Source organism: Antennarius striatus, chromosome 19, assembly GCF_040054535.1.
Source record: "Antennarius striatus isolate MH-2024 chromosome 19, ASM4005453v1, whole genome shotgun sequence".
Lineage (NCBI taxonomy): Eukaryota > Metazoa > Chordata > Actinopteri > Lophiiformes > Antennariidae > Antennarius > Antennarius striatus.
In genome coordinates, this window is record NC_090794.1 from 11,763,463 (window position 1) to 11,833,765 (window position 70,303).

The window sequence follows — 70,303 nt, forward strand, 5'->3', positions numbered from 1 at the left end:
GTGTGTGTGTGTGTGTGTGTGTGTGTGTGTGTGTGTGTGTGTGTGTGTGTGTGTGTGTGTGTGTGTGTGTGTGTGTGTGTGTGTGTGTGTTTGTGTGTGTGTGTTTGCATGTGTCAAGCAAAGCTAGTTTTCCCATGTCATACATACGCACATGCAATAGCCTGCATGCCAATACACACAATCATGTGACAATCCAGTATCTTGAGATAATGTACAAACACAAGGCGAGAAAGTCCAAGGTCATAGGTGGTAGCATAAGAAGAATGGGGGGGAGCGGGGGGGAGGGGTGAAGAGGCAGACTGAATACAAAGAAGAATGAAGCTGGAGGATAGAGGAAAGGACACAATTGTTGTGCATGTGTGAAAATGGGAGTTGATGCCAGAGGAGAGCAAATCATAATAGAGCGATAACGGCCTGATCCGAATGGGCTGACCGTCCTTGTGCTCATCAGCAGGTGCATTTTTTGGCAAGAGATGAAGTGGAGGGCCTGTGACGTCACTGGCATACCTCCTGAAGAGCAGCGCTGACCTCTCCTGGCTTAATGTGGATGTGCATCTTTGTTGACTTACTTTACCTCAATTTTTTCTCAGTCTTGTATATTAGAGCAATTAATTGTGTTGTGCACCGACTGATTGAAAGTCATTATGTGTTTTTATCTCTAAAATGTATGAGTGGACACTGCTTAAATGGCTTTACGTTGCGGGAATGCTGATTAAGGAGGTTTTCTTCCTCCGTTCTATTTACACACAATAAATCTGCAATTCAATGAAAGTTTCTCTAGACATATAGTATGGTATAATATATAGGATCACATGGAGAGCACCATTATAACTTTGGAATGGTATTTGCAATAGTGCACAGATAAATAATGAATTGGTATGATACAGAGACATAACATTAATGACTTAGAGGAGTACAAACAAAAAGAGAAGAACAGGTTTTGATCATTTTAGAAATACCTTGAAGGTACGCTGAAGGAAAACCATGTTGGTTAACATCCATTAACTGACAATACAGTGCAGAACAACTGTGTGGCCTGATGTTCAGTAAACTGTTTGTGAACTGTGAGCCTCCACTGGCTCTGAAGAAGACTCAACAAGAACCTTCTGTGCTTTGGGCTCTGCATTACCAGATTTTTGGGTTAAGGCCATTCTAGTAAAACATTTATTTGTCCATAGTGGGACTGTTAACAAGAAAAAACACATAAAATAATTGATTGGAAACCCTCTTGCAAACATTTTAGAGCAGCATAATTTTCTTGGTCTTATCTAGATTTGTAATAAGTCTATGAATGAAAAGTGTACTTGAAAAGTATCAAATAGAGAAAAACAAGTCAGTACATGAGATTGGGGGAAAGTCAGAGAAATTGCACCTTCCTTGTAAAAATAGGCATTAAATGAAGGATTATTTTCTAGTAATTATTAATGGATTGTATTAATGCAACTCTGTAGTATCCTATTTGTTGTTTGACATAGTGGCGCCATGGGTAGCACGAGTGTGATTGTTTTGTCTCCAAGAGAATGGATGGATGGCTGGTATCCCATTTGTTTTAGGGCTTGACTCAACATCCTCAATAAAATCACTAAGTTGCCAGTCATAACAAGAACACTTCAATCCCACTCTTTTTCTGGCAGAAAAAAATGGTCAAAAAATATAAGTAGTGACAGCAAAACTAAGATGAGTTGAAGAATAGAATACAGTACATAGAATAAAAAAAGGTTCTGCAAGATCATTCAGGCCCTGCTACTGATGGTTTGCAGATCATTGGCAATGAAAACAAGCAGCCATAATCACCAAAATGTCATATCAGTCTGTGGTTAAAAAAAGGAGGGTTGAGCTTTCAAAATCAAGAGATGCTTCAGATAAAAAAATACATTTTCTGGTTTCTAATGCTATTTGAGAAAGTGTAGAGAAAGATTCACAAATTATTCACTCACCTCAATAGTAAAAGGTTGGACCCTATTTTGCCTTCAGAACTGCCTTCATTCTTCATGGCATACTTTCAATAAGGCATTGGAAAACATTCATCAGCAATTTGGTCCCTATTGACACGACAGCCTGAAATACTCATACCATCCCGTCTGGCAAAAAATTCATGCCACACACAAGTCATAGCTCACGTCAGTATGGTGCTGACAACAAAACTTGTTTGGTTCCCAGAGCTCCAAAACAACAAAGAGCAATATTTCTATTAATTAACATACCAGAAGAATTTCTCAAAAAATACAAGCATACACAAACTACTCATTTTATTTACATGTCTAAAGGTTAGGGTTGGGTATAATTTGAAGAAAAAAAAATAGAATGAATAGAATGAATGAATTCAAGCACCAGCATGTTGAACTGCCAACTTGGCAACTTGTGCCAAGTTGTAACCAATTATATGAAGGATTAGCTCACAAAATGTTTGGGATAATGAGATATGTGTAAAACCACAAACATAAGTCTTGTTTTTCTCATTTTGAGTACAAAAACTACTGAACGCGGCTCTCGTTTGAATAAGCAGTTTTCTTGGTAATGGGTTGTTTTGGTCCATACTCCATACTGAGTTCCATTACTCAATCCTGCTACAGATTATTGATAATGATATACAAACTTGATGATTTGGAACAAGTTATTGAAAGTTTAGATGCAGTTTATTAAAAGTTTTTCCAGTTTATCACGTGAAGGATCAGTTTGCCATCCTTAGAAGGTGTGATTCCACACACTGAGATGAACTATTTTATTTGGAAAATAAATAGAATAGTGAACTAGCTTAGAGCTTTATATACTGTTATACTGTAATTTATATACTGTTGTAATGCCAGAAGGGAAATTAAGAATGCACACTCTAGTATGTTAGTCAATCACACGCATGCATATTTGTGTGTACAGGCCCCTGTAATACACACAACTACACGCAGGGGGGGCAATTCTGAATATTGATTTACCTTTGGACCCACAGTGTTCTATTCTGGGAATATTACCAAAGGGAAACACCAGTCATGGAACGTACATGTGGAAAATTTTCTTACTAGTGGCAACGAAAATGATAACTCTGGTCTGGCCTAACCCTCTACCACCCACTGTACAACAATGGAGTGACAGATATGACAGTATTCTTAAAAGAAAAAATAACCGCACAGCTTCATGTTAAATATGATGTATTCCATGCTCGATGGGCTCCAGTAATTACATATTTTAGATTATTAGCATGAGTCAGCCTAGTATTGATCTCTATTGGTCACTGGTTAGTGGCAGGCAGCTCGTAAGGGGGACGGCGCCTTGCTCAAGGGTGGCTTGGCAGTGCTTTGGAGGTGAATTCACAATGTGTCCTCATTGGACACTTGGTAGGTTGGTGAACACTGAAAACAACCAAATACAGTTTGTAAAAACAATAAAAAGGTGCGTTTCTCATCACGTCCCCTCTAAGCTCACATCGTCAGCTAATCCTTGTCGCAAACTGTCCGAAGCCTTCCCTGCAGCTGATCATCTGAAAGGCTTTTTCTCACCTGTGGAATAAAGTTTCATTCATGCCACAACCCTCAATGATGACATGAGTATTTGGAAAGGCCTGACAGAACCATTTAAATATGCCATTAATGATTCAGTGCAGAAAAACTGACACACGTGGATGTCATCATAAAAGACACGGTATGTTCACATATATAAGCGCTGTGAGAGGAGATGACCCTTCAGTACCTCTGTGAGCAGCTTTTGTCTGGAGGTGCTCTCTACATCTTCTTCTTCTTCTTTTCCTTTCGGCTTTTCCCTTCAGGGGTCGCCACAGCGAATCAATTTCCTCCATCTAGCCCTGTCCTTTTCATCCTCTTCTCTCACACCAACTACCTTCATGTCTTCCCTCATTACATCCATAAACCTCCTCTTTGGTCTTCCTCTAGGCCTCCTGCCTGGCAGTTCAAAACTCAGCATCCTTCTACCAATATATTCACTATCTCTCCTCTGGACATGTCCAAACCATCTCAGTCTGGCCTCTCTGACTTTATCTCCAAAACCTCTAACATGTGCTGTCCCTCTGATGGACTCATTCCTGATCCTATCCTTCCTGGTCACTCCCAGAGAGAACCTCAGCATCTTCATCTCTGCTACCTCCAGCTCTGTCTCCTGTCTTTTCTTCAGTGACACTATCTCTAGACCAAACAACATCGCTGGTCTCACCACAGTCCTCTACATCTTATTGTATGAATATCAGTAGCTACTTGAGTTTGGACAAATACACAACAACAGAGTAAATTTTTCAGCTCTCAACTGGTCTCAAGTGGTCATCTCACATTGCACTTAGACAAAGACACGCGCTCATGTAGCAAAGTGCTAAATTTTCTTCCTTCTGTTGATTCGTGCAACCACAATGAGCCTCATCCGTCTCTACAGTCTGTTTAACAAGATCCTTTTGTGTTTTGGGGCCGGCATCACCAAGACTTTGGGTTAAGGTCATTCCAATAAAACATTAGATCCTGAAGGCCCATTATTTAAGCACTGCTAAATCTACAAAAACTAATGAAACTTTTTTTTTCATTCAAGTAAAAGGAGATTTATTTCAGCAAGATTTTTAAAAAAACATGATTCATTGAATCATTTCATATAAAATGCCTTATCTTGAGCATAAATGATCATAAAAATATCCTTTGTAAACATATTAGTGTAAAAGCAATTAAACATTCACGAAGAATAATTAAAATACAGCCATACCAAAAAGCATCGCAGTGGCATTTATCAGTCTTCTTCTACTGCTTTGCATACTAAAAACAAGTGTTGAATAAGAGCAGTGGATACTCCTAAATCATAGTGCAGACATTTGGACAGTTTTTCACCTTTGGAGATCAAAACAGATTAAAATCAATCAGTTTTCATGAACTTTGACGTACAGAAACAAACTGATCTCAAAATCATGGCTAATAATGTAGCAAAACTACTGCACTGAGACAGAAATCTGGTGTGCTGATCAGATGATAAAATCATATCAGAGTGTGATCAGAGAAAGAGCTGAGGAAGACTGTTTTCATCATCCTTGTCATATGAAGATCCATGGTGATGGCCACCTCTGAAGAAATAATGGAGGCCCATTTTGGCAGGTGCAGAGACATACCACATGACCACACCGGTGGGGTTCACGGACACAACAAAGTCTGTGGAGTCTTTCAGCGTCATGGTCTTTTCAGTGAAGACATCAATGATCTGAGTGAGATAAAGTGAATATATTTTAATATTCAAAATGAAAACTAGATTAGCTTAGATATACTTTAATAATCCCAAATTGGGAAAGTCACAAATCATCAGGAAAATCAATAGCATCACCAAAATCCATTCATGACATGTTAATCAACCAGAAGAAATTACTGTACTCTCAATTCTGGTGCCACCAGGCTGCGTAGAGACTGAATCATAAACTTGAACTCATAGCCTATGCACAAGTAGTGAGTCGGGACTGGGTATTGGTAAGAAGTGCACACGTGTCAACTTAAATAAAAAGAAGACAAAGGGAAGGATGTGGAAAAAAAAGGAAGAGGAAAATGACGAAAGAAACATAACAAATACATGAGGGCTTATAAAACATACATATTTTAGACATTTCCCAGGATTCTGCAGAACTTTAAATGTTGTGCTGACCATTGGAACGAAGTGTATTGTGCACAAGAAACTAGTAAAACAAATACAGGGCAGGGCAAGTAGTTCTCAACACAATGTTTTAGTGAATGAAAGATGTGTGTATGCATTCCAGCACGGGTAAGACATGCTCTTCCTGAGCAACCTGTCAAGTGAAAAACCAGAGAGGGCTTCACATTATGACTTACACATCACCAGGGTTCCACAGGCATAAAGGAATTGACCTGTGTGGAAAGTGTGTGCATTGTCATGCACTGGCAGGCACGTTTTCTGGTATAGAAGTAGATGATTTGGGAATAACCACGGGGCATAGCAGCTCAGCTGCTTAATAAGAGATTAGACGTGGAAAAAGTCGAGACTGAACATAAATCAGAGCAAGAGAGGGAAATTTTAGATGAATATAAAATCAAATCATAAAGGTTTAGCATATTATTGTTATAGTGGCACCAAATCTGGAGTTAGAATGAGAGTGATGGTAAACTGTAGCAAGGAAAATAATAGTTGTATTAAAAATTAAACTTGAATTGAAAAAGGAAATTGATAGTGCTGGATTATTCGCATTTGCTTAAGTTTAATTTAAAGACATACATTGTAACTCCCAGTGGGATAGTTGAGCTTCCTGAGGGAAGTCTGGTAACGGTAGGGCATGTCGTTACGGCGACTGAAGAATACAAGTGCACTGGCGTTGTTTGACAGGGGACGCAAGAATACATCGATCCCACTCTTCTCCTAGTAGAAAGAACCAGAGAAGAAAATTTACGTGTGTAAGTGAGACACACGGCATAAAAAAAACTGTTGTAATTTCCAAGATCCTCCCAATATAAGATTGTCACCTTTACAATGCGTCTTCCCTGAATGCCCATTGGGTCCTGGTTGATGCTGATGGCCATTTTGTTCTGCAGGATGCCGCGGGCCCCGCTGCTGATGGTCCTCAGGTCATTGGACATGAAAAGTGGAGCAGCCATAATTGCCCAAAGAGCCATCTGACTGCGAGACTGGTCCATGCTGAGGCCAAAGTCGCCCACAATCAGCTGAAGGTTAAAACACATAATCAAGGAAGACTGAGACTTCAAAATCCAGTGGTTGTTGAGATAAAGAAAAACATGAAGAAAATACTGTATTCTGATTTGTCATCTTAGTTGAGGGTCCTCACAAGGGAAGATAACTTATTATTAACTTATTTTCTGTGGTAAATGCATGAATTATGCATATTTATCCATTCAATAAATTACTTTTTTTTAAAATTCCAATACTGAAGTTAGTTTGAGTGATTGCGATTATGTGCTGAAAAGTAGGAGGTTCACTTCAGAGGATCCACCATTGATATTTCCCGAGTGAAGAGTGAACATGCGGAAACATGATGTGTCCGTTAAACAGACCATATCAGGGTCATTCCACCTTCCAGGTCCTGCTGCAGGTGCCAGAGCATCCTGGTTCTCAAAGAACCAGTCAACAATAGTCAGGACACTGTCCCAAGAGTCCTGGATGTCGCCATAGTTACGCCATAGATTGCAGATAAGGCCCAGCTGAGTGTAGTTCACCTGAAAACACAGGAAAAACTTAAAATCAAGCTGTTTACATTTATGGAATTTATGCCTCACAAAAAAGTAAATAAATAAAAACAGTCTACATTTTTGAGGATTTTTCAAGTTTATTTAAATTTAATTCTACTGGTTTATGGCATCAATACTCATAAGACATCAGAATTATACCTTCGGTGGCAGGCCACCCTGGTAGGCAGGCCAACTGCAGGAGTAGCCAATGGGACGCCCCGTGGCGTTTAAAGCCTTGGACATGAGAGGGTACCCTGTCCAACAACGGAACAATAACCAAAGATTAAATCCACAAAATATCAATGAACAAGCTGTAGAAGTCACCTCCTCTGCTTACCCTGCTCTTGCTCTGTGGTATTAGAATAACAGCCGTCAAATTTTAACATATCCACCTCCCAGTCAGCAAACGTTTGAGCATCTATCTCAATCTTGTCCAGGGGGCTCCCGGGGTAGCCCCCACAGGTGTGTGTGCCCATGTCCCCATAGATTCCCAACTTGAGACCTCTGTCGTGCATGTAGCGTGCCAGCCTACGAATGCCTCCTGGGAACCTGAGGAGAGAGGAAATATACCGTTATGATATCGTATCCATAGCTGTTTAAATCAATCCGCTGGACTTTAAGAAAGTTTCTTGAAGACGTTTCATCTCTCATCCAAGAGGCTTCTTCAGTTCCGAGCAGATCTGGATAACGATGACCTGGATAACTAAGAACCTACACAGACATAATATCGTACATAGTAAATCAGTGGTCCCAAACACCCAGAATGGTGACCGGTTTGTTCCCCATTCTGTCACGTATTCCAGCTGGGAGATTATACAGCGATACTGCATGTGATCCAGTACTACACCACTAATAAAGTTAGTGATTAGTGTTCCTGTTCATTATATGACTGTTTGACTGTCACACTGTGAGCGCTGGTTGTTTTATTGACTCAGTGATTGAAGGTCACACATCAGTGTACATTGTACCTTCACCTTTTTGGGTCAGGCTGCAGACGTCCCTTCCCATCTCTCTGCATGGAGGACCAGCAGTCATCTATGTTCACATAGACATATCCAAGATCCATCCAGCCGTCCTCGTAGAGACGGTCTGCCATGTCAGTGAACAGGTTCTCACTGGAGGTCATTCAGACATGTCTCATTAGGTGGAGGTCAAAGTCACAGCATTTGTTTAGATAATGTTTAGACAAAAGGCCACTAAAGGGATTTTTTCGGATGGTCAGGGTGTGAGCACAACATGGACATCAATCAATTTTTTAGGTCATGAAGCTGTCATTTCTACTTTTTTTTTGCATCTCATATTAAACTGTTGTGGACTTTTAAACAAATTCTGACCTGAAACAAAGGCAACCTGAGTTAACACAAAATGTAAGTTTTATAAATGATAAATATAATAAGGAAAAATGGTTTTTACTATACATAAATCCCCGGTGTGAAAAACAACACTAGCTGGAAAAAAAATCCCAGAATCACTGTGGTGGAATTAAGTCCCACTCTGCTTCCTCGGCTTCCTCCCACCTCCAAAAACATGCTCTTTAGGTGAATTTGCCGTTCTCAAATTGTTCGTAGGGGTGTGTGCTTGCATGTTAGTCTATCCTTCATATGGTTCCGCAGTGTGCCAGCGTCACACCCGGAGTGTACCCTGCCTCATGCCTCAAGTCCAGTGGGATAGGCTCCAGCTACCCTGTGACCCACAACAGCAGAAGTGCATATTGAATAATTTATTTTCCACTTTGGGGGTTACTACTGTCTCACATCTGTATTTGTAGATGGTGTGTCTTATTGTGGATCTGTCAGTTTCAGAACTTTGAAAATAGCATTGTAATTACAAGAACTGGTGAATTTCTCCACTTTTCGGGAACTTCTGGACTTGACATGATGTTCGACTATAAGAGAGCTATGAGACAATTACATGCTCATTAAGAAGATCTATGTAAATAGTCTGATAAAAAAGATCCAGGTCTATCTAGTGTAGATGCAACGATATTGTTTTGCAGATTGGCAATACCTTTTAATTTACTGTAGTTTCTCGGGGGTGGGGTTGGTTAAACCATGATGGGAAAAAAAACATTGCTTAAAACATACAAAATGCTTTCTATATATAAAATTATGTGTGGAAACAGTTTGGTTTAAGGTTACTCAAGGAAACACTTGAAGCAGTAGAACTGACTGACTAAGGAATACCACATCTCAAGGATAAACGTCTGTTTATATTACAAAAACACATTGTTTACTGCGCAATAATGAAATTTGATCATCAATAATTGATACTACAAAACTTGCCAAAAGTCTCCACCTTTTAACCGAATGTTTATAAGTACTTAACATGTCAGTGGCATTACACACAAACCCAAACATACACAAACATTAACAATGAGTAATACATTAATTGAGTGCAATTACCCAACTAATATCTCCTTTTAGGCAAACCTGATGTCTTGGAGTAGTTACTGGGAATGTTGTCATTTTGGTATCACATGAAATGAAGGCTCACAGTTTTGTAATGAGAAGGTGGAAATTTTTCCTTTAATCTTTTCATTAATTCAAACTGCTAACTCAGAGTTTCATCCGAATTTAATCTACATATATTTTAGTAACAACACTTTTAAACATCACATGTTTTTTTATGGGCTTTAATGAGGTCACACTTCATAATATTAATTTTTGCTTACCTGATACAATTCTTGGGGTCATGCTCACAGTCAATGTCACAGCGGAATCGTTCCCATGCCAACCAGCCCATAGGCGGGGTCTGCATCAGTCCATTGTCCAGGGCGAAGGTGGACACAAAGAGCGCAGAGGCAAATAAAAGCACCACTAGATACATCCCTGCAGATGAAGATCCTTTGAATTAGATGTAAGTGCTACATGCTGGATGTCCTCAACATATGGTATATGTGCAGTAGTGTTACAATCACCGTTAATACTGTCACCATAGAGGAGACAGGTATGTCAAAAAACACCTCCCGAGTCTCACCTGACCGGGTGTGATTGTCATAACAGCCTACCAGGTGACTTCTGACATCAAGACTATATATCAGCTGATCACATCAAAGGCCATCTCTGTCAGATCTATAACCATCTACTACCATATTCATTAAAATCATCATTTAAAACTTGCACTTTGTGTTTACTGTCGATTTAGCATTTTTAATGTTAAATCTAGTTTGAAGGTCCTGCGCTATTTATCCCGAGATACAAAAAAAACCAGGAGGGGGTTCATGTATGACCAAAAAGCATAACATAAATCAGCATAATCATAAACCCTGGCACTGAGCTTCAGTCGTCTACATGAAGTACCTTTGTGATAGTGGACGTAAAGCTAATGGCTGCTGTCTTTAATTCAAACATTAACACGGAACTAAGAGGAGCTTACTCAATGACACTCAGATCGATTCTCGGTAACGCGACACACTTCTGATCCACTCGGACTTTTCAATAAATCCGTGGTCAACGCTGCTGCGGGACAGTGAAAACACTCACCGAGCGCCTCTCCTCAAGACGGGGTCAAGTCACGTGACAGACGTTCTGTCAGCTGACCGGAACGTCGGAAGCTACTTGTAAAAACAGAAACACACAAAACAAAACAAAACAATTACTAAAAGCTGTTCCCAAAAGCGACTTTATCAGTCCGGTTCTGTTTTCCTTTGTTCGTCTGACTCAGTCAGAGTGGATTTTTATCTGTAGCGTAAATTCAACGGAGTTCCGCCTCAGTTAGAGACACATTTAACTCCGTGAAGCCGTTCTGCGTCAGGGCGGGCGGACTGCCGGGTTCACACTCACTTCCCGAAACAATGACCGATGGGAAATATATGATGACAACGCTGACGCTGCACAATGAACCGGCGACCTGTCCGGAGTGTACCCCGCATCTCGCCTGATGTCAGTCTGGTTAGGTTCTTGTGAACCCGTGAGACGGAATTGGTTAAACGGCAAGAAGTTGAATGAATGAATGAATGAATGAATGAATGAATGAATGAATGAATGAATGAACTCTGACCTGGTGAGCCGCCATAATATCTGACTTGATTAACCTCCATCGGTAAGAAACAACATCTGCAATAGATGTGGAAAAACTACATTAAAAATGTGCATATTAAATGAAAAAATATTTTTTTAAAAGTCTTTTTAAGTATTAATATGACAAACTGAAGAAGGTCTTCAGTCTTTAATATGACATTGTTATTAAGTATTAATAGAAGAATTATCTTGCATTAGAGAGGTAATATCTGGATAATATCTCTAAAAATGAGTATCTCTAAAAAAAAATACCAAAGCTCACAAAAATGTGAGAGATAATTTGAAAGGAAAATGGGCTCTTACAACAAAACGTTTTTTACTGAGCTGTCTCTCTTCAATCCAGCAGGAGGTGCACTAACACTGCATAAAGTTTTGGGGGGTTTGTTAATTGTTATTTCATCTATTGTAGATTGTTTTGTCCTATTCATATTCATTTATTCATCTTCTTGAAGACTGCTTATCCATCCGGTGGGTTACATGTGTGTGCTGGAGCCTATCTCTTCTGGCTATGGGTGAGAGGCAGGATACGCCGCGGTCACGGGACCCCATTCATGTTTTATTTTTTTGTGCAAATTTATACAGTCAATTAAACATGTTTAATTAATGTTTCATGTCAGTGAGCATCCACTCAACAAAATAAATTAAAAAGTCTGCATAGACAAATATGCATTTTACAAAAAAATGTGAGGAATCTATGTAATCCTTGACAGAAATACACCAAATTTTATTTGCTGAGATTGCCATGGTTACAGGAGGCTATAACAGGAGCCTCTATTGTATCTGTCACTTGGTGGGTGTCTTTCCTCCATGGATAAATATTACTACCCAAGACATTAGTTGAAATTATATTCATTCGGTTGACCATTACTGTTCTTTGTGACATTCACAGGTCTCTGACAAAGAGGGTGACACAAAGGCCAGATATCTACTTATTGACAGGGTTTTCATTTATTATCTTAGTGTAGGTGTAATAGAGTTTTGAATGGTTTAAGAGCAAGTGAAGACAGACATGATTCTGAAGAGGTGGTTTTGATGCTATAGTCAGTCCTCTGGTTGGCAATTCTATGCAGGACTTTTTTGGAGCTGGCTCAGGAATAGTGGCCATAACCAGACTGGGGATAGAGGCGGCTGGAAAGATCACCATAGGAGCTGCTATAATATCTCCAGTTGTCCAAAGAGTCATTCAGCAGACAAGCTCTTTTCTAGGAACCCTTGGCTGCTTGAGGGGCCTCATTCACAAATAAATGCTAAAGAAGGTTCTTATTCTGCGCACAAGTTCAGTGTATCCACAAAATCACTGTCAGATTCATGACACCCAAATCAATTTTCATCTCACCCTCGTGCATTTGTTAGTGAATCAGAATGATTCTAAATTAACAAGCCTATGCCCACAATGCGTAATCTGTATAAACCACAGCCTTATCTCTCTATAAAAGAATATTCATTTGATCCATCAAAATGGCCCCAAAAATCAAAATAAGAAATTTTGCAATGGTAAAAAATGAAGTCATTGTCTCAGAGATTGTGTGAAGGAAAACCACACGTTTTTGAAGCGTTTCGATATCAATAGTAAGCAAAAAAGATACCTAGGCTTCTATCACTGAGTGTGTTAATGCAGTAGCATCTAAGGTCCACACTGTGGCTCAGGCAACTAAGAACTGGTTTGCCATAAAGGTTGATGCAAAAAAAAGATGCCCCACCGGAGAAAATGAAGGAAACCGGATGACAGCAGTGTGGTTGGGCACCCAGTTGCCGTTCCAGGGAATTGCAGCAATACGTGCCTTTGGATCAAAAACATTCAAAGTTGCTTTGTTTCACTTACATGCTCAAATATTTTCTTGTAAAATTGAAGAATAAAGATTTTAAGTACACAAACAATGAAAAAGTATTCATTTCATGATTATTTAGTACATTTAGTCAACTTATTATAAAATTTGCCATTTTAATTATAATCTTTAAGATTTTTATAAATTTGAGTAGTTTCACTGCATTCTTGCATAAAAGATGTGTGTTTCAAAGTTTTTTTGGAACGCTGATCCTGTATTACTTGTGTGTATGGCATGAGGTGCATAAATTTGCTCGCAGAGCAAGAGCAAATTCAGGCAAGAACATATTGATGAATCACATGTTTCTGTGTAAAATTTTTGTACATACAATTTAAGCACAAATCTGTTCTTACACACTGTTTATGAATGAGGCCCATTGAGTGCAGTTACGTCTGCCGGAGTGACACTTGAAAGTGTTACAGCAAAATAGTTGTATGAGTCTATTCAACAGTTTTCATATAGTTTCAGCCGGTGTTGGTGCAGTCCTGGTAATTAATACAATTCTACTGTCAATACTTCAGAATTATTAATCACACTTGTGGTAAGGCATTTACTCTGTGTTTAGCAAACAGTTTGTCCCACACAGGTGACTGTATAAAGAAGTTTCCTCACGGGGCCATAGATAATTAAAGGAATCGGCATGGAGATTGTTGCCACAGTAGCAGCACTGATTGGAGTCGGAGCACTTGGGGCCACAGCATCAAGTACAGCAGCTCTGGGGAGACCGAGGACTGTGGGCATTGTGGTGGCCAAAGCTTTGCCTACTGTTAATAGGATGACATGAAAATAACCATCTACCAATGCTTATGATTGGTTGACTGACCGACCCCTGAGGTCAGGTTTTACTCTCTTGCTGGAGGGTCTGAATACTATGTCCGTGTCTATTTTTGCATAGAGGCTAATGGGTAAACATGTAGTTCTGTGTGTGTGTCTGTGTGTGATAAATACAACCCGTTTGTTTAGCAAACGCTGATTCTAATTACTCAACCCTGATTACTGTAAAACAATCAAACAACATAAATGTTTTGCAGAGTGGTGTTAATGATCTTTCTTTACCTCTTCACATCATCATTACCGTCATTTCCCCAGACATGGCTGCTAGATGGCAGTCACTTTGGTTTCATCTTAACAACAGTATCAGAGGACACGATGCTGAGAAAAAAAAAGTGTGTGTGTGTGTGTGTTTTGTGTGTGTGGGGGGGCGGGGGGTGGGTTGAGAAGCAAGGAACAACATCAGAAGCTGAAGAGCGCCTTGGTCCGTTCTGCATCTCTTATGGTGATGAGGAGGAATATGGATTTATGCATCAGCATGAACATAGCTCTATGAAAAGATGACATGTTGCATGCAAATGGATCTCCACCTGTGGCTCAGGGTCGTATTGGTCTTTCATGGCAGAACAGCAAGACAGAAGGGAGTACAAGAACTTTCTCCATCGGGACAGCCTGGAGGCAGATCAGCATCTCCAAGACTGTGAGACTATCTGGTTCTAAAGCTCTTCTCTGGAATTTAATGGAACTATAAACTGTAAGAAAGTAATATAAAACAGCAGTTCAATGAAGAACATATATGATTCTTATTATTATTATTATTATGTGGACGAAATGTTTTTGATCTTCAATGATGGACTTTTACAAAAAGAGACACTTCTCCAAAAGTAGCGCAAAGATGGGACGCTTCAAGCCTGTTGTTCACTTGAGGAATATCGACAGTATTACTTCATGAAGGAGACTCGCCCTTCATTAAACCACCATGTCTATGAACCGGGTCCACTCAAGAGACGTGCAACTGTCTGCAGAGTACCCACTGGAGTCGTCCGTGCAGATTGTCTGCGGCTCCGGCCGTGGAGCGGCTCGGACGCGTGAGGTGAACGTGCTCCAGGCGGGATGCTGCCGCTGCCTGCCGCGTCTCAGCTTTGCGCCAGAATCACTGGAGAGGCTTTACCAGAACTACTTCCGCAGACAGAGACAAGAGAACCTGGGTGTGTTGGCTATGTTTGCTGCTCTTTTCAACAGTTTCATCATCATCATGTGCGCGGTGGTCTACACCGACGACAAACTTGCCATGGTGGTGGTGGCGGCCGTGGGACTCGCCGCGGACGCGGTGCTTTACGCGCTGTGCTGGCGGCAGAAGCTCCCAACGTCCGCGGTGTCCCGCGGCGCGGTGCCTTACGTGCTGTGGCTGATGATTGCTGTCCACGTCCTGTGTTATATGGGTCTGAACTACGAGCGTTACCCTCACGCAACGGACTCTGTGGGCTGGCAGGCCTTTTTCAGTTTCTCCTGCTTTCTGACGCTCCCGCTGAACCTGGTGCCGCTCCTGCTGCTCACCGCCCTGTCCTGTGGGGTTCACACGCTGGTCCTGGGTCTGATCGTGGCTCGGAGGTTAGAAGAAAACTTACAGGGGACCATGCTGGTCAGACAGGTAAACAAATCTGTTGCGGTCATTTCTGGGCGTCACTATTCAGTGGTATTGATGAAGTATAGTTTGGATAGGGCGCATAATGCTTTTTGTGTCTCCACTTGTAATTTTTCCTTACATTCCTTGGTACCCAGCTGCGAAATATTGCAGAATATTTTAATACCAGCTGGTAAAATTGGTCATGAATGCGTTGCTTTGTTCATCTTTTCTATTCGACTCCTGCAAGGATGTCAATCTAAAGGAAATGTTTACACAATTTGAAAGGCAAACTATCAGAAATAAGATTTTTTTTTTTTGGTAAAATGTGGAATTCTGTTTTGTTTTGTTTAAAAATTAAATGTCTTCCTTTAAACTATTTATTACAACTGCTGCTAAGATTCCAAAGGCGGGAAATACAGTCTTCTGAATTTATTAGATAAATTGTCTGAATTAAATTCACATGTAAAATCTGATTTATTCAAGGAATGGTATCTCATGTCATGTTGACCACACAGTATTAGCAAACAATCCATTAACATATTATATACAAATCCTGTCCTCATCTCTTCAGCTTTTAGGCAATGTGATGCTCTACCTGTGTGCCTCCGTGGTGGGTGTGATGTCGTATTACATGGCAGACAGGAAATACAGGACAGCTTTCCTGGAAGCTCGTCAGTCGCTTGAGGTCAAACTTACTCTGGAGGACCAGAGCACCCAGCAGGTAAGAGGAGTGTGATCCTCTTACCTATGTGGGCAAACACACATAAACAAAGTTAAAACACACCTGTGAGGTAGCACTGCCTGTGCTGGTTAATTCCAGGGTGTTTTGTTCAGCTGAGGGTTAACAGGTTGATTAAAGTAACTTGTTTTCACCAGTCGAGCCTCCACCAGGGACCTGACACCATCCCGTCCGACCAGGCTCTGTGACAACAGTTATTACCTTTGTCAAACCTTTGAACAGCAGCTTTAATGTACTTAATTTCCTTTTGTACTGACCTGTTGCCTTTCTTACCATTGGTTAGCGTTTCAAGTATATGTGTTTTCATTGTATTCCTTCTGTTACCCTATTTTTCCACCTTAATGTGTTGTTCTATGGCTCATTTGTTCAGTAATGCATTTTAATTAACTGGTATGTGCGCTACCATTATTTTCTTCCTCGTATTAGGGGTGATAAATTAATATCACATATTAATGAAAGATTTTAAATGGATCATGCCCCAATAAAGGATGGATGAAAATGATTTAAGGGGAAAGTACTAATTAAATGTTTCGGCTTGCTCTGTTAGGGTTTGCCAGTGTTTCATCCTTCTTGCATTTTAGATGAAGGCTAATTAATTGGTGATAATTATTCTTTCACAACCATTTTATTCTTTAATGCATTAAAATACAGTGTACAAGAAAAGTTGATGATATGACATAGAAACATAGAAAATCCATCTTACTGTCAGAATCATTTTATTCATTTTATTCTTTTCCTTGATCCACCACAGGTGGAGGAAGAAGGGTGAGGTAAATTAACGGAGGAAAATGTTATAAATACTGTAGACGTAACGTATGGATGGGCTTGGGAAAAAAAGTGGAATTCCCAAAGTGTATTTTCAGTCATGTGGCACCAGAAGACAGCTAAAACTAGTCAGACGTAACACATCAGAGCAGTTGACAGGTTCTTCTGATGGCTGCAAGGATCTATTTATTTACTGCCTCAGTCATGCAATGCACACATAACCATGTCAACACGGGCCTAATTTATCTTTATGTTCACATCTGTCATTAGTGAACATGACAGAACTCACTTTCCTTCAAACATTTCTCATGTAGGAGGAACTATTACTGTCAATCCTGCCCAAACACATCGCTGATGAGATGCTACAGGGCATGAAGAATCAAGCTAAGCAACAGGACGTCCAACAGCAGTTTAACACCATGTACATGTACCGGCATGAAAACGTCAGGTCAGGATCATTACTTCACGTGTTTTTTTTTAGTGTAGGGTCTGATTTGTTAGGTTTATTTTTAAGCATTGCTTTGCATCTTCTCCACTTCCATACCAGTATCCTGTTTGCTGACATAGTGGGTTTCACTCAGCTTTCCTCAGCCTGCAGCGCTCAAGAGCTTGTAAAGCTGCTCAACGAACTGTTTGCCCGCTTTGATAAACTGGCAGCAGTGAGTACCTGTTCTAGTGTGTCCCCTTTTTCTATCAGATGGCTCAAACCACGACTCAGATACAGTGTAAAGCATATTGTTAGTAGGAACACTGCACTTTACTGCAAAGAGCACAACTTCGTCTGCTCTGGCCTTATTCTGCAGAAATATCACCAACTGAGGATTAAGATTCTAGGAGACTGTTACTATTGCATCTGTGGTCTTCCTGACTTCAGAGAGGACCATGCTGCCTGCTCCATAATGATGGGTCTAGCAATGGTAGAAGCCATCTCGTAAGAAATCATTTCAACCTCACAATTGAGAAACTTACAAAGCATTTTATGTAGAAACAATTCCGATGAAGGGAAGGAGGCTTTCTGTCCAAGAATGTGTGGTTTTTTCCCCTCCAGGTATGTGCGAGAGAAGACAAAAACTGAAGTCGACATGCGAGTGGGCGTTCACACCGGGACAGTACTGGGAGGAGTACTGGGCCAGAAGAGGTGGCAGTTTGACGTCTGGTCCACCGATGTCACTGTCGCCAATAAGATGGAGTCTGGAGGGATTCCAGGGTAAATGACAGCTCCTCATGTTATGCCTGACAATCAAGGTCTCTTCTGCATTTTATTAGGTGATATTTTGTGTGCCACCCAGGAGGGTGCATATATCCCAGACCACCATGGACAGTCTGCACGGAGAATTTGAACTGGAGCCAGGCGATGGTGGAGACAGGTGCGAGTACCTGTTGGAGAAAGGCATAGAGACTTATTTAGTTCTACCACCTAAACAGGTGTCATCCTGGCTCAAAAGAGTGAGTGAATCATGTCTTTCAAAGTTTTTCTCCTTCCATTTAACAAAACATTGCTTCTTTTAAGGCACGATTTTGATGTTTAATAGACCTGGTCTTTGACATTGTGATCTGCAGTGAGAGCAGAGAACAGGTGGAGGAGAAGCTAGAGAGGTGGAGGTTTGTCCAGGAAAGGAGAGGAATGAAGGTTAATCACAGACAGAGTACATGTGTGTAAATGAGAGGGACCCAAGTGGAAGAGTGAGGTTACAGGGAGAAGAGATCAAGAAGGTGGAGGATTTTAAGTACTTAGGGTCAACAGTCCAGAGCAATGGAGAGTGTGGAAAAGAGGTGAAGAAGTGTGTACAGGCAGGATGGAACGGGTGGAGAAAAGTGTCAGGTGTGATGTGTGATAAAAGAGTTTCAGCTAAAATGAAAGGAAAGGTGTACAAAACTGTGGTGAGACCAGCGATGTTTTTTGGTCTAGAGACAGTGTCACTGAGGAAAAGACAGGAGACAGAGCTGGAGGTAGCAGAGATGAAGATGCTGAGGTTCTCTCTGGGAGTGACCAGGAAGGATAGGATCAGGAATGAGTACATCAGAGGGACAGCACATGTTAGAGGTTTTGGAGATAAAGTCAGAGAGGCCAGACTGAGATGGTTTGGACATGTCCAGAGGAGAGATAGTGAATATATTGGTAGAAGGATGCTGAGTTTTGAACTGCCAGGCAGGAGGCCTAGAGGAAGACCAAAGAGGAGGTTTATGAATGTAGTGAAAGAGGACATGAAGGTAGTTGGTGTGAGAGAAGAGGATGCAAAGGACAGGGTTAGATGGAAGCAATTGATTCGCTGTGGCGACCCCAGAAGGGAAAAGCCAAAAGGAAAAGACAAAGAAGAAGACCTGGTCTTTGCCTTGTAGTTGAATTTAATTTGTTTCAAAAACTATTTTACATCTTTTGCACATAAACAGAAGTTTTTTCCTGCTTCCCCTCCCTCAGAAATCGGGTACTTTGTCCAACAGAAATTCAAACCAGTTGATCAGCACTACAGCAACCAATGGCAACGTAGCCTCACCCCAGGCCACACCCACTGAGTCTAAAACAGAGGTGAACCATGATAAATGTCGTTATTCAATGTCAACCATATACCTGGGGGTCCAAAGCAAAAACTTCAGTCTCGTTGTACATTAATATCCATGCACAGGCACTCATTCACACACCTGCAGTTCCATTAAACACACACACACACACACACACACACACACACACACACACACACACACACCACACACACACACACACACACACACACACACACACAATCTTGCATAAATCTCATAGTTACATGTAATAATCTTATCTGTCTGATCTCTCGTGTGTTGCATCAACATCAGAGGAGTAAGATGGCTGAGGAACAAATCATCAACAGTCGACTGCAACAGGAGCTGCTGAAGAGAGAAACTCAGCAAATGTAAGAACCGAAAAAAAAATTTACTTTAAGATTCCCTGTAACTTTGATAGAAGTGTATCCAGCCATGAGATGACATGCTGTCATTCCAAAATAAATCTGTTCCCAGACATAAAATGCTCAGTCCTGCTCATGTTTGTCTGCATGCAGAATGAAGGATCATCAAGTCAACGTGGTGTCACTGCGTTTTGTCGATGGGAAACTGGAGGAGCGTTACTCCTCAGAGAAGGAGAAGCGCAGTGGAGCGGCCTTTTCCTGCTGCATGATAGTTCTCTTCTTCATTACTGCCATGGAGGTGTTCATCGACCCCCTGTAAGTTCAAATATATTACTTGTCATTACATTTCATGAAATCCAAATATACATTATTGAAATAAAAAAATCAACAAAAAAAGATGAACCAAGCTATCGATTGGATGTGTATTACCTGACTGGATTTATTTGTTCTTTTAGGTTAGCTGTGAACTATGTGACTCTCGCGATAGGTGAGGTACTGTTGCTTATTCTCACAGTCTGCTCCCTGGCTGCCATCTTCCCCAGGGTGAGAAAACAGTAGGTCTATGTTTGTAGAGATGGACAGTAAAATGTATCTGACAATAAAAGAACTTTGATCAGGACCTTCCTCGCTTTTTAATCACTTTTGATTTTCTATGATTTGAATTCTGCTCCAATTTGTAAAACTAAATTTAACACATAACGCTGATAAACTGAAGAACCTGCAATAGATGAAGCGAATTCAGTCATTTTAATGATAATTGTATTAATTTTTATTCGTCAGAGATTCTCCAAGAAGTTGGTGTCTTTCTCAATTTGGATTGATCGGACACGGTGGGCCAGAAACACATGGGCAACGGCAGCCATTTTTGTACTCACCATGGCCGTGATAGCTGACATGGTACGACTGTAAAGCTCCATTTAATCTGACAATGTGTATCATTTTTTGAACAAGAAAAGATAGCAACTGTTCTGGATATTGAGACTAGAAACTGTTAATTGGTGAAATATCTAAAAGGTAATGTGATGGGGGTTTTTTGTTTTTCATATCACACAAGCAGTGTGTATGCATGCATTGTCTTTCTCTTTGTGTTGCCCCTCTGCTGTCATGCTGTCATCGACCTTTCACTGCCTTTAATGTGTCTGACTGCATGCTCCCAGTGGGGTCCATTAGTTGTCTGTGTTACTGCCTGCTGGCTCATTTGTTACATCCCTACAGGAACAGCCTGTTACACACCCCGCTGCCTTCCAGACCTGAGGGAAATGAAAGAACATTTTTTCCTTTCTTTAATTTCACTGTTGTATCAGTGACAAGTCATACTTGGATGAAAATACATGGACAAAATAGGTTTAATTTATATTCTCAGCCCTGTATTTTTATAGTATTCTTCCTTTAGCTAAATAAACAAACCTATTTCACATGAATTTATGAAGTACAGTACATGCATAGTCCCATATGTGCCTGAAAATTGTGTTTCACATTAAAGCATTAAAATTAGGAAGTTAAATGACACTCTTGACTTCAGTGCTGGTTTCAATAACACATTCCTGCTGTAAATCATTCAAACACTTCTGGGATTTTTCAGCTGAGCTGTGTTCCACCATCTCTTCGAATGTCCAATGGCACTTCTGGCCTGGTATTGGAGTCTTTTGGAGGCCGAAGCTGTGGGGAGAATCCAAAGCACTACAGCTTCATGGCTGTGATGTCACTCATCGCCACCACTGTGTTGGTGCAGGTCAGCCACGTGATTAAACTGGGACTCATGGTGCTGGTCGTTACAGCAACTGGAGCTGTTAATATCTACAGCTGGAGAGACATGTATGACTTATATGACTATCTGCAGCTGTCGCCCTACAGGTGGGAAAAGTGTCGAACACATTAACAGTATTTTTATGTCATTTTATGTTATCTGCATACATTTTCCGTGGTAACAGTATTTTTATGTCATTTTATGTTATCTGCATACATTTTCCATGGTAAGATAACTTAGGTGTATTCTGACAAAGTGATGGTGATACTGTATTATTGGGGTTCCACTTCTTTCCTTGTGTTTTTCAGAGCTTCTATGGTGCCATCCAAGTACCTCATTACAATGATGATTATTGTCATGATGGTCAGCTTCTACTTCTATGCCCGCCATGTGAGTCAGTTTCTAACGTGCACTTACATCTATCACACCCTTGGCCTGATTTAGCTTTGCAGGTCAGCTTCAAAGCAATCATCACTTTCTACATTTTGTTTAGTTGTTTTTCACCTTCTAATAACTTAATATGCATGTTTATGACTTTCATATGTGGGTCTTCTAGTTGGAGCATCAGTCACGGAAGCTCTTCCTGTGGAAGATTGGTGTACACGACCAGAAGGAGAAGTTGTTTGAGGTGAGGCGCTGGAACGAAGCACTGGTCACTAACATGTTGCCGGAACATGTGGCCAAACACTTCCTGGGATCAAAAAAGAGAGATGAGGTATGAATAAACACAATTACTCTATCATTTAGATTTTTAAAATAAGGAACATCAGGACAGAAGAGGAGGAGGGAAGCATTTTAATGTACTTTTTAATTACATCACTGAAGTGATAATGGTACCTGATGGTCTCCTCATTGCAGTTTGTTTCATGTCAGTGCCCTCTGGTGGTTCGGAAAAAAAACTTGCAATTTCACCCTGTGTATTTTATTATAGTGAGGATAAGACTTGTTTGAAGAAAATCTATCACATAAAAAGAATAGAAATACTAACATCATGTCATTTATTATTTGTAGGAGTTGTACAGCCAGTCTTACAATGAAATAGGTGTTATTTTTGCTTCCATTCCCAACTTTTCTGATTTCTACACCGAGGAGAGCATCAATAACGGAGGCATCGAATGTCTCCGGATTCTCAATGAGATCATCTCAGACTTTGACAGCGTAAGTCCCAGTTTCTTCACACTGTTTAAACATTATTAAGAATTAGTATGACTCTGACATGACATCATTGTGCAAAAAACCTGCATTCACATTTGCAAGATTTGTCAACACTTAATGAACTGATGTCTGTATTCTCCACCAGTTGCTAGATAGGGAAGAGTTCCGCTGCATCACTAAAATCAAGACAATAGGAAGTACCTACATGGCTGCCTCAGGACTCACTCCAGAGACAAACATGACTGGACACAACAAGGTGTGATATGTTAAAATCTAAATTTGTATTTCTGTCTAAGGTAAACCACACCATAGCATGAAAATATTTTTTTCTCTATCACAATTCCTACATATGACCAGCATGGTCATTGTACAGTCCACAGAATTGAATTTCTCACATCATTTGTACTAAAAGACATCCGAAGCATGGCCCAAAATAACAATGAAAGATATTTAATTGCTCAAATCTTACCTATTTTGATCAAAATAAACTAACTCCCCTAACATAAAAAAAACAGAAAAAAGGAATTAAGAAAATGCTTCCTATTGCTAGAACTAATTAAACTAGTTGTTTAAAAGATTATTTCAAGAGAAGGAAAATGTCCTACAGTTATAAGTATTTCTAAATATTGTATTTTACTATATAAGCAGGAGATTCATGTGGTGATGATAGTAACGTTGAAAGCTGTATTTTTGTTCCACAGCCAGATGACCTGTCACTAATTGAGCGCTGGCAACACCTCTCTGACCTGGCAGACTTTGCTTTAGCTATGAAAGTCACCCTCAACAACCTCAACAAACAGTCCTTCAATAACTTCATGCTCCGAATTGGTCAGTGCATTTTGACGTGTACACATTTACAGCAGTGTGTGTGTAGTCCTACTTCCATGTTGTTCCTTTTCAGGTCTAAATAATGGGGCAGTTTTGGCTGGAGTGATTGGAGCTCGCAAACCTCACTACGACATCTGGGGCAACACAGTCAATGTTGCCAGCAGAATGGAGTCCACCGGAGTGATGGGAAACATTCAGGTAGCACAAGCACAAAGACACACATTTTTGTTTTCTTTTTATATTCAACTAATTATTTTCTCCATCCTTTCTTAATATTATGTCTCGCTCCTCCCCTCAGGTGGTTGAAAACTGCTACAACATCCTAAAGGAGTATGGCTTTCGTTTTGTGCGTAGAGGTGCCATATTTGTCAAAGGAAAAGGGGAGCTGCTGACCTTCTTCATGAAAGAAAAAGAAAAACCAAAAAGGAATGGCAAACCAGTGACGACTACTCTTCCACACGAAGTTGGGGACCTTTAATATGTTGAAATCCAGCAGTGGAAAACAAGATTCTCCCATACACAGATTATTCTTTTTCATGTGCTCTGAACAATATAGAGCATATGGAAGTAGATGAACAGAACAAAATAGTACAGAATATATACAGACTCACAGAGCTTTTGCAATACAGATTTTATTACTCTGCGCTTGATTCGAGCGCCATGACAATTACAAGTTTGGAAAATATAAGTGACATTCTTTGTTCTTTAACTGGGACTCGTGTTTTGTACATACATGTATTTATACTGTGTTAATAAAATATTTTACTTTTTTTTAAAAATCTTTTATACCTGATCTGTGATTTTGTCAGTTCACACCTTTTTAAAAGTCATCTTTATGAGGCTTTCATATTGTGATTAAATAAATGACCCAATAATCCATTTAATCCATTTAAATCTGTACATATGTGTGTACAGACACACATATGTACAGATTATTCTGACAAATTTATGTTCAAGATGAAAGTGAGGAGACTTCCATGGCCTTCAAATTGAACAAACTAATTGGAACGAGAATTTGCCTTACCTTATGTTCTAACAACTTTTTCATAACCTAATGAGGCAAATGAGTAACACATCCAGTGGGGGTGGAGTATGGATATGTAGGAACAATAATCTTTTCCAACCAAAACAGCAAAAATCAAAGAAATGTGGATTATGAATTCTAACTTTTTTAAATGATAACACCAATTTCACTTACAAACCTTTCATTTTGTTATGGAGTAAAATGTATTATCTATGACAAATGTTAAGCACTCAACAGTAGAATGAATGTGCTCATTATTGTAGGAAACTAAAGCAAAGGATCCTGTAGGATCCTACTAAAGGATCCTATTATGAGCTACAAGAAAATGAGTGCCAGCAATGCTGAATGCATTAATTTATATTAATTTGTGTTACACATTGATCAGTGAGCTAATTTACAATATAAGTCTCTGGTTTCTTACCTGTTTATTCATTGATTTGTTCGTTGATTCATCCATTTACATGTGTGATAGTAATGTTTGCAGATGACATTGTGATCTGCAGTGAGAGCAGGGAACAGGTGGAGGAGAAGCTAGAGAGGTGGAGGTTTGTCCTGGAAAGGAGAGGAATGAAGGTTAGCTGCAGTAAGACAGAATACATGTGTGTGAATGAGAGGGACCCAAGTGGAAGAGTGAGGTTACGAGGAGAAGAGATCAAGAAGGTGGAGGATTTTAAGTACTTAGGGTCAACAGTCCAGAGCAATGGAGAGTGTGGAAAAGAGGTGAAGAAGCGTGTACAGGCAGGATGGAACAGGTGGAGGAAAGTGTCAGGTGTGATGTGTGATAGAGTACATCAGAGGGACAGCACATGTTAGAGGTTTTGGAGATAAAGTCAGAGAGGCCAGACTGAGATGGTTTGGACATGTCCAGAGGAGAGATAGTGAATATATTGGTAGAAGGATGCTGAGTTTTGAACTGCCAGGCAGGAGGCCTAGAGGAAGATCAAAGAGGAGGTTTATGGATGTAGTGAAAGAGGACATGAAGGTAGTTGGTGTGAGAGAAGAGGATGCAGAAGACAGGGTTCAATGGAGGTAACAGATTCCCTGTGGCACCCCTGAAGGGTAAAGCTGAAAGGAGGAGAGGAAGACATGTATGATAGTGAAAAGCCCACTATACAGTTAAAACGTATTGTTCAGTCAGGTTCTCTAGCTACACTGTTATTAGAATTCATATGGTAGTAGATATCAGAATGAAAATTATCATATATGAAACAAAGTACCATTAATAACTATATTGATGAAGACCATTATTTTTAAGGTTTGGAAAAATTATTATTGCTATATGTTCAGCAGGCAGCATCTGGTGACAATTTTGTAACCCTATGTTTCAATACATATGGACTGGAAAAAATAGATAGATAGACAGATAGACAGATAGACAGATAGATAGATAGATAGATAGATAGATAGATAGATAGATAGATAGATAGATAGATAGATAGATAGATAGATAGATAGATAGATAGATAGATAGATAGATAGATAGATAGATAGATAGATAGATAGATAGATAGATAGATAGATAGATACTTTATTAATACCGGAGGAAATTGTACAATAAATAATAATAAACAATGAATAAATAAACAAATAAATAAATAAACAATAAATAACTACTCTTAATTATTTAATGTGTATTTCCTTGGTAGAAAGAAATGCTAGACTAACACCTTTTACCTACACAATTTGAACACGTTCTGAGAGATAATTTGTGGCATCATGATATATATATATATATATATATATATATATATATATATATATATATATATATATATATATATATATATATATATATATGTGTGTATACAGCCCATACTGTCACTTCAAATTTCATGCAATATTTTTATTCACAAAGTCAAGACTTTCAAAGTCAAGACGTGAATTTTAGTGTGTTGTCCCAATGTTGTTGTTTTTTTAATTTTTATTTCATACACCAGAGCAATGGAGAGCAACTCCAGAGCAATGGAGAGTCTGGTGATGTGTGATAGAAGAGTTTCAGTTAAAATGAAAGGAAAGGTGTACAAAACTGTGGTGAGACCAGCGATGTTGTTTGGTCTAGAGACAGTGTCACTGAGGAAAGGACAGGAGACAGAGCTGGAGGTAGCAGAGATGAAGATGCTGAGGTTCTCTCTGGGAGTGACCAGGAAGGATAGGATCAGGAATGAGTACATCAGAGGGACAGCACATGTTAGAGGTTTTGGAGATAAAGTCAGAGAGGCCAGACTGAGATGGTTTGGACATGTCCAGAGGAGAGATAGTGAATATATTAGTAGAAGGATGCTGAGCTTTGAACTGCCAGGAAGGAGGCCTAGAGGAAGACCAAAGAGGAGGTTTATGAATGTAGTGAAAGAGGACATGAAGGTAGTTGGTGTGAGAGAAGAGGATGAAAAGGACGGGGTTAGATGGAGGCAATTGATTCGCTGTGGCGACCCCTGAAGGGAAAAGCCGAAAGGAGAAGAAGAAGAAGACCTCCTATGGTTATAATTCTACCCGGAAGCTTGGTAGTGTAGGAATTTCCGGTTACGTCAGGGCGTCAGGACTCCATTAGAGCTGCAGCTGTTTTGGGAGAAACAACAACAAAAACGGGCTAACTGACAGTGCCTCGCCAGTGACAGTCTGCTCTGAGCCTGGCAACAAGGCCTCAAACCTGGAAGCTTAAACCTAATTTTCCACCCGGTGCTCCGCCGGCTTCTAACCACGGCCGCTCTCGGTGAGGAAACTCTGGCCTCCGCTTCCTCCTCCTCCGACTCGGACACCGGCGGAGCGTCGCCGCCCCCGCGGAAGAAGCACCGAGCCTCGGCGGCGGAGGGAGCAGGAGAGCCCGGGGCTTCAGCAGTCATTACAGGCCTGTCCGGAGTTGTCCTAGGACTTGCTACACACTCTCAAGCCACCTCTGCCATTCATTTTAACCGAAGTATAGTGAACAACCTAAGCAGCAGCATGCAGGCAAACGGGTCAGGACAAGGACAAGAATCTTCTGATCTCCCTTGCCTTAACAGCGCACAAAACGGCGAATCATCCTCGTCAGCCGGAACCCACTCCAACGGGCTTCTATCCAGCACAGACAACGGGAACAGTGTCGGTACTAGTAACGGCTCTACAACCGGTCCTGGTTCGGGGACTTCGGCTACAGTTTCAAGCTCGGAGGTCGGCTCGTTGAAAAAGAAAAAACGATTATCGCAAGCGGAGGAAGATGTCATAAGATTAATAGGGCAACATCTCCACGGATTAGGGCTAAAGTAAGGGAATTCAAAGTCTAATGAATAATAAAAATGTGTGTGATGTCAGTGCTAACTAAATGACAGGCTGTGTGTTTCCCCGGTGGTACGTATGTGGTGAGCTGCGGAGTTAGCAGTGTGCTTGAGAGACACAAACATGGGGGGATGGGGTAGTTAGCCTCTGAGCTCGGTAGTGTGTAGAAAGAAGGGGTCCATCTTGCACAATAACACCTAGCTTGATAGCTAACTCCACTAGCTTGCGTGTGTGCTGTGTGTCCTGACATTAAGCCGTCATAGTCTCATAACCACAGTATCATTTGTCTGCTATGTGTCTGTCATTAGCTTCTGTGTTTATTTGCTGTTTACGCTATGGTACTTAAATTTACGCTATAGAGCAAAAGACATTACATCATCAAATGTAATGTTAATAACGTGTATTCTGAGACTAGAGCAGCTGTCTTATTACCATTTGCATGGGAGAAAATCAACGACACAAGAGACGAGAGACCGGATTTAGCGTTTTAACCAAATGCGACGAGTTTTGAATGTTATATTTTTGTCTTCGAAGCTAATGTCAGTATGTGTTGTCGACGTAGTTCTTCGCCTGATGTTCGGGTATTTTCTTCATTTTGCAGCTTGGTTTCATCTGGGGGGGAGAAAAAAAAATAGATTTTGAGTTTTGTAGGATCGTGTGTGAGGAACATTAATAGATCAACCATACAGGATAATAACTAGGATGGTCACAAAAGCTGCCTCAGTTATTTTAGTATTCCCAGTGCACTCTGCACGTCTTGAGCTGTCATTTCGAGCTAGGCTTTTATTTATTATATAAATACCCATTTTATCCAACTATCTTATGCAGATACCAACTTTGATCATAAGGGACTGCCTTCATTATCGTGTCATTGTTTCAGAACAGTGTTTCACCAGTCAGTAGTCAAACAGTGACTTGCATTTGTTTTATTTATTTAAACGGCGGTCGGCACCACTGGCGACTGTTGTTCCTGAATGCAGCATAATCGGTTGGGTTCAAGGCAACAGAAGAAAGAGCTTTCTACCAGCTGTTTTAAATGGAGGCTTTCGTTTGAATCTAATTATAGCATCATGGGGTTTTCAATAAATGCATGTCTAGATTGCTGCTTTGGAGTTACTGTGATAGCAACGGATAGATAGCATCACTCCTGCTCTTTTATCAAGCTGAAGAATGTGTTGTTGCCATTGCATGGTTTAATAAAAGAGGGTGGGTTCCGGGGATATATTGCATTGCCTGGCATGAAACAGAGCCCTCATATTTAAGATGAGAGAAATGCTTGAGAAATCAGTAGAGCAGCCAGCTGGATGGAAGGCTCAACTCAGAGCTGCTGCGCCATTCTGTTGATACCTGAAAATGATGTCATCGTGCTGAAGGTGTCAGCCAGCCCCGTTCCAAACCCATTTTCATTATGCACATACACTTCAGCAAACCTGTTTGTAGTGGTGGGGTGTTTGGATAGCTGGTCATGGTTCATTGTTGAAAGAGAATGATGTCAGCTGCAGTGGAAGCTAAGTACATGTCACCATACCTTCAAAATATTATTGCTGTATATTCAGCAAAAACATTCTGGTGACAAAGCTAATAAGGACTCTTTCAGACATTGTTTGCTGTTTAAATGCCCTCACCCCACTGTTAACCAGTTCTAGTATTTTATCCTTACTAAATAATTACAGATGCAGATCCCTGTCTATTGAACACAACATTGTCACAATGGGATCATTTTTAAAAACAATATCCTGCAGAGAAATAGTATTTCATTAAATCAGTGGATAACTTACAACATGATAATAATGAGGTCACATTTTCTGAGCCATAACTGTTTGCTTATGTTTGCTGCACACTCTCCTCTTTGTTTCCCTCTGTAGTCAGACAGTGGACCTGCTGATGCAGGAGTCAGGCTGCAGATTGGAACACCCCTCAGCTACCAAGTTCCGTAACCATGTCATGGAAGGCGAGTGGGACAAGGTTGGTGTGGCGATCCGGTGTCTATATTAGACACTTTGATAGATAGGGAATCATTGAACTTCTTACTGATGTGTCCATTTTTGTTGCATAATTACCTTATGTGGTAAAATCCTTTGTAGACACTGTTTACAATTTGGCTTTGTAACATGACACATACTTTGATGGCTCATAGTTCCCTTTTGCCTCTTAACTGTTCCAACACAGATATTGTGCATTTAAGTTCATGGATTGTATTTGTCACTATTTTTTTTCCGTATAAGGAAAGAAAGTCTGATGTGATGGTTTGAAAAGAATGTTTTGTTGGTCAACATTTGGTGAAAGAAAACTGCTCATTCTTATTATGCTTACTGTAAAGGCTAACTTAAGGTTTTCTTCCATTTTTATAAAAAAAATAAAGTTATGTGGAGATACTTATATGCAAATTACATTCTAAAAAGTGAAGTATGGCAAAATTTCAAAAACATTTTTAACTGAATGTTGAGGGCTCAATTAGATTTGATTGCTTTGAAGTTCAAAATGTCTGGTTTATATAGTATTAGCATAATTAGGCAGTTTATATCTGTACTTTAAAAATCATGATAGTATTTCCATATTCTTTTTGTACAACATGTCTCATTTTAACTTGTTCATTCTGAGGCTTGTAAGCACACATAAAAATTGGTCTTGTGAATAGAGGAACAAAACAGGCAAGACCTGCAGGAAGGAATATTTAGTTCCGGCTTCTGGTCAAATGGTTGTAATTTTAAGGTACAGTTATATTGTGACTAAATCAGTTATAGTTTAGCCACTGATGTGTGTGTTGTGTGTATAGTCCTGAATACAGTATTGGTAAATGTTAAGAAGCCTGTAATGCATGAGACGCATGAAGATTCTCTGCTGTTTATATTTTTTATTAATGAAATCATGGCCATAAACTGTTTTGTTAATGGTAATCAAATTTCTAAAGACTGTTTTTTTGCTAATGTGATTCATTTTTTCCTATGTATTAATGAAACCTGCTGAGCAAACTATTTCTATCTGTCTCCCCTCTCTATCGCCCTCCCTTTGTTTTGGTCCAGGCTGAGAATGATCTCAATGAACTGAGAGCACTGATGCATTCTCCCAACGCTATTGTGGTAAGCTCCCCTTACTCAAACCTGAACTGGGCTGAATGAGAGCCAATCATTTCAGAGGCACAACTAGAGATTCTAGAATGGTACCGTTTTTTTGTTGGGTCACAAGTTCTCGTTTTGGACCACAAATAGCTAAAATGTTCTAGCTTGTGCCTCAGATGACATTAGGTTTAAAGTGTAGGAGTGTGATTCATGATTCAATTTATTTTGTTTTTAACTGCAGTACATGCGTTTGATTTTCCACACATTTTTTCTTTTACTTTCCTTTTAATTTATCAGTTTGTTTAAAAATGTTTAGACTCAAAATAAGCTATTGTTAAATTTATCAATTTGATGTAAATAGAGCATAACATGTGACGAGAGATATTGATTGGTCAGCTCATATATGTTCGCTACAGATATACTGTATGCGTTGGGGTCAGCAGGTTCATAGAAGGATCAGTTTTCGTAATACACAGTAAATACTGTCAGTTAGTAGTTGAAGCAAATGAAGGCAAATTTATGTGTTCTGTAAGTAGGGTTTTCTTTAAACTTTGTGGCTTTATTAATATCTTGAGGTCTTTTATTTGTACCAATACAAGAGTATTGTAAGGGTGTATTTATGCTAACTACCAAAATGATCTTTTTGAAGGATTCATAAAGGAGATTTTCAATATTAAATATATATAAATATATATTTTTTGAGTACTAGTCAAAATTAGCTTCAGATGATGGTCCCGTGTGTCTGCCAGATGTGTATCTGTCATCCACAGTTGTGTTATTGAGATAATTGTTGTGGCTACTGATTTTCAGCTGTATGTTCATTGTATTTAACCATTATAGGTCTGTTGTAGGTTAGTGTTATGATAGTCAACAAGAATTTTACTGTATACGTTTCACTTATACCACAAACCTAGTTATGAGATGCCTGTGTGATTTTGCCTTTTTTTATTTGTAGATATCAGTGGGTGGACGGTTTCTTGAATTTATGCAGCCGTTGTCAGGGCTGCGGCTCTGACTGCATACCTGAGATAAGACAGAGACTCTTGGTAACACAACTTTGTTGCTGATCTGCAACACTGACTGCTGAACACACAGTGGTGTTCAGTTTGAAGGAAATTGGCTTGACTTTGACTTAATAGCATTGTTTGGACACTTATTAACAGCATATTGCCTTAAGCTTGTCACAATGTCAGGCTTTTGTGGTAAATATAATTTTTAAACATGGTAAGTATTGTTTTTGCAATGACCCTTAAAAAAATAGAAAGGCCTAATGTCCTGCAGTCAAGCATGCCAGCTTTTTTGATTCAGTGGTAGGAGTCATTTCTCATCTATGTCAAATTGAAACCCGAGGCTGTAGTTCAAGCTTGTTCAGCTTTCTTTTCTATCTTCACTCATCGTTTTTTCCCCTTTTAATAAAATGTCATTTTCGTGGGTGTCCTGTCATCTGCTCAGCGCATGAAGTTCCTACTGCTGCAGCAGAAGTACCTGGAATATCTGGAGGATGGCAAAGTCCTTGAGGCTCTGCAGGTGCTCCGGGGAGAGTTGACTCCACTAAAGTACAACACGGATCGCATCCATGTACTTAGCGGGTATGGCTACACATAAAACAGTCATCAGATAGCTACACAAATACAAACAGCTGTCAACCATTTGATTTTTGGATAGCTTTTTATTCCGTAAACATACAGCTCCCACTACTTCTGGTTCCTAACGTTCAAGCCAGACATTTAAATTTATCATGACACAGAACAAGAGGGTATTTAAGTATTCAAATCCTCTGAAGAAGAAGATGTAAATGATTTTTGCTTTTTCAATGTTGTTGTCACACGAAGTCTGTTATCACTGTGCACAGGAGGTTGTGGGGGAGGATGTCTTGTTTTGGTAGAGATGTGTATTTATCTTCAGGGAAGATAAAGGACTATAACAACTTTCTGTATTTACCACTGTGTTTTTTGTTTGATGTAATTGGTTGTTGACTGCTTAAAAAAAACTACATTTGATTCCTGTCATCAATATACTTGTTACATAGGTTTATATTTATGGTAAGAGCATCAACAGCTGTTGGGTCATCTTGTCTGCGATCTGAGGGCGTTCTGTGCAGGCTTTTAGAAAATACATTCGTCTTATCCATTATTTAATCAATTAGGCTGTATTGATTACTTAACACTGCCTACAGGCCTGTTTGTTTGAGTAGTTTGTCATTCATTTGACAGAAGATTTTATTGATCTGTCACTTGTCTTAAGTCATTTGTATCATCAAGTCTTGTTTATGTCAGGTTTCTTTATCAAGCAGTACCAACATGCAGTGGCCTTTGTTTCTTTATCTTAGTTACTTGATTTGTCACACACTGGGTTTTAGTCGGTGTTTGTTTGACTTGCATTTGTATTTGTTGTTACTCGTTCTTACCATCTTTTGGTATATTTTGTGTTCCAGTTATTGCTGGAACAATATTTCTTTTGGTTTGTTTTTATGTTGCATCTCTTGATCATACTTGCTTGTGTCTTCCCGCAGGTACTTGATGTGTAGTCATGCTGAGGATCTGAGGGCCAAGGCAGAGTGGGAGGGCAAGGGCACTGCCTCTCGCTGCCGACTGCTGGACAAATTACAGAGTGAGGAGATTGGTACACTCGCCATACCACTAATTTGTATGATTGCCACATTGCAGACATAACCCATATGGGGTAATTGAATGCATCTTGTTTTATTTGTTTGATAGCGTACCTTCCACCCTCTGTGATGCTGCCGCCCAGACGGCTACAGACCCTGCTGCGGCAAGCCGTGGAACTTCAGAGGGACCGCTGCCTCTACCACAACACCAAGCTGGACAATAACCTGGACTCAGTCTCTCTGCTGCTAGATCATGTCTGCAGCAGGTTGGTGCTGCTCAGGGCTCACCAGGCCTCAGTGTTAGATTAACACCCAGCAGCATGTCTTATTTATGTCTCAGCTGCTGCTCCTTTACAACTACGCTGTTGAGGCAAATGAACTCAAAGCCTTGTGTATTTCTTAACATTATCATCTGTGACATCTTAAGAAATGGAGAGAATAATTTAAGAAGACGTCCTGTTGCTTGCTCAATTAAGATTTTAACAATTGATCTTTTTTCCATATTTTAGGAAGCAGTTCCCCTGTTACACCCAACAGATCCTGACAGAGCACTGTAATGAAGTTTGGTTCTGCAAATTCTCAAATGACGGCACCAAACTAGCCACTGGCTCCAAAGACACTACTGTCATAATTTGGCAAGTTGACCCGGTGAGTGTGAAGAAAGTCTGAATAAACACAAGACCTCTACAGTTTAAGTTACCCAGCAGGAATGTAGTGGTTTGGCATTTGTTTTCGCAGAGATGTCCTAGTAAATAGTGGATCTGAACAGTAAATGTAATGGACTTTAGTTAGACCATACTTCATGCTTGTGTGTTGGTTTTTGAGATACTTGAACTTTCTCTTTTAGATATTAAAATATAAGGATGTTTCTACTTTATAATTAGAGCGCTTTACTGTCCCAGAGGAAAGTGGTCCTCTTCAAGGAAGACATTGGTCTGCAAAGGGAGCTAGCCCTCATGTCTCTCTTTTATTTAACCATTGACTCAGATTCTATTGACTATAATCCTCATTAGTCATAGAATTAGGAAAGTTCTGTGGTCATCCAAACTGAACCCTTTTTACACATTAGAAATAATGTTTTATAAATAAAAAATTTTCATCATTGTATACATAGATTTTGTTGGTATCACTGCCAATGAGGGCCCAACCCTCAGTGTCAAAATAAATTGGGTGGTAATTCTCCCCATTTTACCTTTACATAGGAGAGCCACCAGTTGAAGCTGCTGCGAACCCTGGACGGTCATGCTTATGGTGTATCCTACTTAGCCTGGAGTCCTGATGACACCTACCTGATCGCCTGTGGGCCTGACGATTGCTCTGAGCTGTGGCTCTGGAATGTTCAGGTATCTGTTATAATGAGTACGTCTGTTAAGCTTTATATAATTGTAAAAATTCAGACATTTTCTGTGCCAGTGTAATACAGGAATTGTGTATTCTCATGGCATCTGTGAGGTTTAAGATTTCACATTAATATTCACAGTGGCAAAAAAACAACTCGCTTTTTGTGTGGGTTGTGTGTACTCAATGACCCTCTCCTCTCCCTTCCCTTCACCTTCTTTTCCTTTTATTCTACCCTCCCCCACCTTTACTTAATGCTTCTTCTTGATGTCACCCCTCCCCCCAATTACTCTCCTCTGTTTTTGAAACGTCTCTGTCAAACCTTTTGTTGACCAGACGGGGGAGCTGCGGACCAAAATGTCCCAGTCCCATGAAGACAGCCTGACCAGTGTGGCATGGAACCCTGATGGCAAACGCTTCGTCACTGGAGGACAGAGGGGACAATTTTACCAATGTGTAAGCTCAATCGTTATTTACATGTACAATTAACAGAATTTTTTCAATATATATGAGCCTATATCACAATGTTCAATATATTTTCATTCAACATATGTTTTCTGTCCATATTTAATACATGCTTTAATGCATGTCTGCTGGGCATATAGAAGAATGGAATCCTATGTGGTGACTTATACTGTATGTGTAGGCAGCTGCAATGGGATGCACTGAACTTTAAGAGCAGGCAAGTTCAAGATAATTGATCTCTGGTTATTGATTTTCCAGTCATGAACCTGATGACCCTGTGTAGCCATGTCTTTCTATAACAAATTAAATTTAAAGGAGAGAATAGAAATGGGGTCGTCCTCACTGGGAGGAGCCAGACGCCGGGCCATCAGGGGGACTAGCACCCAGCCCCCCCCCCCACTCCGACAGACAGGTGGATCCCCACATAGAATGGAGGAAACCACAGCCGGCTGGACTGAAGGGACCCAAGGACCCCCCCTTTGTCAGGGCTAACTACAGAAGTAGTTTAGAATCAAGTTGACTGCTAAAACATGCAGCTGTTTCATAGTTGGTGCTTGACAGTATTATATAATGAGCCAATATTTGCCAACAATCTTTTTTTTTTTTTTTGTGAGCCAGAGAGGGAAGTGCTGCACCCCTGTGAGTTAAGGGGGAAAGCAAAAGGAGACAGGGAGAGAAAACACAAACAAGGTAGTGGATAGACAGGCTGTGCTGTTGGAGTGAAAAAGGTTTAGGCTGTTTTATTCTATCTTAGAACTGATATTTCAACACCAATGTTACAAAACATCAGATTAGTGGAGGTCCTGATAATATAGAATAGGCCACCAGAGGAAACCAGTGTAGGAGGAAGATAGAGGGCACAAGATTGTGATGACTGAAGTGAGGCTCATCACATTCTGACGGGACCCAATGGTTCTCAATAATTGGACTCGACAGGAGCTGGTAAACCCTGACCCAACATGCATGTGTGATGAAACCAACACCCACATAGGCTACCAGAACTCAACAGGGCCACGCCAGCCGGGCACTCCCAACCCTGGCAGCCAGGAGCATCCAGAAGCCATCACCTGAAGAGCCACCTGGGGCACCGAGAACCACAAAGCTACCGATGACCAACCGGCAACCGGCCCTAGCCACCAACCCGCCCCGCAACAACAACAACCCAGAGGTGCACCACCACGGCACCACAGAGGGGAATGAAGGTGATGCATGCCCCGACCCACCAGGCCCGGCCGTCGGGCCACAGAGGGTCAGCCCCGCAGGACCGAGGCCAGCAACTAGCCCAAAGCCACCACACCATCCGGGGGAGGCAGCTGCCGAACAGCCGCCCCCCCCACCAACCCCACCCCCTCCTCCTCATGACCAACCACTGAACCAACCAACGGGGCCACACCACTCACGAGCTAGCCACCCACACCAGGCCGGGCAACCCGGCATCGCAACACATGTCCACCAACCACTGCCAGCCGGACACCGCCGGCCAACAGCCAGCAGCTAGCTCACCCCCGACGCACTGAGGCATTTTCCAGCGCCATCACCAGTCCACCAGCCAGACCAAAGGTCAAGTGTAGGCCCAACGAAACAGCCCCATGAGCGGATAGCAGACGGCGCGCCACCAACAGAGCCCGACCTCCAGCCAGCCACACCAGCCAGCAGCGTGATAACCCCAGCAGCACCCAGCAGACCCCCCACTGCAAACAGCAACACAGAGACTGAACCCACGGCCCGCTCGGAATCCCCGCCGCACCCGGATAGTGTGTGGTAGGGTGTGTCATCCCTCCGCCAAATTGGGTTGTGCCAAATTGGGGAGAGTATACCAGGGTGTAACTGAGATCCTGTAAAATCTAGAGCTTTCCACCAAGCAGACAAGGTGGAGGCAATCAAAGGATTCTTGAAGCAAGGATGTTGTTTAAGGGTTGTGGTTTTTAAAAGGAAGATCGGAGGGATTGATGTTATTACAGTCTCTCTGTTCTAGCTACAGCCAAGAGTTATAGTCCTTATGTGGATGGATCCACTTGATCAGATACTGTAGTTGGTTTGCTAAGTAGTACTGCATAAAGTTGGGCGCCTCCAAGCCACCTTCAGATTTCTTTTTCTGGAGTGTTGTCATGCTAATTTTAGCTGTTTTGTTTTTTGAGTAGAATTTACCAATGGCAGAATCTAATGATTGGAACCACTTTGATGTCGGTTTAAATGGGATCATCGAAAAAAGGTAGTTGATTTGAGGTAATATTTTCATTTTAACAGTAGCTATTCTTCCCAGAAGGGAGATAGGGAGGTTGTTCCAACATCTTAGATCACCAGAGACTTTTTCTAAAAGTGGGGTGAAGTTCAAGTGGACTAGATCAGAGAGTTTATTAGAAATATTTAAACCCAGATATCTAATATTACCCATGGGAAAAGAATAAAGTGAGTTGTGGACTGCAGGATTTCTCTTTTGCTTTTATTACATCCTGTTTCAAAGTGGTGATGTATTGTAATTGTCAGTGTTCGTCCGTCCGTCCACCAAATATCTTCACAACAGTTGCAGATAGAAAGATGACACAAAAAGCACATTGCTCCGGCGGTGAGATGAGAAATGAGATGACCTTGACCTTGAGAAAAGTAGGTCAAGGTCAAATTTCAATTTCTGTACACTCAAGAGCTGGTAAAGATAGAAAGACGAGGGAGAAGGCCAGTGTGAGTAAGACCGTAGATCAAACCACTAGCTTTGATGTTTGACCTATGCAAGTAGGTCAGGGTAAAAATTCGAATTCAGGGATGTCGCAGGATTTAGCAGTCTGCGACTGCCTTGGTTCTAGTCTACTGTTGCATCTACCTCTCGCTTAAAGTTGCCATGATAAGTTGCTTGTTAACAGTAAGAGATGGGGGGGTGGGGTGTTTTCTGTGTTGGCAGGACCTTGACGGTAACTTGTTGGACTCTTGGGAGGGTGTGAGAGTGCAGTGCCTGTGGTGCCTGAGTGATGGCAGAGCAGTTCTGGCCTCGGACACCCACCAACGAATCCGGGGGTACAACTTTGAGGACCTTACGGACAGAAACATGTATGTAGCCGTCTCAAAAACTACACCTTCAAAAAATTGAAGAAACAAACCACACTTTTTGACTATTGCTGATTTGCATGTTCTTTACAGAGTTCAGGAGGACCACCCTATCATGTCTTTTACTGTTTCAAAGAATGGAAGATTAGCTTTGTTAAATGTAGCAACTCAGGTACGGCTTTCCAAACTCACCCAGTATCCCTTACTGCTTTTTGTCAATGTTTCAGTCAGTGTTTTACAACCTTTTGTAGGGAGTGCACCTCTGGGACCTTCAGGACCGGGTGCTGGTGAGGAAGTACCAAGGTGTGACCCAGGGATTCTACACAATTCACTCCTGCTTTGGAGGACACAACGAAGACTTCATTGCCAGTGGCAGCGAAGGTATAGTGTTCTTCTTTAATCTGTAGCACTAATGGTCTGTAACATTTAGAATACCCTGGCTAATTTTATGTTATTCTGTGGGGATTAGGCTGCCCATGCTATCTATTTTCAAAAATTAAAGTTCAACAGTATGAATGTTAAGTCATTGGAAAGTCATTATTCTCTGTCTCTGCCTGGTGCATAGGATAATTGCTGATTAGTTCAATTGTTGACCCAAAGGAAGAGATGTGCTTAGACAAAATTTTTTTTTTTTTTTTGCTGTAATTTGTTTTCTTCCATTTTTTCTTGTCACGGAATAATTTTAATTCCATCTGCTTCGTCATCTCTTGTTGACAGACCACAAAGTGTACATCTGGCACAGGCGTGGTGAACTTCCCATTGCTGAGCTAACAGGCCACACACGCACCGTTAATTGTGTGAGCTGGAACCCGGCCATCCCAGGACTCATGGCTTCTGCCTCAGATGACGGGACAGTGCGCGTCTGGGGTCCTGCACCCTTCCTCGAGTCACAAGAGGTGGACGGACTCAGCGGTAATTAGCACATGTATTTTATTCTTAGCTGTAAAATAATAATGATTTCATTTACTTGCTGGTGTTAAAGAACTAATAAAATTGTGTTTTCAGCTTTATGTTGACATTGACTCACACGAGGTTACATGTATTTAACTATCTCCGTTTTCTCCCCCTAGAGAACTGCAGTAATATGGACAGTTGATGGTCATTTATGGACAGCATACAATCCAAGAATCCACAAGAAAAATAGAAAATCTGAATGGGCAAATGAAATCCAACACTGACCTAAAGCACGTCAAGAAATCAAAATACCCACCAAGACAAAAGAGAAAATAAAAGTGAGGAGAATGTGTCTGCGACTGGCCCAGAGTAGTTGATGGAGTTGATGACGGACACTAGGAAAATTCAGGTCCTTGTTCACACCTGATCCTGACCTGGAGGAAAATCAGTTCAGTGCCCTGCAGGATATGACCGCCATGCACTGGTGATCCCAACTGACCCTTCCCCATTTTGCTGCATGGTCACCAGCAGTACCAGGCCCTCACAGAAGTTCCCAGGAATCCCACCTCCGCCCTTTCTTTTCCAGACAGACACTGCACAGAGCAGCCATTAATTCATTGGACTACATCTGTCTGCATGTTTGCCCCGTCCACCTATTACAGTACATGTACAATGTCTTCATGGACATAAGGAGGGTGTTGGTGGGGGAAGATGGTGCATAGGGGATGTAGCACCTCTTCTGTATGTTTTCCTCTTCCCCACTCTTATTTTGTTCCTTCTTGAATATGATCTTTTGGACAAAGGTTGAAAAATCCACCACGTAAACGCTGACCGACCAGCTGACAAAGAACATACAAAAAGGCTGTGCTAAATGTTGGATTTTTTTATGATAGTCATAGCCTAATTCTCATTTATGAGGTGAATCTTAGCTGAATTAGTGCCCGTGGAAATCTTCAGAATGAAGATTCCTCTTTTGTTTCTTGACATTAGGAAAGCAAACTTTTTATTCCTTAATTTAACTTCTAACATGGACAGTCACTGTAATATCTCCAACTGACAGAGCCAACTCCCTTCAGGCTAGCTACCGCACAACTCTATTACATCTTCCTGAGAGGAGAAGAACAGAGGGATTCACAGGTCACATATCAGTGCTGAAGGGGTCACAAGTCATCAGTGTGGTGGTTTTCCCCTGTTAGGACATACTATGATCTTTTTAAAAGACATGCTTTCATATATGAAAGAGCTCCAGTGCATCTTTGAGTGCACACCAGTGACTACTGTCCCTCCTGTTTGTGTGTAAGAGAGAGTGAGAACAATTACACATGCACACATTAGTGAGAGTTGGCATTTGTGAGTGCAGGTTTAATTGGTGCGTATTTTTGTATGTGTGCTCTATTCACACCAGCAAAAGATCCACCCCACCCTGTTCCCCTCCCCTCTTAATCCCATAGTAAAATTGTAAAGAGGATTTTAAACCGAATAAGTTATCCAAAGCCCCAAAGGGACCTCTATCTGTGGAACAAAGAATACTTGAGAGCCATTTTGTGAAATAAAATCTTTTCTTTAATCTGGGGCTTTAATTTTACATTTGAATTTGTTTCTCGTTACCACGCGGCATTCAAAAGGCACTGAGTTACTGGCAGCGAATTGTCTCTGCAGGGGGAAGGAAAAGGAAGTTTAATATGAGCAAATTTGTTTGAGGCGTAGTTCAGAAAGCTGTTAAGTGTTGTGTTAATAGCAAATGAAAAGTTAATTGTAATTATTCAATGAGTTGTTAAAAAGAAGAGGCACCAGTGACCACAACCACTCTCCAAGCCCACAGTGTTAGGGAGCGTTGTTGCAATCCAGAAACACACAAACTGCCTTCCTGTTCATAAGTTGCACACAATCCTTCGATATGTATGACATCCCCCCTCCACTGCACTTTGAATGGGCTTTCAGCTCCCTTGCACCCACTGCAATGACATAGGCCCATAAGGTTTTCACAGCCTTATGGTAGCTGCATTTGCTGTCCTGATGACTCAAAGGGTTGCATTAGCAGAGACTGAGTACTTAATGGGAGATTGCTAAAGGAATTTACTCTCCCCCACTATGCCTCCATGCATTCAGAAGCAGTGACTGGTTATCATATACACAGAAACTGAGCCTCATGCATATGAGGCACAGTCGCCTCATCTGGAGGGCACCACTCCTGGAGCTTAGAGTTCAGCATGAAACACCACATGTGCCCTCCAGACAAGTTACTCAGTGGTCAGTGCACCATTCAAAGCTTTCTTCCTCTCCTTTTCAGGGCATCTAATGACTATTTGCTACAGACTGCTAAACAGGAAAACATGTTAAAAATCAGCGCTTTTCTGTCTGTTTTTATTGAACTTTTTTGTTACTTACTTTTTTTTTTTTTGTTCACATATATCATTTTTGGTTGACCTCTATCCCTGTATGATCATATTAAAATATAACCAGACATATGGAGTCCTCATTTTTTGTCCTCTTTAACCCCTGTTAGATTTATTTCATGTTTTTTTTGTTTCATTATATTTTGTTGCATTTTATCTACCACTAATACAACAAGTAAATATGCACAGTAGCACCCATACCAATCGAACTGGTAAGAGTGTATAGGTAGTATTTTGCCTACATTCAGATCAGGTTTTGAACTAACCACCCCTCGCCTTTAAAGAGTTTCCTTCATATGAAAGTCTTTATCGCATGTCTGTCAGTGACTGAAATCTCTTGGTGTGCCATTGTTGGTAGATCTGACCCTTGCCGAAGCCAAATCGCTGGAGGCACACTGGTGTCTTCTGTAGGTAATGTGTGTCACAGTCTGACGTTCACACTATGGAAATTTCTGTCTCAACTCACAGAATGCAAAATGGACTGCTCTCACACACATTTCAGAAGATCAGAGGAAGATATTAAATACTAAGAACCCCAACAAGCATTTCAGAAAATCACACCAGTTACAGTCTGGTGGAAAAATGCTATGTCTGTATGCAACTTTGTGTCTACTCTCTCAACCTGAGTTTACCAATGGAGTTGTTTCTGATTTAAATGTCTTATTTCTCTTTCAGAGGTGATGGTGGCGGGCAGGGGGCTGGGTGGAGAACACTAAGGGCTTACTGTAGCATCTCTAAGCTCCTTGGACTGTTGTGGGAAGGGGTGACGTGTGGCTTTGCGTTCATTGTGTTATTTACAAAAGTGATTGTACTGTTTTGTATTGTTGTGTAGGAAAAGTGTTATGTATGTATGCATATTTTCAATAAAGCATTCAGGGTTTTGAAAAAAGGCCCACGGAAGTTTGATGGGTCAAGAGATTGTGAAGGCCCCAAGAACAAAGTTATGGATACTCAGAAAACTCATCTTTCCCACCCTTTAACACAGAAACGGGATCCAGATTGGCCCTCCACCACTGCTTTTGGCAACGCATGCGTCAAGTGGTCTGTAAATGGCCAGCCATAGGTCGAACTTGTGTCAAAATTCTACTTTGTATTCTTTTTTTTTTTCTTGAAAGCAATGTCTAGAGCCAGACCATCTGGTAAGAGGATATATTCAATGCCAATAGGAATAATAACAACACTTGCCAATAAAATGATGTTATTTTGAGTAAGCCCTGTTGTTTGCCATACATTTCTGTACTGAAGTTGCCATTGACAACTGGACCTAGGCGTACAAAACATGGGTGCCTAGAAAGTATGTAACAATATCTGTAGACACAAGGTGTTCAGTACATCATGAAGTAAGAATATCAATTGATAACACATTTGAACCCATGACATTTTTTCTTGCTTTGCAAACAGCCACCAGGGTCAGCATAAAAGTAGAAAGAAATTGTAATATTTTAGAACGTAAGCATTACTTCACGGTCATGTTAAATAATGTATGTATTCACATCTTATTTCCCAATGTTGCATTGATAATTATCTATATTAACAGTCCAAGAAACATAAGCACTTGAAGAGGACCTCCCGCGAAAGATTCCGGGACAAATTCATCATCTTAAGACACTTGACCCTCCTTTCCTTAAGATAGACTGAAACAGTTAATGTTCCGAGCAGGTTTGGACCTTCTTGTGCGCAAATACGTCTAGCACATCCATCAAAAAATAATGATAATCCTCCAAGGGTCAAAATTCAAGGTCTGGAAATCTGTTTTAAAATGAGGGCTCATGTGTGGCCGGTAGCTGGGAAAAAAATTTACCAACCCTACACTGATCTAGTGGTTGTATGTACCCTGACCTACCTTAAGGGTAGGTCAGGGTACCCTGAAAGCAGTAGCTGACTAAGTGCATAGACTACTGCATATATAGAAGGCCAGTGTGAGTAAGACCATAGATCAAAGCTAGTGCGTAGGTAGATCAAAGCACTAGCTTTGATCTATGGTCTTACTCACACTGGCCTTCTCCCTCGTCTTTCTATCCTATCCAGTTCCTGAGTGAACAAAGTTGAAATTTGAGCGTGACCTACTTTTCTCAAGGTCAAGGTCATCATCTCACTTTCATCCCCTTTGCCACCCGAGTGATGTGCTATATAATTCATCTTTCTATCTGCAACAGTGGTGACGATATTTGGTGGACAAACGACCGGACAAACACTGACAATTACAATACATCACCGTTTTGAAGCGGATGTAACAGAGGTGGTAGCTGCTGGCAATGTTTTTCTTGTATAATTGTAGGAGCAGACCAAGAGACAGACAGAGATTACGTATATAATTATTTCTAAATTGGTTACTAAAGGTGATTCAATATTTTTTTTTCACTAAGCAACAGTTTCTGATGTTAAAAAGAGACGTTATCTAGCAGAAAGTGCTCCTGCCACAGCCGACACGTCTAACATAAACATCCCTCAGCTGAAGGTTTGTTTTGCTCCATCCTAAAGCGGGGGCAGTCTGAGATGACGTCACGTCCCACCTCCCTCCCCTTGCCCCTCCCCTTGCCCCTCCCCCTGCCCCTCCCCCTGCCCCTCCTTCTCGCCGCCACTGTTTCGCGTCGGAGCCACAAAAGCGGAGCGGAGCTCCGTCGAGGGTGTAACTGTCAGACAACCGAGCCCCGACGGCAGTCATGGCGGCGCCGTTAGCTCACTTCGACGAGGACTGGCAGGATTTTAACGAATTCAAGCCGTCCTCGGCGGCGACCGAGCAGCTGGACCAGCTGAATTCGAACGTCGGCGATACGTCGTCGGGCCTAGACGACTTCTCAGACCTGGACAACAGTTTCTCCGGGGAGATCTGCAGCTTCAAATCGATGGAAGACCTCGTCCATGACTTTGACGAGAAGCTTACAGTGTGTTTCCGGAACTACAACACCACGACGGAGAACATAGCCCCCATCAAACCCATCACAGAGGATAATTACTTGAAAGACGACGAGTGAGTTAAAATATTTTGTGGGTTTTGTTATCCTAACTTTTAATCTCTTCCCCAGCTAGCTACATTAGCCTCACGAGGCTAACCCAACCTAAATCTGGTGTCGGTGTTATCCAAAGTTTAGCTAGCTTCCTCTTGTTTTATTATTTAGTCAACTTAGTGTGTGACAAAAACATACGTTATGATGTAAATGTGATCTGTTTTGTGAGTGTTTGTACCTTGAAGAGACAACAGCTTTCTGTGATAGATGCTGCTTGTGTCCATTCTCTGTGTTGGAGACGAGATGAACCATGCCACGTTTCGATTCTTAATTTCCTGCCAGATTGTCTGGTCTATGCTATAAAACCACTGACCCATAAACTGTCAGTGATTGGCTGACCCTGCAGACCATGCTCTAAGTCCTGCATTCAAATTAATTTGTGTAAAACCTTCATGACAACATTTGGGAGCCGTGCAGACACTCAAAGGATGTGACATTTCGAGTAGTATTTTATTTTTAACGCCTCAAATGCCCCTGTTTTCACAGTCAGGGCTCCCCAGTTATTTCACCTTGTAGACGCTCACATTTGTCCTCAAAACAACACGATCACTTGAAATCATTCTATAACCCTTCACTAGTACATAAGGCTTTGTTTCTTTCACTATCAAACTATATAGTCTGTACAAGTGACCTCCATGTCCCTCTGTGCTTTTGTGACATTGGAACTTTAGTGTGACATGATTTAGACGGTGCCTTCCATTACCGTAGGATCGCATAACTGGTGATGGGTTGGATACCAAACACTTTGTTATGTGAGAGTCTCAACTGTAATTATTTGTGATTATTTTTCTTTTCATACAGCCTTTTCTTTCTCCATATTAATGCAAAATGATGTGTTTGGACTGTTCGATGGACAATTCACAGATGATTTTCTCTGTTGACGATTTCACTGTTAAGTGGTCATCACTGCTCATTTGCAGTTTCTTTATGTCGAAGCTGACATCTTCAAACTGCCTGGGTTTTTTTGTTTTCTTTTGTTTTTTCGGGGTTTTTTTTAGAACCAATGCCACAAAAGGAAAAGATATTCAGTTAATTTCACATGACACTAAGCAAGCAGTAAATTTTCTGATCAGGAAGGTGATGGATAATACAGTACTTGAAAAAAAAAAAGTACTTATGCATTCAAAGTTGTTCCTATTTAATTTAGCCAATTATCTAATAAGTTGAGTTGTAAGACAGTTTGAACTAGCTACTTCCTTATTATGTTTGCTAGATAATGTTGAACCTGATCTGTTATTGAACAAATATCAGCTGAGGACTAGCAACTGGACTGAAGACCAGATAAATAAATCGGGTACCTTGTGAGTGAAGAAATTGTCACATCGAACGAAAACCATTTCACTGTTATGGTGCTAAATGTTAAGGAAAACATAGACGGTTTGGACAGAAAAAGAACTATTTGTGTTAGTGAAAGGCAAAGAAGAAGAGGAATGAGTGAATAGAATAATTGGACAGCAGCCTGGTGAAGCCCAAAGAGCAGGGCCAGGCTCAGCGAGTATTTTCTGGATGACTGCACGTTGCAGGACGTGTCCAGGCGCTTAACACGGCCTCCAGCGAGATCTGGACTGAGACGAACAGCAGAGGAGACAAGGAGGAAGAGTGTATGTGTGGGTTTGGTTGTGACGTAAACAGCAATATGTGCTTGTGTTAATAAGCCATGTAATGTGTGTGGGAGACGTGTGTGACAAGATGAAACATATCTATAAATATATACGTGTTTTCATTTAAACACTGAGTGTAAAGGAAGAAAGTGATGTTTTTTGGCATTCGCCTAAGTGTCTGAAGTTGTCTTTGCTTGAAGCACAGAAACAATTTCCTGCCAGCCTTTGCTCCATTTAGGAACCCCCCCCCCACTCACCGACCCTGCACTCCAGGCTGGGTATGATCACTTCAGGGAGAAACATGCTTGTTATGTAAACATGTGTGCGTGTGTGTGTGTGTGTGTGAGTGCGTGTGTGTGTGTGGAGAGGTTATGACGTTGCAGAGTTCTTATGACACATGGGTTCACAGCCTCCATCCTTGCTCTGCTTACGTGCAGCCATGTCCCTAATTAAAAACAGGGACATGGCTGCATGTGCATTTGGGTTGCTTCTGCTACACACATTTGTGTTTCTTTCAGATTTTATTTTTAAATTGCACACAAAAATTTACACACAAAAACTTGCTTTTTGTTGGCAGTACTTTGCAATTGGAATGCAGGAGACCCTGAACACAACAGACCACAAGTTCAGTATAATGTCCTGAGCTTTGCAAACATATTTTTATTTTGATAGCAAATTTGATTTAAAGAAACCCAACTTACACACACACACACACACACACACACACACACACACACACACACACACACACACACACACACACACACACACACACACACGTGTATATATATACTTGGAAGTGAAAATTCTCACATCACATAACCAGTCAGTTTTAAGGGAAACCAGTGGATATCACAGTGGAACAGTAAACCTGTTTAACAGCCTGCGTTCTGCCGTCTGCTTGGCCTGCTGCCTTTTACTAGACATTCAAGCTGTTGTGTCATGATCAGTTTTTTCAAATATGCAGACTTGGTTTTATTGAAGGTGGAACAAGTATAACAGGATCGTCTGCCTATATTGTCACGTTTTGATATCCAGCGCAGCAAAATACATTTACAATCAGCAAACCTGAATGTCTTGACAGACAGTTCTTACTTTCACACCGTCCCAGCTGTGAGGTTGAACTGCTGAACATTTTCTCACCCGGGGAAAGAGATGTGTTGCATTTGTCAGAGGTTACAGATGATGCTTGAGCAGGAGAAGGCAGTGTGGTGGTTAATCCCGGTTAATCCCACGGCACATAGTATAACTACCATGTAAAGCTGTATCAGGCTAAAGGGAAGGAAACAGGGTTTTACCAGAGAAAGTTCCTCTGTTCTGTTCTTCACTCTTAATATTTCTATTCATTCTGATCATGTTTTCCTCTGTTTTCCTTCAGGGTGTGGAACACTCTGACAGATAACTATGGCAACGTGATGGCAGTGGACTGGAAGACATCACACATTCGCTCCCTACACCTCCCCACCCTCAACCTCAGCGAGCACGAGGTACTGGTACATGTGATCTCCTGTAACATGTGAAGCACATAGATAACACAAGATGTCATCAGTCTGCTCCTCTGGCCTCAATCTGTTCAACCTGTTCGGTTTTTACATCCTTCCTTCCTTGTTTCCTCTCCCTCTCTAATCTCACCTCTCCTTCCCTGATGGACAGAAACTGGATAACCAGTCCCTGGATCTGTCTGATGACGAGGAGCTGAGGGAGCAGATGGATATGCATTCCATTATTGTCTCCTGCATCAATGAGGAGCCGCTCTTCACAGCTGAGCAGGTAGCGTTCCACGCTCCGGCGGACCATTGTTTCAACGTGTCAGTTTAGGAATACATTTAAAAATCAAATGTCTGTAGTTTAGTCTTCATATTTTACTGTTGCTCATGTTTGCTAATAGTCAGATCTGCCACATAATGCTAAATCACAAAGTTTTGCAGGTAACTTTTGGTGTTTGGGGGCAGTTATATCTCCAAAGATCCATTTTTATAGTTCCCTATTTTTTCTGTAATCTTCTACCGTAACTCAACTCAGACAAGTAAACATTATTTTGGATGAGACAAATTGAATCTTTACTGAGGAGGTGTACCATCACAAGCTCCAGCCATACAAATTTCACATAGGAAAACACAGTTTAAAGCTGCAACCACTTTTTTTTCTGAACTGCAATAAAGCCACTTTGAAAACAAACCACTCATTTGACAGTAAACACTCTTCATTGTGTGCATGTTTGGGGTGTTGTTTAGGTGATAGAGGAGATAGAAGAGATGATGCAGGAGTCTCCAGATCCTGAGGATGACGAGAGTCCTTCACAGTCTGACCTGTCCATGCTCTCCCAGGACCTCCACGCCCTGAAACGCTCAGGCTCCAGCTCCAGCTATGAGGACCGTGAGTAGAACACAGACTCAGAAGGATGTTAAGATGTTGGTGTTGTTGTGGTCAGTATGTTTGGACCTGATACTGTTGTTAAAAAAAAGTCATGACTTGGTTAATATACATTATAAACACTTTTTTTTGTACATTTAAAAGGTTAAATTGTCTGGAATTGCATCAGTGCTCTAAAAATGAGTGATGTGTTTACACACATGGTGACTTTCTTTTGTAATGCGTAGCAAATGCACAACAAGAAAAAATAACGGTCTTCCTTCATGTTATGTGATGAACAGTGTGGTTTTAGATACTTACGCCAGACTAGACTAAACATCCAAACTGTCTTCAGGTTAGAAATGTTTGTCAGATACCTACATATGTTGAATTCAGGATTTAGCATGTTGACTAGTAAGGAAAGCACATAATGGATGAATAAGTCAGCACGCGGTGTTTACACAAGTCATAAGTCACAACTCAGTTTGGTATCACTTCCCTGTATTGTCTTAACCTTTTATAGGTTGGACCTCAGCTTTCACTCAATAAAATGTAACACAGTTCATCTACACACAGGCACGCACGCACACACAACACATACACACAAATGTACTATAAGTCTCTGTACTGCCTCCTAAGCCACATGTTACCCCCAGGCCTGCGTCAGCTGTCTGTGTCTGAGCTGACCGAGACTCTGGAGGAAGTGGAGACGGCCATTCGTCGCTTCAGCGAGGAGCTGATCCAGGCTCTGGCCCTGCGAGATGAGTTGGACTATGAGAAGGAGGTACTTAAATATTAGTTTGTGGAAAAAGAAAAACCGGTCCACAGAAGAACAAGTTATTAACTGCATTCCCAGTTTGTAAAGTCATAATCGGTCAGTTACAGCCCTGCTTGATAATGATGGAGTTTTTGAATGTCAAACATCTATTGTTCGTCTATTGGCATAGAAAACTAAAGGTAATTGCAGTTTAATTTCAGAATCAGTAAAAATGAGTTTTGTGTTTGAAACAACAGGTGAAAAACAGCTTCATCTCGCTGCTGATTGACGTACAGAACAGACAGAAGGAACACCGTGAGCTGCTGAGGAAAAAGAAAAAAATCAGAAGTACGACCATCACAGGTCCCAACGGCCAGAGGACGGCCAGCACACACATACCCGGCACGGTGAGTCACTGGGGTGTGTCTGAACACCAACACGTGGCCCCTGTGCATGATTATGATCAGTGAAAGTCACACAATAGAGAAATGCATGGTGACAGATAATTTGCATGGTATCAGCGTCGGAGGTCTGTGGGGACTCTTTTTCCTCCTTTCACGTGATCGAGACGCCTCCTCATCTCCCGCTGCTCTCTTGTTTCCTCCTTCCTCTCGCTCCTTGTAGCTCCTGACTCTGGAGGGACTTTCCAATGTCATTCACAACAGCCTGCGTCAAACTTTTGGCAACACAGGAGGGGACAAACAGGTGCCCCTGCTCTTTCTTTCCATATCATCCTTTTTTTCTTTGTAGATACCGACGTGTTTCCATCTCCACGGCTACCACTGGCAGTCCGTCTATTTTATTTTTTCTCCCATCTGTTTTCTCTTTTGTCTTAAGCTGTTCAAAACTGCATTAGACAGAAATATTTTCTGCCCTTAACATCACAAATTTATTGATTTTATTTAATCATTTGTCTTATTGATCTGCCTTTAATGTGTTGTGTTTGGTTTTTAAGCCAAAAAAGCACTCACATTATCTCTGCTTTATTCAGCCACTTTTAAATCCTCTATTAAGTCTGAAAGTTTGAAACCAATTACATCCAATCTGCAATTCCTTGTCATGTGTTCTTACTGTATTTTTTTCTTTGGAATTATCATCATTTCAAAACACTCAGTGATCTTTTTCAGTGATCTTTTGTTCTAGGAAGACTGCATGATGAAAATATGTGTTCAATGGTCGACAGCTCCTTGTTTCACAGTGTTCCTTGATCGGGACTCACGTGAACTTTTCTTTTCCAGTACCTGACCACAGTCATCCCTTATGAGAAGAAAGCTGGTTCCCCTTCTGTAGAAGACCTCCAGATCCTGACAAAGAGTAAGTGATAAACGCAGCTTAATCGGCTTATTTAATCCTAAAATTTCGAATAGACTTCTTTGGTTCATGTTGGATATTTTCTAAACTGTAACGTGGTGCTCCCTCCCCTCTAGTCCTCCACGCCATGAGGGATGACAGCGAGAAGGTGCCCTCCCTGCTGACCGACTACATCCTCAAAGGTAAATGTATCCTCAGAGACCTTTTTATATTCCAGTTCTGTAATAACTTCTGTAAATGACTGAAAAGGGATAACATAGAGGCTTGTTTCAAACCCACATGATATTCAAAAATCCATGTCTTTTATTTTTCGGTAAAGCTGATTGTAGTGTAGAAAACCGGAAGAAAAAAACAGGAATTAGTCATTCTGCTCTGTTGACCTGTGCCTTCCTTGTCTTTCGTTTGTGCTGCTCTGTCCTTTGGGTAGCTCTGGTATGAGAGCAGTGGACACTGAGGTTTGTGAGCCACTGACAGATCCGTCACCTCCAGCTTCCTTTTCTGAGCTCATCCCTTACTCTTTACCCCTCTCTCCACATCTTTGTAATATTCGCACCTCTCTCTCCAGAAGCAGCAGTCTTCACTTCCTCACTCTTCACTGTAGTTCCTGTCGTTCTGTGCGGTGCTCGTGGCATCACTAAACCTACCCCGACACACCAACACACTCGTTGACACAATTTCCCTTTTACTGCAATCTTGTAGTAGCAGCTCCTCACACGTCTGCCTTTTTAGTCTCCCCACATTCTTTCACTGTAACTCTTGCTTTCCGTAGCTTACAGCTCTTCTTCATGTGACCTGGTTTGTATCAATCCATCACTGATCAATAGGTGATCTGCTCTTGTCTCCGCAGTTCTTTGTCCTACGTAGAGCCAAAAGCAAGCCTCCTGTTTCCAGAACAAGTCAGCGGACCATTAGAAAACAGTTCTGGCAATCCAGAAGAATCCAGACCACAGGATTAAAAATCCAAATCTGTTCTCCCCGTTTTTGGCCACACAGACATTCTTTCCTTGTAATTTTTTAAAAACTGAGCTCCTGTTGCTGCTCCTAAAATTTGAACTGAGATGTAACCTGTCAGTCTGAATGTTTTGTTTTTAATTGTAGTGTTTTAACTTTTGATGCCAGTGCTACATCCCTACATATCCTGACTGATTGATGACTTATCCATGAATGCCAGTAGTCAGTATTAGTCTGAACACCTCCCCTCCTGATTATCCAATAGTTCAGAATGGAGAAAAGGTCCAGGTGTATTATGACTCGATGGGTTTCATTAGCAGGCATGTGTTGGGGCGATGCAGTTGGTGTGGGTTTTGTAAACGTAGAAGTTTTTACATCTGTTCTTGACAGGGGAAGAAACTCTCTGCCATGATGGCATGATTTAACTGCATCTGATGTCTCGGGGTTGAAAACTCTGCATGCTACGGATCAAAGACCATTTTCAAATCCCAAATCATAGATCCAATTGCCTTTGCATGTTGGATTTGAGTTTTTGCTCAATATCAAATAGCTGAATGTGAAAAAGGATTTATTTTGTATACGACGAAGGGAAATTGCACAGTTTTGGGAACTTTTTACTCTGAAAAAAGGGACATTTTTGAGAAAGTTATAGCTGGATGAACAAAACATATAAAGCATATTTTTGGAGAATTGATTGTTTTCAGTGAGATTAGAGACTTTCCTGTAGCCACTTTTGTAACCGTGTTACATTATTTTGTAAATTCTACCCTGACCTCTGAGCCCTCGAGTCCTAATCTTTATCACTCACCCTAGAAGTGGTCAGTGTGAGTACAGATACCTTTTATCACCTGTTTGCAATAGTTTACAATGACTGAACTGCTCTTAACGTTAGATCAATGGTGTTAAGACTGTGTTTAATAATTGTGTAGTTAAGCTTCTGTTGGACTTCTTCAGTCTGTTCTCCCTTTAAATATTGTGTTAATGTTGTGGTAGTTCTATCGTCTGCCAGTGATCTGGTCATGTAGTCACAGAATACGTGGTGGAGGGGCTCCAGTCTATCTCAAAGGATCATCAATAGAGGTTCAGACCATGGTGCAAAAAACACAACACAAAGGGTTGTTGTCACGCATGGTGTTGTGTGATTGACCTTACATATCATCATGAACTTGAGAGTTTAAACAATGTTAAAGGGGCGCTCCTTTGATTTGACATGTTTAACGAATATCAGACTCATCTGCAAAGTGATTTCAGCCTGGATTTGAATTTTAAATTTAAATTTGAAGTTGCTGAAAGTGTTTCTACTGTTGGGCACTCAGGCCTCCTATCATGGGGTTTGTCGTACTTTTAGTGAGATGATGACTCACTGGAGCTCCCCTTTACAGACTTGACCTACCAGCAGTCTGTGCTGCAGGTCCACCGGGCCGTCCTCCGGCTGGTACGTTTAGGTTCAGATCACCAGCGCTCCAGGTGTACCGCACACTGTCACATCAGGTCTAGTGTAGCTCTCAGGTACATCATCAGTGTTAGCAGTGTCAGGTCTTTTTCTTAGAGGTACTTAAAGTCTTTGTACAGCTAGTGACTTTCTATCAGCTAGACTCCAACATGTTGCACCGTTGTTGTTTCACAACTTTAAATAACTGCTGAATTAATTATAGGAGCCTCCTGACTAAACAAGAGTAGTCTTACAGAAGTTGATGTCGTCACAGTTTAATGAAATACTTCAACCCTGCTCAGCAGCGGCTGTGATCAGCTTGTAAATAGACAGATGGTAATTTTAACAGTTCAGTGAAAATGATGTAGAGGTGATATCAAGAGCAAGGATGGATTCTTCAGAATGCTGTTTCGTTAAGTTGTTAAAGGTACTCTGATATTTAAAAGTAGAATTACTATACTGTAATTTCACTGGTGACATGTTTAAGCATGTGTCCAGGAAAAAAAGGCCGTAGGAAGATGAAGAGGGGTGTGATGTAATTTATGCATGTTGAAGGAGGTTGCTCGAATATGATGGGTTCATATAGTCATACGTAGAACAATGCTAATAATGCTGTTTAGTTACTTTTTTGGCTGCTTTCACAACCTGCCATGTGCTACGCATGTGCACTTTACAGCTGCACACCCATTTCTAATGACGCTCGTCTTGTTTACAGACGTTAACCTCACACTGAAGGGACACATGCAAATCATAAAGGGCAAATTTTAAGCAACAAAAGGCTTTTGGTAATGAAGTACATTAGTCTTTTCAGAAAAGCATCTCTCGAATGATCATAATTAAATACGTCAAATTGCATTGACTAATCTTTTGGCGTGATTAAATACAGTAGCAGGGAGCATGGACGTTTCTGGATCTGGTGTCAGGCCGGCGCCCTTCGTCTGGTTCTGTTCACCTGTTAGCAGTAGAAGAAGAGATTTATATTTATACACGCTCTGTTCAACAAACAAGCTACAGAAAATGAGGCTGCCTTTGTAAATGTCAAATTTTTTTGTAGATTAAACAAACAACTGTTTTTAATATGGTATAATCCCCAGTGTGGGGCTTTGTGTTTACTGTCTCATGCGGTACTGTCATTTATTAATTTATTATGTAAATGTTAATTTTGTAACCATATGATTGACTGTAATGGTACACACATTTTATTGCATTGCAACTCGTCTAAATAAATTAATCCATGAAGACGTTTGTATTGTTTGCTGTTGTCTGTGAAAACTATGACTCAGGTTTTCGTCTGTAAATAAAAACGTGGATGTTTGGTCTAAAAATAAAAATGAATAGTGAACGGTGACAACAAAGCAGAGGAAGTTTGTTGTTTTTCTCTAGCGGTGATGATAAATCAGTACAAAAAACATGATCAAGCCATTGTTTATTTAACAACTTGTCCTGTAGAGTCAATGATTTAAAAACTTTAATTCAATATAAGATCAAATGCATGGAAATAACCAGCTCTTGTGTCTGAGTGTATTAAGAAATGCCATGACGGGAGAGTTTTGTTCAGGGAGTTACACTTGCTTTCAAATGTATGTTAAAATATGTTAACTTTTAAAAAGTTACATAAATTCTCAAAAAGTTATGAAATGTAGTACATTTTATTTTTTTGTTTCTTCTTTTTTTACATACTATCACTCTCACATTTCTTCACTTCATCACTTTGGTAAAAGTACATTAAAATGAAAGCGTGTCTCCACAGCCACTCATTAATACCTGAATAATTTAGAAGGCTGGGAGTTGAGCCCATGCAGGACAGCAGGGCCTGTATTTAAACTACTGTTTGTCCATAAAAAAATTTTCACATCAAAGTTCTCTCTGCAGTCCAACACTCGGTCCAAAAGTGTCGAGAATCTCACCGAGTAGAATACTACTGAACTCAACGTCTCCAACTAAAGCGATAAATGAGTGAGATGAGGAAAGAGCCTTCAGCTGTTACTGACTAGATGAATGGCACTTGGAAGCAGCATCCACAAAAAAAAGTTTCTAGTCATAGAGACAAGACTAAAATGTGTGTAAGTGTAATGATAAAAGAATTCTCTCAGGAGGGACAAGATAGAAAAAAGCTCTGTTTTCCTGCATCATCACACATTCGTTGGTTTCTTCTTGCCACTTTTTCAGGTGTGTTACGTCTGGATTCAGTGATGACAGATCTCAAAGTGAAGAGCATCCTTTTAGACATAGCTTGTCCTTTTCATAAACCACCTTGACCTTCAACATTCCCACTTTTTTCCTAGTGCTGCAGTTATTCCAGTGACGCCGTCCTGGGTCTAGTCCACTCCTCCTGCTCCACTTTGAACCTTAACGGAGAACAGACTGCACCTCCGCTGCGTCCGACCTCTTCACGGCTGCGGTGATGCTGGAACTGGTTCTGACATCAGACCAAACAGGGAGGGATGTGTGTGAACGAGTCGTCCTCGCTTGTCAAGATGTCAGAACCTCCCTGTCCAGTGTCCCGGCAGGCCCAGAGGTCACAGGTTGGTGTCGGTGAACATGGTGTGCTCCTTCCTCACGGTGCTGAAACCTTTGACGGTGTCGACAAATTCCTCATCGTCCATAAACTGTGAGGAACACAACCGTTAAACAGAGGAAGACGTGCTTTTTTTTAAAGGGGTGTTAGAATGATTGTCCAGGTCTGGGGGTCTGATGTCTACATGCTATCTACCCATAAGAATGAGAATAGTGCAGCAGCTGATAAGTTTTTGGGGATCTCTCACCATTCCACTGTCGTGACCTGAAATGTTGGGGTCCCACACCTCCTCGTTTCCCGTCAGGGATTTCCCATCCATCACCTGGCTGACGCTGCGCCGCAGGGAGCTCACGCTGAGGATCCCCAGCTCGCCCTGAGGCGCACAGACGGGTTCGCATTTAGCCTCCAACATTTCCTGGTGGGAAGGTAGAAAGCAAACATGTAGGATGATCACATGATCAGCCACTGTTTGGGGTTTTTTGCCACAGTGAGGCATTCATTTTACCTCCATCTTCATGGTGAAGCCCTTCAGGGTCACCGTGTTGGAGAAGCTGGTTGTGTGGGGTACGGTGTCAAACTGCATCAGAGGGAGAGAGGAATTAAATACAACCAGGTGTGATCTCACTGGTAAACATTTAAATCAGTGTTAACCAGTAGTGGAGTATGGAATTATATTTGTGACCAAATCACAGGAGACACACAGGGATAGAAAGACGTGATTATTTTAAATTATTCTCCACTTGATAATGATTTCTCTCTAAAACGAAGCGCCGATATGAATCCATGCAGGTCAGGCTGCTTATGATTAACTGATTTACGAAACAATACGACACAAAATAAAAGATTATGAATTAAGCTAAAACATTACAACTCGGTTTAAAAGTTATTATAGTACAATTCTGTTCTACTTGAAAAACACACTCAAATAAAATAAAACTTCATTTTCTTTTTGATGAACAAAAGAGATAATTTTTCCATTCAACTCCAGTTCCTGTTTAGCAGACCTAACGTCCTGAATTCCTTCTTGTGCCTTTTCTTCTGCATAAAGCAGATCTTTTCACGTGGTGATCAGTGAGTTAACGTCTCCTCACCAGGGCAGAGTTGCTGAGTGGATAAACTGCCATGGCCCTCCTCTTCTTAGTGGGCTGTTGCACCAGTGGGGGTCTTTCTCTGGTGAAGGGGGCTTTATTCAAGGCCTAGCGTCGGATCAAGTGAGGAGAAGGCTGTTTGTTCAGATCATCCCATCATGATGTATAAAACAACACAACCGTCTCTTGCCTTGTTGAGCACAACCCCCAGGATGACGGCCAGCAGCAGCAGCGCCACGCCCGTCAGCACCACGATGAACCACAGCTCCCGGACCACCGGCTGACCTCCCTGAGCCCCTTCTGCCCGCTCACCAACTCCTCCTCCTCCTCCTCCTCCTCCTCCTCCAGGAGGAGGGTTAGCTGGTGAATCTGCAAGGACGGATGTTCAACATGCACAAGCCATTGTGTTTTCTTTGGCGTGGCATCCATGCTGATTTTTACCAGATTTGCTGTGTCTCAATCTGGAAATGCATTTCTTATGGTAATTTATTTTTGTCACTTAATTCGATCGGTAATAAAAAAAACAAGAAGCATAACAATAGTCTGACCAAAAGAGTACATACAACTGGAGTACACATCTTTTTACAAAATTAGAGAAGTGTGTTTCCCGTCAGCAGTGATTACAACATAAATCTTCTTCCTCATGGACCTGAACAGCCTCAGCTTCTTCTTCTTAGTTTGAATGGGAGTGATCATTTGGGATTAACTGCATAGATGCTTCAGACCCAGGACTGCTCATAAAAATTAATCAAATGTGACCAAACCTTGTGTTTAGAATCAAGACAAAACCTGCTGAACATACAGATGTCTATGTTTTCTTAAAATGGACTTATCAGAGTACCTCAGGTAATTCTATATCTTAACACAGAACTACCTGAGGTACTTAAATAGAAAAATACAAAAGGTCTTCCGTTCAGGACAGCATCTTTTTCTGTTAAAACCTATTTTTTTGCTACCTTAATTTTCTGTTGGGTTGATTTAATAGGTGTTATAACATCAGCACTCCAGAGAAAGAAAGATGATCACACATGTAAGGTAGGGGAGATAGCGGGTAACCAGAGACATGTTTGCAATCATGGCCTAGTTTCTCGCCTGCACATAGTATTCATATATTTTATCCATTCATGTATTCAATGGTAGAAATAAAGACACATTAGAGACTCACCAGTGGTCCGGTCCGTGGTGCGGCCTGTGGTGGGGGTGCTGGAAACCCCTCACTGTTTGATGCATTGATCAGATGGCAGAGACCTGCCGGGACTTTCAGATCACACCTGTCACCCCATCAATATTTAACACCTGATACTTTTACTTGCTAACCATTTGAACATCTCACATACACAAGGAGACACTTAAAAGATTATCGTCCTCGTTTCACCAAGGCCAAAGCTTCCTGAGGATGAAGAATGATCTATGTCTTCCAGGGTAGAAGAACCTCGGACAAACTGAGTTCCTCTGATGCTTCAAAACTCCCGTCAACCTATGCTTTTCCTCGGTGCCATGGTGACAGCCAGGCATCAGGTTTCAGTTTACTGAGGAGCCATGGTGGCCGTATCATCCCCGTGAATCTAAGGTGCTTGAGTTTCCCCCATCTTTGCAAACATATGTGTTATATTCACTATTTACAATGTGTGCATGTAATTTTTTTTTTAATTTATGTAGTACTTAAATACATGCGGAGCCATCCTCTACTTTAGAATTTGAATTCACTGTTTACTTACTGGATGTTCTCTTCAAAAAAGTTTAAATTTATTTATTTAATAATTTCATGCAATTAAATTTTAAAACTTTTTTTAAAAATTGATGCCTCTTTTCAGTCATTATGTCCTGTGATAATAATAAGCATGGTTATGTCTGTCATGTTGACAGACATAACCATGAAAAAAAAAAAAACTAATTCTGAAAACATTAATACTGAACACAAAATCAATTTTAAGAACCATTTCCATTAAAATGATCTCAATAAAATTAAACAGACAATGATAATGCAGTCAGCTTTAATGCCTTTATGTTCTCTGTTTCATGGAAATTTCATTGCAGTCTTAAGTTTTTTTATTGTAAAAATTCAGTTCTATGGGCCTACATACAGGGTGTCCCAAAAAAAAATCTATATGCCTTTTTGCAACTGATAACCAAAGTGTTTATGAGTTTTTTTGCAGATAAAATGCATTGAAGTAAACGATGGCAGCAAGACTAAACTTCAAAGAAAGGAAATTCTAAAATGATACTAGAAAGATGAAAATACAGTTGAATTCCAAAGACCATTTAGGAGGGAGTTTCAAAAAGAACCACCAGCACAAGTTACCATCACTTAAATTAGAGATGAGTTTGAAGATGGAACTGTTAGGAACTGTTCAGAACATCCACAAGAAGCATTCCAGAAGACCACAGACACCGAGAAGACCCACAAAGGAAGAAACAGTCCTGGGAACGTTTCAGAAAAGTCCAAGAAAGTCTATACAGCAAGCTAAACTGTCTTTGCACTGTCCATACTTCCAGTGGCATTTTAGAATGAAATATATTTTCTTTGAAGTTTAGCCTGGCTGCCATCATTGACTTCATTGACTTAAGCTGCCAGAAACCCACAAACAATTTAGTTACCAGCTACTAAAGACTATATACATTTTTTTGGGATATCTATATTTCTGCTTTGAGCATGACAACCACGGAAATGTACCTTAATGTGTCTACATATTTAATTGTTACAGGTGGGATGAGAACCAATCTGTTCTTCTTTTTTTTCTTCCTCATATTCTTGCTTTGATTTTCTTCCTCCTACTTATCCTTTTGTTGGTGTTGCTGTTGTTGTTTTCTTCTTTTTCTACTTCTCTTCCTTAGTACCTTATTATTATTATAATTTCCCTTACCTTGTGTGTTGTTAAGCGGCTATAAGAGTCAACGCGCCGTTCAGCCACACGAGGGCGCCAAACAGCAGCTCCTGTTCCTGTGGTTGCGCGGCAGCGTCCATTGTAATGAGTAAACAGAGGCAGAGCAGAAACTCAATATGCAAGTGTTGCCGCAGTGGTACTTATCCTCCCTCCCTGCTATTATTGCACCAGACAGTCACACTGACGCTCACAACAGTTTCATGTGTCCGCAAACATACAGAAGAGGATCCAGCTGTGTGGAGCTGAAGGCCCCGATACGCACAAAAAAAAAGTCCTTTTTCCCTCCGAGTCATTCCCAAAATGCCTCTGACTGCTGGTGTCCGTCTGCTGTGAGCGGATGATTAAGAATGACAGGCAAAAGGTGCAGCAGCAGATTTAGTAACAGCATGTCAGAGTGTTCATGGTGGGGCCGCAGGAAAGCATAAAAGTTTCAGATGTATGAGCAGCATCCTGGGATGTCTGAGGATACTGGAACTGGACCAGGATGTATTTCACTGCATGGTGGACTCGTTTTCCTCTTCCTCAGAACTCCTAAATTAAAAATGATTCTCCATCATGTCGCCCTTTAGACAGTAATACGTTAAAGTGATGTGTAATATCACTTTTTAATTTTTTTCTCCATGTTTGACCTTCATGATGCAGCATTAGACCCAACATTAATTGTGTCAACACCAAACAATCTTATTGTTAAATGGGGGGAAGAGAAGTTGATGCAGTAATACAGTACCTTCAAAATGTTGTTAACTTTGCCAATTTTTTTAGTGGTAGCATATCGGATATGAATTTTACTTGAAGTCATTTTATGGCATTAAATACATCCATAAAATACATATTAATCAGTACTATACAACCATTCCTAACATATAACGACTGTATACCACAACTTATTCCCATTTATACTTTATTTCAATCAATTTTTCACTGGCTTCTGATCAAATGAAGGAATTTCCGTGCAAAAATATTCATTATGAAAAGTTCAACAATCCATTAGAGATACTGTTTTATTACTTCTCAGCATAGCAACAGGGTGGGGGAAAAAAGTGATATTCATCACGGCAAAGCCAGACTGCGGAGGATAATGATTATTACCGTTTGGTCCTTTTGTTTTGAAGGACACTGTCCTCTTTTTTTGGCTCATCCAGGAGGGATGAGTTGCACCAAGGACATCCTAATGTTAAAACGGAACACCACTGTAATTCCACCGTGAGGGTTCTCGAATCACTGGTCATTTGTCCCCACTTCCAGACATAACCATTCTGTATAAGAGACCACAACATTAACTAACAGCTCATTTGATTTATTTTTACGGAGAGCTCTCCTCCTTCTATTACCCTAATCAGTATTCATACCTTGCCTTGATGATTCGGGACAATGCTTTTTTATTGAGGATGTGATCTCACCCTTGAGTGCCAGAATCAGCCTTTTTTACAGCCCATCTCTTCAGGGCCTCATCCATCACCAAGCTGTCTGGGCGACATGGGTGCTAGACACATACTAACTCATTTAAGGAGAGAGACATACAGGAATATATCACTCAGGATCACTAACTCACTTACCAACGGCTGATGTGGTGAAACATCTCCGGCCTCTTCCAAATCCCTTGGCGCACTCTGTGACTTTTAACCACAGGTAAATAAGGAGATTATTAAGCTTCTGCTGACGGATGAGGAGGGATAAAGGACAAATTGGTTACCTTGTATTTTAATTTGTCTTTGCATCTATTCATCCATCTTTATTCTCTCAGCTGGTCTCTGCTCTCCTCTTTGTAGGCAACATAAATCACATGCTTCACGTTACAGAACTGATTGGAGGCGATTGCCTCAGAAAGCTGCACGGCTCTTCAGTTACTCGACTGTAAGTCCAATCAAAAACCGTGTAATTCTACAAAATACGAGCCGCTTGTTAACAAAGGCAGAACATTGCTCATCAACACAATAATTTCCAATTACTTTTTTCAAAAGGAGTCTTGTAAAACATTTTGCCACAGGCCTCATTTACTCAAATCATAATTATTTTCCTGGATGCCTGCTGAGCGCATGAAGTGTTCTTTACATGATGGAATATAAATTAGACTTCCTGAGCCACTGCTTTGCTGCTGCTGCTGAAACAACAACCAGTCGCGCTACTGGTAAACATCGATCTTCACGTGAACATTTCAACAAATATTATGAACTTTAAAGTGTTTCTGTGACATTATATATACTGCACCATCATCTTTCTAGTTCAGTTTATTGAACTACTGATAATGTGTATTATCCTGCATTTAACAATTTTAATTATTCATAAATTATTTTTTACCTAAGGATATCTCTGTAATGTAAATTTAACCAAAAGTAACAAACAAAATCCTAAATCGGTAAATATGCAGAAAAAAATCATTCATGCCTTTTGTTACTTCTAGATTAGATTACTGCAATTTCTTATTATCGGGCTGTTCAAGCTCCTCCATTAGGACTCTACAATTAGCTCAGAATGCAGCTGCCCGCATACTGACTCAAACTGGGAGGAGAAAGCACATCTCTCCTCTCCTGGCATCCTTACATCCGATAAAATCTAAAATAAAAATTAAGATCTTCATGATCACATTTGAAGCTCTTCATTGTAAGACTGTCAGCTTGTAAGACATCCTCAATGTCTTACATTGAGGATGTCATTAAAGTGTATCACCCTCCCAGGGCTCTTCCCTCTGAGGATGCAGGATTTCTGGTAACCCGTCAGGTCTTTAGGAGAACAAGAGGCAGAAGCTTTAGCTATCTGGCTCCTTTACTCTGGAACAATCTCCCGACTTCGGTCCGGGGGGCAGACACCCTCAGTTTATTTAGGAGTACATTCAAAACCTTCCTCTGTGATAAAGCGTACAACTAGAAACAACACAGATTCCATTAGATGAGCTACTGTAGTCCTAGACTGATGAGGGTATTTTCTCTGTGTCTTCCATTAAAGGGAATTACGTCAATTACTTTTCCATCACTCGTCCTGTGGATAAGAATACCTGCTTGGATTAGGTGTAAAGACTGGCTAATCTAATGTCATACAGTTATAAGTGTAAAAATATTCTAACATACAGTTTAATAATGTGAAATACATATGTAGAGTGTTATTTGTATGAATTGAGTGCTTCATATTTTCATATATTAGCAAACTGCATTCCAGGCCAGGATCGGCTGCTCTAAGCCTCAGAAGTGGATCCTGACGGGAGTACGATGTGTCTGTGGTTGAGAATGAACCTGGAAGCTCTTAACGTCATCATTAGTTCATTAATAGTCTTTTAAAGGGTATGAATGAGACATACTGTTTATACTTGTTGAGTATAAACAGTTCATTAATGTGTTATAACACACTGTAAGCCTGTTCATGGAATCGTAAAACAATATTCGTACATTACAGGATGCTTTTGAAGATATATTTACGAACATATTAATGAGCATTGAAAATATATGAAATAAAATAAAAGACAAAAACCTTTCAATGTTTATGTGATGCTTGTGAATGCTGCTAACTGCGCTTGTCCTAACAATAACTGTAAGTTGAGCGTCTGTGGGATGACGGTATGATGAAGCGATGAATCCACTGCCTCAGCCTCAACGGGCATCCGATGATCAGCGCTCCCCGGAGTCATCTCTAGACTTCATTACATTACAGCTGTTAATTATAAATCTCCATCCAACTGGGCTCTGATGGCCTGAATGTGCCATAATGAGCCTGACTTGGAAATGACAAACCATTGTCAGACTGTGAAGAATAAAGTGCACCCACTTGATAGCTCTTAATGAATTTGTTTCTAAGCCTCTCCGTCTCGTTACTGAGAAAGACGACACTCAGATTATATGAGCTTTGCATTAAGGAGATGATCTTTATTGCCCAAGAATCCACCTGAGAATGAAATAGCACAGCACAGCTCATCCAGACAAAGCTTATTTGCATCTTTAAACATCTCTGTTGGCATAAGACATGATAATTACAGCAAAACGTACAGTACTTACAAATAAACCAGCATATTGATGCGTCATCTTGTCTCAGAAATATGCACAACATACTGTCACAGTACCTTGAGTAAACTAAGGAGCAAGACTTGGGCAATTTATTCAGTGTACTGAGATTTCTTGCGAGTTTAATGCCTTTGTTTTTAACATGTGCAGAAAAAAGACAAATTTCTGATACAGCTACTCTTCACACAGAATACACTAACAGATTAACAGAGCGCCATCCGAGTTTCCCCAAAACTTTATGGCTGAAAGGAAAAGTAGTGCACAAACTTCATCCTACACATCAATGTCTACCACAGAGAGGACATGAAACGCCTCCCAGATCCAGATTATACAGTATGGCAGCCGTTCTTTACATTGTTAAAGTTATATCTATGGGTCTACAACAACTCTACAACATTATGATGTCCAAGAACGTACTCCAATTATAATCACATTGTCTTTAATTACATGATATGGTATATATAGGTATCAGTGCTACAGCAGAGAAGCTAGTAAAAAAAATATCTTCCAATGATATCATTTAAAAATCTTTTTAAAAAGTGTTATTTACGGAAATTGCTTTAATCTACTTCTTATTGTTGCCGTATTAGTAAATAAAAACAGCAAATAAGCAGATTCCCTTAAATAAATATCACATTGCTGTTCTACCGTCACATTTAGTAATTTTTCCCTGAAATGTTCTTCTAAAATCAGGAGGCCGGTTATTGTTATAGGAGATTCTGACTACTCAAAGGCTTCCCTTTGAGTGTTCTATGTGAATGTAATAACTAGAGGGCTGCAGGATTAAGTCTTACAGGCCACATTATGTTAGCGTGGACATATTGCTGGTATTATTCCATCATACAAGTCTTTACTCTTTGGCAAGACCTATCTCTTCGGAGATATTTATGATATCTATACAAAAAAAGGAGAAAGAAAATCAAATCATTAAAAGAATTGAAATATACCAGAATGTAGATTAACAGGCTTCGAGATGAATTAAATAATCCGCGAGGATCTTCAAGTATCAGATGATCAACGACAAAAGATGCTCTACTTTTGGCATGTAACTGTTAATATCTCTAAAGGCAATTTCTTTCCCTCTAACTCGTCTCCAGCCTTCGAAGCGAGGTCAACAATTTGAAATTATTGTCACAGACAGCTGAGAAGACAAAGTCCTTATTACCAAGACAGCAAATGCAAATTAAACTCCATTTCTTCATTGGGTGTGGGGACGGATAGCGCTAAAAACGGTCCAGCTGCTTGCCTATAGTACCTCCTGGTGACTGCAGATTTGAAACTTTATTGTCATAGCTGAAATGGACAAACACACCATGTGTCAACCCGCACCATTACCCGTGATCCTTTGCTTCCTAATGGCCGCCTGTGTTCGGGTCAGGCCTTGGCCTCTAGCAGTTCGAGGAACAGTTTGTGCATGGGCACACGGCCGTCCTGTTTGATGCTGCAGAAGTGCTGGACGGCCCGGGCGGCAGTCTGACGGAGGAGGGGGAGGGTCATGATCAATTTGCCCGTTCTCCGAGGGTCTTCAGGGTGGTGGGTGACCTCGTAGTCCTGTAGGGCCCCATGCAGGACGTCCTGGAGCCGCTGCACTGCCTCAGAGTCCTCAATATGCATCGAGTCTATAAAGAGGAGTTGAGTAGAGATGAATGCAAAGGCTCTCATTTCAGTCTATAGAACCAGCATGGATAAAACATGAAAGCTGAATGTTTGTAGCAACTGACTTGTTACCTGAGTTAGCGAGAGCGATAGCCTTGAGCACCACAAACTCCTCCCTCTCCAGCCCCATGCCTTTATACTTCTTGACCAGCTGCAGGATGGCGTTGTTCAGGTCCAGCAGCCCCGCCAGCTTCGACTGCTCCTCGTCCATGATGTAGTCCTCGGCGTACACCAGCTTGTCCTCTAAGGCCAGCGAGCGGAACACAACTCGTAGAATCAAGATCTCCATCCAGCCGCTCTGCAGCAGACTCATCTGGTCTGCCAGGGAGAGGGACGGGAAGCCTGGAAACAGAAGGAGAAAGAAAGTGCTTTTTTTGTCTTCCAGGTTTTTGGAGGGAGATGACGAGAGGTCTTACAGAAAGTGGTTAGTTTATTATTTTTATATTTTTATATTATTATCATGACTTAAAAATTCCACCAAGTTTAAAGGGTGGCCACATTCTACATTGTAATTATAATCTAAATATAGTTTGAGAACACGCTTTGTGACAGAGGACCTTCTGAGTCCCTCAGAAGAAGGCCACATCGCAAAGGGCAGAACAAAGGACACAGGGAGTGAATAGCTGGTGAATTTAATTACACTCTGTTGGACACACCCACTTTGATTGACAATTACACCCCATAGGAGCATGATTAAACCCGCTCACGTCCCCAACATAAACCTGCACACGCTCACACACATGTTTGCTGTAATTAAATAGATGATTTTACAGAGCAGGGGGAGGGAGAACGGGGGTTTGTATTTTTTGACACCATCAGTGATTGTTATCAGGAACCATTGCTGTTTACAATCACCACGGGGACGTCAGCGGCGCCACTTTCCCCAATATCACTCCCTGATAAATTGGAAACGCTGTCTGTGCACAATTTCATTGGTCAATGGGGATCAGTATTGTGGCACTTGATCATCGATCAGGGATATGGACCTGTGAGAGGGTGTCTGTGGTGAAATCTCAGGCAATATATTGATAGATTTTAAGGACAAATACAAGTTATACCTTCAATGAAAAGAAATAAAGAGAAAAGGCTGCGCTGCACTGGGAAAACTATTCTTTAAAGCAAAAGCACTGAGAGTAATAAGAAAAGGAATCATATCAACAATAGTCACCACAGTTACTGTTTCTGTCTCTCTTTCTCTCTCTCTCAAAGACACACACACACACACACGCACGCGCGCGCACGCACGCACGCACACACACACTAAACTTGCAGCACTGACTCAAAAGGCCAAAAGCGAAGAGGGCAGTTGGTCTTTAGCCAGCTCATCTGCCAGTCTGGCCCTCAAACTTCAGACCACATCACCGTCAATCTGCCTGATGGGACCAGACAGAGAGGAGGGGGAGCAGCCAGGACAGTAGCCCCATCACACTCACCTACCCCTGGGCAAAGAACTCAGATGGCCTGGGCCACTTTACCGAGGACCCCGGTTCTCCCAGCGATGGGGGCCGTGTGGCCTGCCACTCATCCCAAGAGGATGTGACACGGTCATTACGCTGCTAGGAGAGGCCGTGTTGTTTAAAGAGCCCCTTCTCTCTTCATCTGTCGCTATTCTGCCCTGATATATTTCCACTTCCCGTCTATGTATTAATCCCATTGATTGATGCTGCTGCTGCTCTGTTTCATAATCTGTCATTTAATCTCAAATCATTCATTTTTTTATCCATCCTAACTAGAGTACATTATCTTTTTCTTTGTGCTTCTAACTGAACAAATAAAATCCTTATTTATAAGCATGGAGGAACGTCACATTAGATTTTATCTTAGCACAAACTAACATTTATTTTCATGTGATAACTCACCAACAAGACACAATTGATATTGACTAATGAAAGTAAATTCCAGCAACTGTGACTGCTTATTTATAAACGATGAATGTCTTAAATAGATAGTTTTCGGAAGCCGGCATATTTAGTGTCTTGTCCAGAGAGAATTTCCTTTAAAGTTATCGCCTCGGGATCCCCCCCGGAGGAGCTGGAAGAGGTTTCTGGGGGGAGAGAAGTATGGGCATCCCTTCTGAGACTTTTGCCCCTGTGACCCGGCCCCGGATAAGTGGTTGAAGATGGATGGATGGACCTGTGTTTACAGACTTCATGTTGCGCTAAGCCAACAGAGCTACTTGATCGTGATGTTAAATAAGTCACATTTAAACATATTTTAGTCTTTAAACAGCTGACTTGTGTTTTAAACTAACAAATTAAGATGACAAACAACAACAACCAACTGTTTTGAAGTGAGTCTTGTGAACTACTGTATTCCATTTTATCCAAAAACTAAAGGAATTTGTGAACAATTACTTCAAAATGTCTCCTGAAAGCAGTGAATGACCAATAACCACTGCCCTCAACTAAATATTTGCTCTCAAATAATTTATTAACCATGAACTGATGGTAATGAATAGAAACAAACTGCCTGCTTATCACAATCAACCCCTCAAATGGGCATGAATTCTTCACCATCCAACCTCAATCAGCCTAGTGGAAGTACATCTTTTATTAAATTTCAGTTTTTGTCTGTGACATCTCAAAACCCCAAGTATAATTTCCCTGACAGATGCATGAATACATGCCTTCCTGTCTCCTCTCCCCTCAGGTGGGTATCCGCTGTGTGTTCTCCTCCTCTCATCGCCGCCTCGCTCCACTGGCAAAGGCCTACAAATACACCCATCAGTCGGACTCCGTCTGTCTCTGCTGACATTAAAGAGCCGACAATGGTAGAAAGAGGCAGACAGCAACGGCCCAGGGTGGTAGTTAAAACAGGGGGGTGAGGAGGAGGAGGAGGTAGTGATGCTCCGCTTCTTTTTTCTAACAAAACAATGGAAATGCTAATGAAGGACACTAAACACCGACACACACTCCAATGGTCGCTTCATGTAGGAGGAAACACGAGGAGAAGTATAGTTGAGATAGGAGCACAGACACACCTGCTGTGTTTGTTTTGTAAGCATTTCAGAGACGAGACATCAACAAAAACTCAGGTGTTTCCTGATGGTGTGTTGGGTGTGGATAACCCCAGCTGATAAAGCCGTGAGGGCTTCGGTTGGAGGAAAGAAGACGATAAGATATCAGGACAGACGGGAAATGGAGATGCGTGTCCCTGGAACATGGCCTAGAGCTGCAGCTGGTGGGGGTCGTGTTTACGGGTGGATGTTCCACAGCCAGCTTCCACCTTTCACTCGACTTTTGAGAAGATTTACAGCTGAAAAATCATCCTTTCCTCCCAAACTGACCCTAAACGGTATCAACCACAGAGAAGAAAAACAATCCGAAAAACAAACCCAAGCAAATGAATACAGCACAATATTAATATTAATGATAGTTTCTAAATGCACCTGAAGAATAAAGTCTTACTTTTTGAATTGCTTAAGGAATTCTTTATTTTCATTCATTCTACTAATTTATTTTATCTTATTCACTTTTATTTGCTTTCATTTTATTGTTTCTGTTTTGGTTGTTTTTTGCGAGGTTATATTATTCATGCTATCATGTGCGCAAATTTTCCGCATTATTTGCCTGTAATCAATAACTTTTTTAATCAATACAAAGGTTTTTTTGTGGTCACTTGAGTAATTTCTGGAGACTTATATCAGAGAAATTATTTGTTGCATTGATTTATTCGTGGTGGAAAATATTTTACTCTTTCCACTCATTAACAGACAGCAAATCAGTTAAGAACATCTCACAATATAGCGTGGCCTGAACGGCGAAAAACTGCTTCTGAATCCATGAAAGTGTTTTTTTTTTCTCATTGGTGAATGTTGTCAAGGTCTCCCAGGCTAAATATCAAAAGCAGATCTCCAGACTTCTGCCGAAACCACATAAGACTACGATTACAGCCACCGACAGAGCAGCATACCAGCATTTTAATCCCACTAATCTGTCAGAATGCGCTTCCCCTCTCCTTTCCACTCCCTCATCCAAAGGAAAGAAAAAACTCCAGAAGCTAAGAGTGTTCCAAGTGTCAGGAGGATTTCCATAATTCAGACGTGGCCCCGGCCCAGGAAATGAATTAAAAGCTGCAGGTGGCCACTGATCATCTGGTTGATATATTAGGAGCACACACTGGTCAGCAAGGGCATGGCGCACACACACACACACACACGCACACACACACACACACGGGGAGGGGTGACTGACAGACAACATACAGCCGTGTGAACATGCTCCCTCTCCTCTGGGCATCCATCAAGTGTCTTGGCAACCACAAGTCAAAACACTCTCTTCCTGTGATCTGATTATAGACTTGGTGTGAGCGACTGTGTGCGGTGAGTAACACTGGGGGGGTTGTAGCTCGAATCCTACCTGGGATGTGTTTGGCCCAGCCGATGTTGACCACCAGCTCCCTGTCGGCCAGGTCGCACAGCGTGGTCAGAGCCTTGATGTCGCTCTCGGGTACGGTCGGGTCTGGCATGGCGAAGATGCCCTCTGGTTCAGCCACCAGCAGCAGAGACACCACTTTGTTCTCGACCACACCACCAACAGTGTCTGGGGCAGATGGAGAGAGGAAGAGTAGACTTTTACCAAGATTTAATTCAGTAATTAATTAGACAATACACTATATAAACTGATTAATGTAGGCAAAAAAAGTAAAATTGTCACCTGGCAGTATGATTTTAAACAACTTTTAAGATTAATTAGTATACATGAAAGTTCAAACTTAAAAAATAAAGAACAAAGCTACTCTCTGGTGACCAGAAATGCTGACTATACGTGTTTTGAGGGCATTCATCTCATTTGCTATTTGAATATTTGTTTGGATGTTTCCTGACTGATAGAAGTTTTCGTCCTTAATAAGACACGTTTGACACCATCCAGTGAAAACCAAAAATCTGCAGCTTTTGTAACTTCCAATCAATAAAGATGACCTTTTCCTTTGAAAAGATTGTTAATTAAACTATTTTAAATCTCTTGGGATTATCTGATAAAGGCAGGAGGCTATGGGGCTTCACCTCGCTCTGGAAACGCTGATGCACATTTCCCAAGACATCAATAATATATACAGTACATAGAGATTTCAAAAGTTTACAAGGTTTCTAATGTGAGGTACAAAAATAATTAAATTCTATACTAGACAGCACAGAACACATGAATTGATTGTTTTGACC

At 41.0% G+C, this 70,303-nt stretch overlaps 6 protein-coding genes across 9 annotated transcripts in view; 3 read left to right on the forward strand and 3 right to left on the reverse strand.

The window, feature by feature from the left end:
• Nucleotides 1–4,513: 4,513 nt before the first annotated feature.
• Nucleotides 4,514–10,928, reverse strand: naga (N-acetylgalactosaminidase, alpha). Of its 2 annotated transcripts, none has more exons than XM_068342319.1 (9): nt 10,640–10,928; nt 9,829–9,985; nt 8,132–8,272; nt 7,495–7,706; nt 7,317–7,411; nt 6,984–7,145; nt 6,438–6,635; nt 6,193–6,333; nt 4,514–5,175 (listed from the first exon to the last, which is right to left on the reverse strand). In XM_068342319.1, exons 2-9 carry the CDS (start codon nt 9,981–9,983, stop codon nt 4,972–4,974), a joined length of 1,308 nt encoding a protein of 435 aa, XP_068198420.1. In that variant the 5' UTR covers nt 9,984–9,985; nt 10,640–10,928; the 3' UTR covers nt 4,514–4,971. The 2 variants fall into 2 exon arrangements, with proteins under 2 accessions (XP_068198420.1, XP_068198421.1); XM_068342320.1 differs by having other exon boundaries at nt 10,533–10,928.
• Nucleotides 10,929–14,752: 3,824 nt separating this feature from the next.
• On the forward strand, nt 14,753–23,997 carry adcy3b (adenylate cyclase 3b). The gene is made up of 20 exons (XM_068343325.1): nt 14,753–15,424; nt 15,972–16,121; nt 17,219–17,352; nt 17,452–17,563; nt 17,708–17,835; nt 17,953–18,111; nt 18,194–18,350; nt 19,324–19,431; nt 19,719–19,795; nt 19,943–20,104; nt 20,245–20,332; nt 20,570–20,686; nt 21,372–21,643; nt 21,845–21,926; nt 22,093–22,251; nt 22,548–22,694; nt 22,837–22,947; nt 23,393–23,519; nt 23,593–23,717; nt 23,818–23,997. The coding sequence occupies exons 1-20, from the start codon at nt 14,753–14,755 to the stop codon at nt 23,995–23,997; spliced, it is 3,267 nt and encodes a 1,088-aa protein (XP_068199426.1).
• Nucleotides 23,998–27,061: 3,064 nt separating this feature from the next.
• Nucleotides 27,062–41,664, forward strand: wdr26b (WD repeat domain 26b). Its single transcript, XM_068341959.1, has 14 exons — nt 27,062–27,782; nt 29,661–29,760; nt 30,819–30,875; nt 32,307–32,443; nt 33,367–33,464; nt 33,572–33,728; nt 33,972–34,110; nt 34,665–34,805; nt 35,137–35,256; nt 38,162–38,307; nt 38,398–38,476; nt 38,556–38,685; nt 39,022–39,216; nt 39,375–41,664. The coding sequence occupies exons 1-14, from the start codon at nt 27,484–27,486 to the stop codon at nt 39,398–39,400; spliced, it is 1,824 nt and encodes a 607-aa protein (XP_068198060.1). The 5' UTR covers nt 27,062–27,483; the 3' UTR covers nt 39,401–41,664.
• A 2,514-nt stretch (nt 41,665–44,178) lies between these two features.
• Nucleotides 44,179–54,245, forward strand: fez2b (fasciculation and elongation protein zeta 2b). 2 transcript variants are annotated; one of them, XM_068342790.1, is made up of 9 exons: nt 44,179–44,565; nt 47,582–47,690; nt 47,857–47,973; nt 48,438–48,579; nt 49,212–49,339; nt 49,570–49,719; nt 50,551–50,626; nt 50,740–50,805; nt 51,471–54,245. In XM_068342790.1, the coding sequence occupies exons 1-9, from the start codon at nt 44,258–44,260 to the stop codon at nt 51,485–51,487; spliced, it is 1,113 nt and encodes a 370-aa protein (XP_068198891.1). In that variant the 5' UTR covers nt 44,179–44,257; the 3' UTR covers nt 51,488–54,245. The 2 variants fall into 2 exon arrangements, with proteins under 2 accessions (XP_068198891.1, XP_068198892.1); XM_068342791.1 differs by lacking the exon at nt 51,471–54,245 and adding an exon at nt 51,051–51,447.
• Nucleotides 54,246–54,385: 140 nt separating this feature from the next.
• Nucleotides 54,386–58,230, reverse strand: si:ch211-57i17.5 (usherin). Its single transcript, XM_068342792.1, has 4 exons — nt 56,616–58,230; nt 56,030–56,101; nt 55,772–55,939; nt 54,386–55,615 (listed from the first exon to the last, which is right to left on the reverse strand). The coding sequence occupies exons 1-4, from the start codon at nt 56,646–56,648 to the stop codon at nt 55,526–55,528; spliced, it is 363 nt and encodes a 120-aa protein (XP_068198893.1). The 5' UTR covers nt 56,649–58,230; the 3' UTR covers nt 54,386–55,525.
• A 5,104-nt stretch (nt 58,231–63,334) lies between these two features.
• LOC137613257 (estrogen-related receptor gamma-like) overlaps nt 63,335–70,303 on the reverse strand; it is a 28,734-nt gene continuing 21,765 nt past the window's right edge. For both annotated transcript variants that reach the window (XM_068342313.1, XM_068342312.1), the window contains exons 6-8: nt 69,501–69,683; nt 65,215–65,484; nt 63,335–65,105 (exon numbers count right to left, since the gene is read on the reverse strand). In XM_068342313.1, coding sequence (XP_068198414.1) covers nt 64,861–65,105; nt 65,215–65,484; nt 69,501–69,683 — 698 coding nt within the window. In that variant the 3' untranslated portion in view covers nt 63,335–64,860. The remainder of the gene's footprint in view (nt 65,106–65,214; nt 65,485–69,500; nt 69,684–70,303) is intronic.

Excerpts from the sequence above, each read along its gene's own strand:
- naga (XM_068342319.1), bottom strand. The coding sequence starts at position 9,983 with ATGTATCTAGTGGTGCTTTTATTTGCCTCTGCGCTCTTTGTGTCCACC. Across the intron at positions 6,636-6,983 it reads GGTGGAATGACCCTGATATG|CTGATTGTGGGCGACTTTGG; the intron begins GTCTGTTTAACG and ends TTTAACCTTCAG. Across the intron at positions 6,334-6,437 it reads AGGGAAGACGCATTGTAAAG|GAGAAGAGTGGGATCGATGT; the intron begins GTGACAATCTTA and ends TCTTTCTACTAG.
- adcy3b (XM_068343325.1), top strand. The coding sequence starts at position 14,753 with ATGTCTATGAACCGGGTCCACTCAAGAGACGTGCAACTGTCTGCAGAG. Across the intron at positions 15,425-15,971 it reads GGACCATGCTGGTCAGACAG|CTTTTAGGCAATGTGATGCT; the intron begins GTAAACAAATCT and ends TCATCTCTTCAG. Across the intron at positions 20,105-20,244 it reads GAGGTGTTCATCGACCCCCT|GTTAGCTGTGAACTATGTGA; the intron begins GTAAGTTCAAAT and ends TTGTTCTTTTAG.
- wdr26b (XM_068341959.1), top strand. The coding sequence starts at position 27,484 with ATGCAGGCAAACGGGTCAGGACAAGGACAAGAATCTTCTGATCTCCCT. Across the intron at positions 30,876-32,306 it reads ATTCTCCCAACGCTATTGTG|CGCATGAAGTTCCTACTGCT; the intron begins GTAAGCTCCCCT and ends TCATCTGCTCAG. Across the intron at positions 33,465-33,571 it reads ACTGCTGGACAAATTACAGA|CGTACCTTCCACCCTCTGTG; the intron begins GTGAGGAGATTG and ends TTTGTTTGATAG.
- fez2b (XM_068342790.1), top strand. The coding sequence starts at position 44,258 with ATGGCGGCGCCGTTAGCTCACTTCGACGAGGACTGGCAGGATTTTAAC. Across the intron at positions 44,566-47,581 it reads AATTACTTGAAAGACGACGA|GGTGTGGAACACTCTGACAG; the intron begins GTGAGTTAAAAT and ends GTTTTCCTTCAG. Across the intron at positions 49,720-50,550 it reads GCACACACATACCCGGCACG|TACCTGACCACAGTCATCCC; the intron begins GTGAGTCACTGG and ends TTTCTTTTCCAG.
- si:ch211-57i17.5 (XM_068342792.1), bottom strand. The coding sequence starts at position 56,648 with ATGGCAGTTTATCCACTCAGCAACTCTGCCCTG. Across the intron at positions 56,102-56,615 it reads CACTCAGCAACTCTGCCCTG|TTTGACACCGTACCCCACAC; the intron begins GTGAGGAGACGT and ends CCTCTGATGCAG. Across the intron at positions 55,616-55,771 it reads CAGGTCACGACAGTGGAATG|TTTATGGACGATGAGGAATT; the intron begins GTGAGAGATCCC and ends TGTTCCTCACAG.